Source organism: Dryobates pubescens, chromosome 2 (assembly GCF_014839835.1).
Source record: "Dryobates pubescens isolate bDryPub1 chromosome 2, bDryPub1.pri, whole genome shotgun sequence".
Lineage (NCBI taxonomy): Eukaryota > Metazoa > Chordata > Aves > Piciformes > Picidae > Dryobates > Dryobates pubescens.
Window position 1 is genome coordinate 57994861 of NC_071613.1, and position 72089 is coordinate 58066949.

Consider the following 72089-nt stretch of genomic DNA (forward strand, 5'->3'; position numbering starts at 1 on the left):
CTCCAGGTGGGGTCTCAGCAGAGCTGAGCAGAGGGGGAGAATCACCTCCCTTGCCCTGCTGGCCACACTTCTCTTGCTGCAGCCCAGGATCTGGTTGGCTTTCCGGGCTGCAAGTGCACACTGAGAGCTCCTGCTGAGCTTCTCCTCCCCCAGCACCCCCAAGTCTCTCTCCTCAGGGCTGCTTTCCAGCCAGTCACTGCCCAGCCTGGATTTGTGCCTGGGATTGCCTTGACCCAGATGCAGGACCCTGCACAAAAAAAGCCTTGTTTTCCCTACTAGCACTAATCTACCACTGCCTTACCCAAGGCAAGCAGACCTCTTCTCCAGCCCAGCCCACAGAAGCAATCTTGTACAAGCTCCTCCCTTCCAGAGTCTCAAGAAACGAATCTTTCCCACCTCAGTTTATGCCTTCTATTTATTGATTAAAAAGAAAGTCAGACTTAGGAATAACAGTTCTAGGACAGCATCTTCTAGGAAGCTTTGGAAGCCTCAGAAGTTACATTTTCTGTCTTTCTAGGTGAGCTCAAAGAAACTGAAGAGCAACAAGGCTGCACACTACTGTGCATGTCTGCTGTGTCCCTTTTGTGTTCCCTTTGTCCATCTTCCCCACAGGCCCCTGCACATAAACAGGACTCTGGTTGGACTGTTCCTCGGACTCTTGCCATCTCCAGGCAATTAGGTCCCAGGAACACTTATTCCTGGACTTCTGGTTTTGAGCCACAAAGTCCTTCACAAAAAGCTGTCTTAATTTCTTCAGGTTACAATGCTTCTCCCCTTGCCAGCACGCACCTGAAGAGGCGCAGGTCTTGCCCACCCCTCTCCTGGAAGCACAGCATCCTGGACGGCATCCTACCTGCCAACCCCTCTCTCTCTAGCTCACTTCCCTACTCTAAGGCTCATGGGTTTGCATTCCCCTCTCTTCTGTGCTGCTCTGCAGTTTCTGCTGCTGTAGTTTAGCTGTCATGAGTTCCCATGGTGCCCCCACCTCCCTTCAGCTGAGCACAGCAAACCTTGTGAAGAAGGAAAGGCAGACAGGGAGGGTATCAATTAGAACAAACATTCAGAAACCCTCGGTCAGCAAGATGAAGTCAATCCCTTACTTCCTTGGGAACCAAAAGGACTTTAGGCAGTAAATTCAAAACCTTGTCAAAAAAACCCTCTGAGCCACCACATCCTGGTGTGGAGAACAGCCATGGAGAGAGACCACAACCAGCTATGGGCTAGCAGCAGCAAAGCATGATTGCTTTGCAGGGCTCTTAATGGAAGGGCAAAGAAAGAGGGTGAACACACACATGAAAAAGGGGCAACAACCTCCTGTGTTCAAAAGTCAGCAGGGATGGACCTCCCATGCATTTACAGTGCATTTCAGAGAAGAGAAATAACTCCCATTTGTCTGTGACAAGGCTGCTGATAACATATGCCCACATGCCCAGAGTTCCATGTCTGCATAAAACATTGCACCATAATCAAGATAATTGGAAGTATGACGTTCATCAATATTTAATTAGCATTTGGTGCTAACTCATTCTTTTGGTCCAATTAATTTAACATCTTGCTGTATGGGCTGCACAGACTTCCCTCTACAGAGTGGTTTTACTGGTGCATGCATGCACCTACCCTGGGGCTTCTAGAGGACTGCAAAATGTTGAGAACACGAGTGGCACTTCGGCCTGCTGGTGGACACCAACGAACACAGCTGTACCTGACCAATGCGCTGAAGCAGCATCTCCAGAAGGCAGATCCCACCTGCCCCATGCTTGCCTTCTCCTCCCAGACTGCCCTGCCCTATGTACCCAGAGGCACCTCACTAAGTCAAACCAGCAGTGCTTTACATTGGCAAACTGAAACTCTCTGACAACAGCTTTAAGAGGATTCCCCAGAAATGTGGATCCCCTGATCACAGAACATGAGATTCAGAAACTCATGGAATGGATCAGGAGGGACCTTAAAGATCATCCGGCTCCAACCCCCTGCCATGGGCAGGGACACTTCCCACCAGCACAGGTTGCTCAAGGCCTCATCCAGCCTGGCTTTGAACATCTCCAGGGAGGAGGCATCCACAGCCTCCCTGGGCAACCTGTGCCAGTGTCTCACCACCCTCAGTATCAAGAATCTCCTCCTCTTCTCCAGTCTCAGGCTCCACTCTCTCAGCTCAAAGCCACTGGCCCTCATTCCTGTCACTCCCAGCCCTTTCCAAAAGTCCCTCCCCAGCTCTCCTGGAGCCCCTTCAGGTACTGGAAGGCTGCTCTGAGGTCTCCCTGGAGCCTTCTCTTCTCCAGGCTCAACAGCCCCAACTCTCCCAGCCTGTCCCCATAGGGGAGTTTCTCCATCCTCTGATCATCTTCATGGCCTCCTCTGGACCCACACCAGCAGTTCCGTGTCCTTCTTGTGCTGGGGGCACTAGAACTGGATGCCATGCTGCAGGTGAGGGTCTCACAAGGGCCACACTGCTTTTGATGCATGCCAGGATATGGGGAGATGATTTGGATGTGCTTTACAGGAGTAGGCAAGACCAAAAAATGCTTTGCAGTCATTTTGTCCAGCAGTGCAACTTACAAGGTAGAGAGAACTTAGCAGCAGACACAATGCAACTCACTGTTGTCTTTCTGCCCTCAGATCAGTGCTCCCCCGCAGAGGGCACCACACACAGCTGGTAAAAGGGGTTTAGTGCCACAAAGGAAGAGATGCAAGGAGGGAAGTCAGCTCAGTCTCAGCTGGAAGAAGCCAAAAATGCATCCCTGTAGTCCCAGGCATCAAAACAAAGCTCCTGAATAGGTCCCAAGCATGCTGCATGCAGGGGGACAACACAGAGCCCATGCCCAGAACCAGCCAGCAGCCACATGGTGCTTGGTTAACACCTGGGCCAGGGGACTGCAGCTGGCAAAATCTGAGACAGGGCCTTCACAACTGCAGCCACAAAAATCAGAATTGTTATCTACTGAGACCTTGACCAGCCTTAAGCACCTCACGAGCTGGATACATCCCCAAACTTGAGGCTGCTCAAGTGATGGTTTTCCTATAAAGCTTTAATGAGTGTCCCAGAGGATGGACCACCACTGCCAGCTGCTAAGTGATGCCACTGACAGCAGCTTTGAGAGCTGCTTTCCTTCACTTTGCACACACTCACCTTTTGTATTACACAACATCCCTCCCAGCTAACTGACTCTAGTTTTTTCTCACTTGTTCATGTTTTAAGGCAAAGTGGTTTGGTTTTGTTTTGCTTTTTGCAAAGTGACTTTCCAGTGAAGGGAAATTCATAACTTGGCTGCTTTTGAAACACACTAAGACAATAATATTCACATCCAGCAAGTTATGTAGCAACATCCTTCAAGAACAGTAAGCAACTGCTCTTTAACACCAAAAACCATTTCTCAGCCAGCTTGGCAAATCCCATTTTTGACAGGCAGGTTCTTGTCCATGTTGTTGTTTACAGCCCTTTGCCAGGCTCCAGCAGCACACGCATTACATCAGTGAACAGTCCCTGGGCAAGGACCAAAGGAGGCTCTGCTTTCTGAATTCATCCTGCAGACCTCCCTCAGCGCTGTTACGGTAGCTCTGCCACACACCTCCTCAGACACAGGCTACTGACCACAGCACTCCAGGCTGCCAGAATCCATTTCTCAGGGTCAGTCCTCTTCATCTTCTCCCTTAGCAGCTGTTACCCAGGAGAGTGGGAGAGAAAACATAACGGTACAAGCTGAAATGGGGAGAATGACTACTAGAGGTTACCTGGGCAAAGGGAGCCCAGTTTAGAAAAGCCCTCGGGTTTACACCACACAGAGTATCCTCCACAGCTGACTGCTTTATGTACTTTGTAAAAACTCTAACTGGATCTAACATTCCTCCTCTTGAAAGCCAGGACACGCCTGCATTTTCACCTCTACCTGCCCAGAGTGCCACCCTATTGCTCACTGAGTACCTTGGTTGCTCAGCCCCCACCTCAACATTTCTGAGGATCTCACTAAGAGGGCTTTTTTGGCTAGCTCCTCCAGAAAGGCAGTTAATGTTCTGCTGAAGGACTTTAAAGTTTGTACAGGATCTTCACAGAAGTGAGTAACTGGGCCACACTGCCTCGGCAAACACCATGGATTTAACTACAGTGGCAAGGCAACCAGAATGAAGGGTTTGCTTTCTTTGATACAGCATGTCTGAAAAAGGAGCTTTTTGTAGCTGCCTCAAGAGATGCTCATTTCAGATGTGTAACTCTGCAGCTCTTGTAGAGCTTGGGCAGACCATTTCCTAGGCTCATGCCAACTCCTGTGGTCACCTTCATCAGCACCACAAACCCCACCTGTTTAGGAGTCTTGAACCAGTTACAAGAACCCAGCTTAGCACATATACCCCAAACCCTTCACAGGTTCTACCAAACATTAATTATCCCAACCTAAACTTTCTGTCCTCCAGTCTGCAAGCAGGAGAGCCGAGGAGCTGGGGCAGCAGCAGAGCAGATTTCACTTCAGGTTCTGGTAACAGCAGCACCTTTCCTGGGTAGAGCACACTGACAGGTTATACTGAACCATCTCCTGTATTTGGGGATCTCCAGAACTGCAACCAGCACCACACTACCTAAGCCACCTACCCAAGACAGCCAAGGGAGCCCTTTAACTTCTGGTGCTGTCACTTTACAGCTTATGGTTGTTTAAATCCAGTTGCTTCTCCTCAACCCAGTGAAAGAGGACAGACCTTGGGGAGGAGGTGCATCCCCACCTGTACTCCCTCGGTCTGTGTCGCCCGTCATGTTCTCCCAGACACAGCAGAATGTTACACTGCCCCAGACCCAAATGGTAGCTGAGCACAAACAGAAAACATGTCATGATCCTGGGCTGCAGATCAGGCACGCTGCCTCGTTTCAGCAAGCTCCCAGCTTGCAGGTTGTCCAGGACAGCCCCGCGGTATTTTTCTGCATTAGCAGCTTTAAAGCAGCTCCTGTGCACAAAGTCTGTTTCAGCTGATTATCCTGACAAATATTAAGGTCTATTTCTCCAAGTTAAATTTTTATTTCCTGCTAATCTACTATGAAGTTTCATCCTACTACTTTCTTCAATCTTCTGCTGAAAGAATACTTTTGTTTGATCTCAGTTCTTTCCTCTGGATGAGCATTTGTGTCAGAAGAGGCAAGATTAATTAAGCAAAATCCAAAATAGTTTGAGTCTAGGGTTAGACATCTGCAGAGCATCATGGCAGGTTTGGGCTCCTACGCAGACCAAAAACCCCAACCAAGCCAATGGCTTCCCAAACCTCAAGCTACTGATTTTAAACACAAACCTCATACAATATATTTGGGTAAATCCCTCCAATGTCTGCATGTCAGGAGCAGGACAAGATACAGGAGGCACGTAACGACTCAGGAAATTAAGCAGCAAAGCCCAACAACTCTCAAGAGCAGATGCCTGACAGGATTTACTCACTTGTGCCCTGCTGCAGACTCAAGGATGAGTTAAGGCTCCTGACAACAGCTTTCATCCCTTATTTCCCTACCTATCCACAACACATGGCTGTGAAGAAACTGCTTTACAGCAGACCCAAGCGCTGGGTTATGCCCAAATCATTTCTTGTGGAAGCAGTCCATTACATGAGCTAAAAACCTGAGCAACCCCAACACCTGTTACTCCTGTAACAGACAAACCTGGCTCCCCCACTAACAGCTCTACAGGGTCTTTAGAAACACTAGAGCCTGACAATGCAAACTCTAAGAATGTATTAATTACCACCAATCACTCCTTCCACAGACCAGACCTAACTGGAGAAATCATTTCGGAAACTCAAGTACACCACGGGAAGCACCAAGATTCATGCAGTGTCAATTGTCTGGTCTGCCAGCTTGGCAAATCCTGCTCTTCTACCACTACTGATACACCACCTCCTATCTTCCTCATCTTGGACACAACCTAACCCCTCTTCTGAGATGACACACACCTGACAGCAGACCCTGTTTGAGATGGTGTTGGACGATATGTTGGACTCGATGATCTCAAAGGTCTTTTCCAACCTGGTTAATTCTATTCAAATTCAGCTTGGCCAGAAAGGTCAATAAACACTTGACAAGCTCTGGACGCTCCTTGTCCTACTGGTTCCAGCCAAAACCATGCAAACATTGATCAAGTAGCAGCAAGCAGGCAGCTTAGAGCCTTCTTCATACATAGACACAGCTGCTCCAGCAATGTAAATCAACAGCCTTAGCAAATTTCAGCTGCACCTTTGGTGACCAACCAGGCAGAAAGCCTTGGTGAGCACCCTCTGTGCATGCTTCCTCCATGCCAGTCCTTACAGTAGCAGCAGCACAGAGACAGATTTTGTCTCCCTCTCTTTGCTACCTTGGGCTAATCCTCCCTAGGTGAGCTGTACTGGTACATATTCTTTTGCTCCTGTGCAACAGGAACAGTGCTGCTGCAAGGGAGAAAGGAAGCCCTGTGAGAACTCCCTCACACGTTGGAAAGGAAGAGCCCACCTGCAGCATCAGCCAGGGACAGTGATGTCTTCTTGCCCTCATTAACACAGACACTGCAGGCTCTTCACCAGGGGAGGGCCCAGTGACCCCAGCAAGATTTAGTCCTTGCTGACCAGAGCAGGTCAAAGTTTTGGCTGCACACTTCAGCAGCAAGCAGGTGGTTTGGTTTAAAATACCAAGACTTGACAAACTTACACAGATGGGTTAGAAAATTGCATATATACTACATGAAGCTTAAAGTTACCAACTTTAATGTGAAAAAATTGAATAGTTTACCTGGAAATTAAGGATAGAATATGAATTTAGCCTGCAGCCAAAGCTTCAATGCTTGAAGAAGTGACTTTATTAGAATTGTTTTGCACATGCTTCAAAATTTACCTTTATCAACAGAAACAGCTCTGTCAGCTATGCAGTAAGAACTGTGGGAAGTCAGAACCCAAACCTGCTTAAAATGCAGCACAAAGCTGAAACAGTGCAATTTATTTTCTGCATGACTGTCACTGTCAACACATGAAACATGCATAAGTTTGGCAGAGCAGAGCTTTCCACTCATTACCCACCTGCTCTGGATTGAAATACAGCACCTGCACAGATAGTTCTGCCCCACACTCCACTGAGGATGCCAGACAAGCCTTAGCGTCAGGGAATGTTCTCAAAGGAAGCCCAATCTGCTGTCTGCTTCACAGGATGAGCACCACAGACTACTCCTGCAGCTTCAAGCCTTCTTCAAAACACTTTAGCAGAGAACTCACAACGCTCTTGGTAGTTTCTCTGTAAGCCAAGGCCAGCCAAACTCTGCAAAGGTTTTTCCTTCCTGAGCATCAAACCACAAGGTCATTTTTTGTTATTTGTACTTATGAGAAACCCAATTTCAGACTGAAAGCATAGACTTCAGTGTTCAAAATGTAACTTATTTGACAACCACTGGAAGGCCATCTCTGTCACAGCTGAATCTGGGGGAGCTCTGCCTAGATGCAGCACTTGTAGTGGAAAAAGCAAGTCCTTTGCCCCAAACATCTGAAATGCTTCATTCCACTTCTGTGCTTGTATTGCTTCCAGCTTTCTCTGAAAGAGCAAAGACAGACCCTTCAAAGGCAATGACAATAAAAACATGTTCCTCCAGTGGAAAATTACCAAGAAGTTTGCTCAGAACTACCAATTTTCACAATTGCCACCATTTCCTCTCCTGTCACACTATCACAATGCCAAGTGCAAAGTTATGTGTGTAATGGGAGTAATCCGACTATTCATTTAATTAAACTTGTATGGAATGGGGCATACAAACTAATTGTAACGGAAGTCCTATAGAACACAGAAAACCATCCCATTCCATAATGGAACACAGCTAAACTTACTGTTTTTTTCATGAAATAAACAAGCAAGGTGGGCAAGATTCCAGAATGAACCAGAATTTCTCAAGATAAGGTTAAGATGCAAGCTGTCAAGAGCAGCTATGAAGCTGGGAGAAGAGGCACAGAGACACTTCAGTTGGTATTTCTCTCCTGTGACTGCTCAGGCTGCACTCTCAAATACTTCCAGTGGCAGTAACAGGGACTGCTTAAGCTGGCACTACAGGGCAGCTGGCAGGGTTGGCAGCTTTGCACAGCAGAGGATGCTCTGTAGTCCAACAGCAATCTTACCGGTTGAGATTATCTAAGGTTTCCCTTCTAAAGAGACAGAAGGGCATGCACTGGACATCAGATGACAACTCTCAGAAGGCTGCTGATTTGTTACTACTACTATTTTAGTGACATCAGACAGATCAACTAAAAGGAGGAAACCCTTTATGCACTCACTTTCCACACAAAGCACCATCAGAACTCATTGTAGAAGGAAAACCAGTGCTAACTGAATCCATTTTGCTGAATAACAGAGAAAACTTGTATGACACGATAAACATCTCAGGAGAAGAATTACTTCAGAAAGACTAAGGATCAAAACAGAGCCTTCTATATGAAAAAAAGAGACATACTATTTGATTTTCTTTACCTAAAATTGAGGCTCAGCTCAAAAACCTGGACTTGCACAAGGAATTCCAGTGCCCACAGCAGTAAGCAGTGCCTGCTCCCGTGGAGCTGAAGGCATGAGTTATGCTGTCAGCAATGCAATCCCCACCAGGAGCTCGAGGCTGAATCGCTGCAGAGTAACTGAAGTTGTAAGTTGTAAGCAAACATGGAGAATTGTGCAGGCAGCTACACAAACCAGTGAGGAGCTAAGCCCTTTCATGACAGCTCTGTGTGCTGTCCCACATCCTCACCACAGCCTGGCTAGCACAGGACAACCTTGTGTCTGTTCAGATGGCTTGCCAGTGACTTACCTCAGCAGCATCATTCTCTGGAGGCCAGTGTGTCCAAAGTCAGATATCTGGAGCAGCACATCCACAGTCCTGCCTGCCTTTGCACAGTATCCAAGCACACTAACTCCTGAATCACCCACACAGACCATTCCTGATGCCACTTCTCCCTCAGCAGACGTGGTGCTCCTGTTGTGTGTGGTCGTGACAGGCCTGTACCTCTTGGTGGGAAATAAAACAACCAGTTGGTGAGAGCAGGTCTCTTTGAAATCATGGAGCCCATCTTCACTGCCACCAAGTCAACTCTTCTTCCCACTAAGCGTTGGTTCTGACAGAGTCTGTGTAAAGGCAGAGCCATTTCTCAGGGAGGCAAAGTTGTGAGCTGCTCGGAGCTCTCCATTAGTTCAAAGCATCAAAATGGAAGAACAACTGGGAGATGCTCTGGAGCAAGATGGCAACATGACCCTGCCCAAAGAGACTTCCAAGAAGGCAGCCATGTATTTTACACCAGAGTGACTGACAGTGCTGGTAAAATGCTTTTCTGAAGGGAGAGGAGCCAAATGCAGCAATGATGACCACACAGATGGAAAGAACCAGCCCGACCCCAGGGCAAATACAAGGCACAGACAGGTTCCGTTTAAGTAACAACTTTATTGTAGCTTGATGTGCTGAAACGCAAAAATATTTTCAGCAACAAGGTACAAAAAGTATTTCACCATTAACATCAGCTGATAAAAAAGGCTGGATGGTTGGATACAACTGTTTACATATCTCAATTCATCACTTCCACCCCAAAACAGTCTGAGTCATTTCACTGGTTCAAATTCTAAAATAGGACTCACTGATCTGAAGCCTTCAAAAAACAGGTTACAAACATGAAGTTCCTTGCAAAACCCCTTAAGATAGCGAATCCCTTGACAAGCACAGTCCATTTACTGCAGGCAGGAACCAGGTTGTGAGACTAAGTTGGGGTCTTGCTAGCTCAGGAGCTAAGCTCTGCACTAAACATACTAATGCCAGACAAGAGGCAGTTAACCTTCCACTTGTCAGTTAAAAGTTAAGTTAAAAAAATAGTCCATTAAGCTCAGCAATTCTGATCCGCTGCAAGATTCAACAAAACTCAACAGTATTTCAGCTGGCGATGCCTCTACGTTTGCAATCCACTGCCTTATGAAACACAGTTTCCAATACTGCACTCTGGCTTATTCTCCCAAGGGAGAAGCCTTGCCACCAGGATTTCAAAGGAACAATCTCCATGTGGGTCTCCTACTGACCTCCTGTGCAAAAGTGAATTTTATACTGAACACTCAAGAGAAAAGCACTGAACCGGAGCCACTTGTGTCCGTGACCACCACATGCTGAGGTGCCCTCGTCCTCTAACGCCGATATTTCCACACGAGCTGCACCACCGCTCAGCTTCTGGCCTCAACATTCCACTTTGTGTGCAGGTTCTACCTCAGTGAAACCCAGCTTAGGAATCAGCATGCAGAATTGGAATGCTGAACTCTTCAATCTCAAGCGTGTGTCAAGCTACATTCTCCCTCCCGCCTCGAGACCTCGTACGCTGTTGCGTCGCCCCTTCAGCACAACCGCTTCCCGGAAGGCACAATGTGTTGGGATTTCTGCGTGCAGTAAATGGACCACAAAATACAGATCGTTTAGTGAAGCGTCTTCCACCCAAAGCATCTCCTTAGGAGAGGCTCAAATGGAGAAAAAAATATTATATATAATACATAATAGCATTTTAACAGCAAACGGAGTCCTTAATTTTAGAAAGTCATTCCTGACAAAAACACCACACAGTCATACACACGCGCACGCACACGGGACACATGCAGGGCTCTCCCCAGAAAGGTTTGCAAGCAGTGGTTCACATCTGTCTGAGGGAGTAGTGTTGGCAAGCCAAAACATGGCACCTTCATACATTATATTCCTAATCTGGATAGGAGACTAAGAAAATCCTCTAAGATTTCAGCCTGGAACAACTGTCCATTGTATTAGACACGTTTTGTATCTGCTGCACTCTGAACTGACAACTGAGGCTTTGGAGGGCAAGCTCCTGAGATGTGGGGAATAAAGCCCAGCTCCTGCATCCGAAGGAGAAGGTTGTAATTCCCAGCTATCCCATTCTAGTGAGAACACTGCATGTAGTTAATTAAAGAGGTGGGTAATTCGTGCACTCACTTAAGAATACAGCAACTGTTTTACCTTTTTCTTAAGAGCTGACAAAACTTGAAAACACAGATAATAAATAATCCCAGATCTGCACAGAGCGGTTCTCATGGTGGTTTTGTTTTTCCTGTCAATGTGTGGTACACTGCCTGACTGGAGAAGTGGACACTTTAGGATGTAGATAACATTACAGCACAGTGTCTGACAGGTTTTGGTGCAAAATGTGCTATGAAGCTTCTAAAAACCCCAGGTTTTCATAAGGGTCCTTAGGTTTTCATTTGATTCCTGTACATTGTTACTGTAGAAGCAGCTGAACTGGACAATCATTACAGCATGAAACATTCAAGTCACTTCATATGTTAGAGCTGCAAGTTTTCCCAGTGATGGGTAAGACAAGAGATAGTCCTAATGCATTACACAGTGCAGCAAACACACCACTGTTTGGGTGGGAAGCCCTACAGTTTTTTGGGAAGGATGCTTTAGACAAATAGTCAAAAACTGATGAAGGCTCTCTGCAGAGAGACCATTTACTGCCTTAGATACTAGTGAAGATTCTGATTTTACACTTTGCCTGTCATAAAGATTTAGTTGCAAGAGAAGGAGAAAACACATGTTTAGAAGTTATTTTCTTCTTCGGAACTGGACCAGGTGTTTCTCCCAGCTTCCCTTTGCTCATGGTTTCCCAGATGCCAAAGTACAGAACTATACCTTCCTCTAAAAATTTCAGAGTAATCTGGGTGAATCTTATTGGCATTGGGATGAAGAGAGATTTTCAGGTTGTAAATCATCTGAAATTTTTCCTCTCTCCTCCCTGCATGACTTGTTTTTAATGGACAAACTAAAACCCCTCTGCAAGTGTGTTTATAAATTAGGTGAGATCTTCTCCCGCTCCCCAAGACACAACTATAGCATATCGTCACTGTCACAGTAAACTCAATGCAGGAAACATTTAGAGTGTGCACTACTGCAGACTTGCCCTCCCAACTGTAAACAAAGCTATCAAACACTGAGGATGTTGATATTAAAGCTAAGGTTCATACAATAAAGAACTGGCCCATGACAAGCAGTTTACAAAGGTTTCATCCTGTTCACATTATGCAGAATTTCTACACCATCCTATGTCAGCACAAGGGCTGCAACACAAGGCTGAGCCTGCAAACACCACCTGAAGATTCCTCCAAGATGCACAGGTAACCCCCTCGGGTGCTAATGGAAGCTGTGCACAGACGTCAAGATGGGAAGAATCCCTTCACACTATCACCATGCCCGTGCCTTTGTCAAACAAGCCAAAACCTTCTGTCACTGGAATAGGGAAGCTTGCAATAGGCACCTTGGATTGAGCCTTTGCTAGCAAAACTAAATCCCATGTGGCTGAAGGTATTTAATAACATATCTAAAAAGTTAAGCCACAATTACCTGTACCTCGTTAATTCATCAAAAGCAAAATAGATCTGTACCACACCTCATACAAAAGCTACACGTTGAAAGTGCATACTCGGAATCCATTGGGCCCGTTTCTTCAATTTACATTTGGTCATTCTCCGCATCCTCTGCTTCTCTAGGCAGCCACACCCGGGGGACAGCTCCGTTTCCACATGGAATACTGTTCTGTGTTCACATTGAACTCCTCACCTCCTTCAGTTCTGCATTAAATGTAAACTAAGGATGGACCGTCAAGAAACACAAGCACGAGGTTTATTCCGTGTTTCGCTTCACCATCTGGACAGCTTGGACACACACACAATAAGCATTACAAACTGTAATGAAAATACATTTTTGGGCCAAACCATTGCATATTTGCCCCACAATGAAAAATAAATTATGTTCAAAGCAGTATATTGCCATAAATAGCCTGTAGGCACTCACTGGAGGTAAACAGGCTCTCGCTGTATTTAGCGCTTGTCTGGGCTATGTGACGTGCCCCTGGTTCAAGCGCTTCTGACGAGAGGCTAGCTAGAACCTTCCAGTTACCACAGGACCAAACTACACTCTTTTTTTCCTTTTTCTTCTGAAAATAATGGAAGATCCCTTTCAAAAATTAAATCTTCAGTTATCAACTTTACTGCATTATGGAGCTAGTGCAATCCTGCAGAGCCCAGTCAAAAAGACAAGGCACATAAAAAATAATAATAAAAAAATCAAGATACATTAGACTATATGGACTAGAGAGTCATTGGAGATAATTTAAGGCCTTTCAGTGAATTAGAGTAATCAGTCTAATTTAAAGCTGAGGATTAAACCATAAACTATCCATCTGAAAAGCAAACAATAGGCTTTTTCAGCTTCTGTTCTGTGGAGAAGGATAACAAAAACTCTTGTTTCGGTTTGTGAGAACACCTCTGGCCACGGAGCAGCAGAGTCAGTTCAGTCTCTCTACAGTTCGTGGAAGCTTTCAGGACTGTTTTAGCCGTTTGCGTGGAATGCCAAACTGTGGACACTGCGCAGACGCGAGCGCGCGAAAGGCCTCTGCTACTAAGTGAGGGTGGGAGTGGATCATGGACTTCCAGCCCGCTGTCTCCATTATGTCTGTGGCTTGGCTGAAAACAGAAGCATTGAGAACAGTCACACAGTTTCGCGGGACAAAGGCAGCGATGCGCAGCGGGGAGCGGCGAGGCAGGCGGAGGGCTGCAGAGCAGCAGTGAGCGCTAGGAGACAGCAGCCTGCCTGAGTGCCAGCAAGGCTGCTGCTGCAAAGAGCTAACAGACTGCAGCTGGGGTGTGAGAGTGTCACCACACCCAGGACACAGGGCACCTCCTCTGCTCTACTCAGTACCAGCAAGACCTCAGCTAGCAAACTGTCCAACAGTGGGCACCGTGTTAAGACAGCCCCCATGAAATTGCTCAGGAGAAGCAATAAAAATACAAGGAAAACTAGAAGCAAATGAGGTCTGGTGCAGAGACAAAGAGCAAGCAAGGCCATGACAACCACATTACATAGAAGGGCATGCTCAGGTTGGGGAGAGAGAAGGATGGTAAGATGAACCACCTAAAACTTCAGCAAAAATGATGTGGTTCCTACACTGGAGAAAGCCATGAAGGCAGACAGCTGGCTGAGCTCTTCACTGGGAGCTTGCCGCTTCTCAGGCATGCTCCACTGGTACTGAAACTTTGGCTTTCTTCATCACGAGGTCACTCACAATGGCTTTCAGTGGCCGCCTCATTTTTAACTAGCAGAGAAGCAGCACTGGACTTCAGCACTATCACACTGACATCCCGGAGATTCAGAGCCTATGTCTTTACTCAATGTATATATTTACTTTCTTTTTCCTCTGAAATAACAGAGAACCAAAGCCTAAAATTCCCTCTGCACATGAAGGTTACCCTGGCTGTGGTGCATGCCACGCTGACGCTGATTTGTAACTTGGAACCAAGCAGCTTATGCAGCAAATCCAGGTTTCCACTGCTCTGCATTCTCAAAAACCTTTCATGAGCACCCTCGCACTGCTGCAGGAACACCATTAGGCAGAAAAGGTAGCAGCTGACCTCTACTCTGCACAAGCTCTGAATAACCTTCTGCAGACCAATGCAAGCCTTTAATCTTCTGCTGCCAGTCAGTAAAGTGACTCAAGAAACAGCAGCAAAGTTCAGACTCCTTGGTGCCCAGTAAAGGAAGCCAGGCCCTCTCACATTATTTCCCTGACTTCCTGTAGGTGCTACAGCTGAAGCAGGGATGACCAGCACCCTCACACCCAAGAGAGAAGTCAGCTCAGTCAGAGCCTGAACACATCAACTACTTTACAGTTATGTATTCTGACTTGTTTTCTACCAGGATTTTACTACTTACCTTCTATCATCCCCTTCATTTTCCAAAGCATGCTCAATCATTAGGCCTGTGAAGACTGGCTTGGTTTTTTTCTTTTATTAAACAAAAACATTCTAACTTTAAAGCAAATGGTACAATTTTAAATTCCCTGAGGACTCTGACAGTAAATGCTCTGTTGTCCCCTTACTGATACAGGCCACCACTGGCTGCTATTCCATGGTTCACTTGAGCTGTTCTAATTATACACTGTACTCAGTCCTACAGCTCAAGCCACATTCTCTCAGCCTATTTCCAGTGCAGGCAAAAGCAACCAGGTCAGAGGAACCTGCCTGACTAGTTGTGTGGCCTCTGCAGTACTAGTGCTGGCATGTGGGAAGGTGCACAAACATGTTGCCAAAGGCAAAAAGAGCAACTGCTCTCCCTTCTTTGGAGATACTGCAGGCTCAGACTGACCTAAACAAGTCTTGTCACTCCTCCAGGCACAAACCTGACTACCCAAGAGAGTGGTTTCCTTTCCGTAGGCTGCTGCCACCATCTCACAGCACTGCACACCTCTAGGACAGCAGCAAAACCCAGCTATTGTCACCATCCCACAACTATCATTTAAGGGGTAAGTGACTATCATTAACTGGGGTAACATCTTGCTGAATCCCACTTTACTCACAGTCAGTGTGGAAATGAAGCAAGAGTTGTTAAGATCTGCAGGCTACTTAGTGTTTGCACAGAACATGGCGAGGCAGGGGAACTTACTTGCTGTTCCAGTTTTTCCCATCTTTACACCCAAGTTGTCTAAGAACACTGCACCTGTAAGAGAGAGCTGTGCTAATATTGAAAAGGTACACAGAGCACGAACGCTGATACATTTAGAGTCTCATAAACAGTACTTGCCTGTTAATAAAGTCTATTGCTTGTGCTTTGAGCTGCTCAGCGCTGTGCAAATCTGCGAGGATAAGAATGTCAGCAACATTTTCTACCGACAGGTTACTACAGAGTGCTTCCTCACACATCACCTTCAGCCGTTCCAGTGCATACTGATGAGAGAAAAAACTCCACTAATCATTCTTCAAACTCATTCCTTCCACCCTTAGTCTCCACAGTTCCTAAGACAGTTCCAGTCATGACAATGCTTGGTGCCTCCCTAGCTTAACATCAAGCTACGTCCAAACAGGTCATTCAAAATTTGATGTGCTGCAATGGCAAGCCTTGCCTTAGGTCTGACAGAAACTGATTAAATGCTTTACTGGGAGAACTTATTAAAAACAACAACCCAGTCAGAAGTTCTCACTTTCCTTCTGTTTGGTAATGGAGGAAAAGCAAAGAACAGATGTTACCAAAATCATCATGAAACAGGTTTACATCTCAAAGGCAGGGGCAAAATATTTCACAGTTGAAAGTTTCATGACACTGTTCAAGGGAAAATATATTAGCTTGATCCAGATTCAGCCCTACCCCATCTCAGAATTTCATCTTTTCTTCTCTATCTTTGATACAGTCTACCAGAAAAGTGATGGCAAATAATTGCACTGCCATGTTATAATCTGCATTAATAAACTGCTTCTTTTGAAGCATGCCACAATCCAAAGAGCTTTCATTCAGCTCTATTCATTTCTGCTGAGATCTTGCCCATCCCACTTAGTCTTCATTTCTGAAAAGAACTGCAGTTACAGAAGTGGCATACGTCACAGAATGGTCTGGGTTGGAAGGGACCTCCAAAGGCCATCTAGTCCACCATGCCACTCATACACTTGTGTCAGCAACTGTTCTACTCGGAGAAATACACTTAAGAAAAGTGAAGTTACTGGGCTAACATCTATGTTTCTAGAGTTGTTTTTACTTTCATTGTCTTACTACAGTACTCTGCTCAGAGTACTTAAAAATCCATTGCAAACAAATCTGTACCTACCAGGTCATCCAGCAGTGCAATGCCTTTGGGTAATATGCAGAGCACTCATTCTTAGATTATTTCACAGTCAGAGGGAATAGCAGAAAGTTTCTAGCAGCTCTCAACTGTCACAAAAAGCTACAGGGACCTCCTTCTTCATAGAACTGTACATTATAATACTCTTCACACATATCAGCTATGCCCTGTACAAAGGCCAGCATTCACTGAATGCTGCTTTGGCTGTACTCAAACTTGACAAAACAATCAGTTTTGGAAGATGAGATGCTGGCAATGAGAGCTAAAAAGAATGGTAAGTCACAAAAGCCAGGGCAGAGAGATTGAGAAAAAAACAAGCAAACAAAAAAGAACACTTGAAGTTGCTTTAAAAAACCCAAACATCCATAACCATTTCTTGCAGCTACCTACTGGGATGGCTTATGCCAGGACTGACTGTGAGAAGAGGCAGTGTTCACTCTTCATGTTTCACTACCAACTCTGAAACAGCAAAGTCAGGGTAAGACAATGCCAGATTACACACACTGAAGTATTTCCCAGACTCTAAACTGCTTATGCCTCCTCAAGGAGAAACAAGGGTAAGTGCAGAGTCCTGCATCTGGGAAGCAAGAATAAACTGCAGCAGTACAGGGTGGGAGGTGACCTGCTGGAGAGCAGTCGCCAAGAAGAAGGACCTGGGAGTGCTGGTGGACAAGTTCTGCATAGGACAGCAATGTGCCCTGGTGGCCAAGGCAGCCATTTGAGTGATAGGGTGCAGCAAGAAGAGTGTGGCCAACAGGGCTAGGGGGGTTCTCCTCCCACTCCACTCTGCCCTGGTGAGGCCCCACCTGGAATATTTCATCCAGTTCTGGGCTCCCCAGTTCAAGAGGGACAGGGATCTGATGGAGAGAGTCCAAGGGAGGGCTACAAGGATGCTGAAGGGACTGCAGCACTGCCTGGTGAGGAGAGGCTGAGAGCCCTGGGGTTAGTCTAGACAAGACTGAGAGGGGATTTAATAAATGTCTATAAATAATACCTGAGGGCTGGGGGTCAGGAGGGAGGGGACAGGCTCTGCTCAGTTGCACCCTGGGACAGGACAAGGGGCAATGGATGGAAACCAGTTCTGGGCCCCTCAGTTTAGGAAGGAGGTTGACTTGCTGGAACATGTCCAGAGAAGGGCAACAAAGTTGATGAGGGGTTTGGAACACAAGCCCTACGAGGAGAGGCTGAGGGAGCTGGGGTTGCTTAGCCTGGAGAAGAGGAGACTCAGGGGTGACCTTCTTGCTCTCTACAACTGCCTGAAGGGAGGTTGCAGACAGGTGGGGGTTGGTCTCTTCTCCCAGGCAACCAGCACCAGAACAAGAGGACACAGTCTCAAGCAGCACCAGGGGAGGTTTAGGCTGGAGGTTAGAAGGAAGTTCTACACAGAGAGAGTGATTGCCCATTGGAATGGGCTGCCTGGGGAAGTGGTGGAGTCACCATCACTGGAGGTGTTCAGGAGACTTGATAGGGTGCTTGGTGCCATGGTTTAGTTGATTAGGTGGTGTTGGATGATAGGTTGGACGCGATGATCTTGAAGGTCTCTTCCAACCTGGTCTATTCTATTCTATTCTAAGAAGTAGGAGGTTCTACCTACTTCTCAGCTTTTCAATTCCCAAAATACTTTTTTTATTAAACTGCAGCATAGGAAGTTCCTCCAAAACATGAAGAACTTCTTTACTGTTAAGGGTCACAGAGCCCTGGAGCAGGCTGCCCAGAAAGGTTGTGGAGTCTCCTCCTCTGGAGACTTTCCAGCCCTGTCTGGATGTGTTCCTGTGTGACCTGTGCTGGATTCTATGGTGCTGCTTTGGCAGGGGGGTTGGACTCAAGGATCTCCAGAGGTCCGTTCCAAGCCCTAACATCCTGTGAACTGTGTGTTCTCTGAGGATTGCCAACTGAAATTTCAACTCAAGCTGTAAAGCAGTGAAGGAAAAGCAAGGTATTGGATCAAGATTTTAAAGAGTTCAAAACCTGTAAACTTTGATATGAAAGGGAACAATCTCACCTTAACTGTTGTGCTGTTTCAAGTCCCCTCATCTCATTTCAGAGAGTGGCAATCAAGATCCCAGTACAGAAGAGATGAAAGACTAGAACTAGGAGGTATACAGGGCAGAGAAAACGATGGAAGCTCTGCAGTAGCAGCACTCCAGGGAGCAGAGTTAGCCCCAACACTTGCATACACCCTCTTCAAGAGCACGAGGCTAGGATGCACTTTATTCAAGACCCATTTACTGTACTGATGGTCCCCAATTTCTAAGAAGAATTTGGATAGTAAATGTAGTATCAGCAACACTTCTGGTGCAGGAAGATTTATCATCCTTCCACTGCTAGGCTGAAGTCTATTCTTTCCCATCTCTGTTTCTGATGGGATTCTCATATTAAGAACAATAAAAATATTCAAACTATAAACCAAGGTTTTTTTAGAATATTCCACATCAAGTTTGAGAACCCAGGAGTCAGTTACTTACTTTGTCTGCAGCTGCCAACAAATTGTCAGCCATGCTTTCAAGGTTTGGTGCTTTTCCTGTGTAAATGAATCTCATCATTTCTTTAAAAACTTCAGGGTCTACATCATTAATTTCTACACGATTCTGGTGAAAGAAGAAGAATCAATAAAAGCCTCTGGAATTTAGCCAGACCTCTGTAGTGAACAGATCAAATATCATCTGCATGCATGCTACAAGCTTTCAGTTGCCATCTGTCACACAAAATCCTCACAAATTTAAGTCAACATTCCTTTAATTAATAAAAGTCAGTAGTTCTTACAGCCAGGTAGAAATTAGTCAGGAAAATTTTGGCAGGAAAAAGTAATTGCAACTTCTTTCCAGAAATGTTAAACTCTGGACTTTACTGTACAGGCTGCACATAAAAAACAAGGCACAGTTTCAGGAACGTTTCCAAGGGCTGCAGTTCCAACCCAAAGCTGATGTGCTTGCAACATCAGAAGTCAGAGAAGACTGGAGAACCAAGTGAGTTACTTTGGGCTCAACTTAAATTGAGTCAACACAACTTTCCTTTTGTTCCCAGAATCCAAAGAGCAAACAAATAGCACATCTAACTGACATCATACAGCTGAAGGCAGTCCCAACAAAAGAGGTATTGCTTGCTTGAACCCATCCACTAACAGCATTCCCTATACACAATCAGTGAGGGAAGAAACAATGTCCAAGATGTCAGAGCAAGCACCAGACTTCTGAGTACAAAAAGAAAACCCACCACTGGCTGTCAGCACATGATGTGCAACTACCTGCTCTGCTTTCCTACCCACTGACCCACACACAGCATGAGACACAAACTCCTCGCTGCAGGAGATACCAAGTGCATGAAAGCAGCCGCAGCTCTCTGTGTCGATGAAGTAACCATGCATCCAAAACACTTACACAGGTCAAGTGCCTACAGAAACTCTGAAAGAAAAGAAGGACTTCACTGCCTCTGGCATTTGAGTCATTATTCACCTGTTGTTTGTGTCCTAGCTACTGTAAAAAGCGTTTTCATACACTATAGCAAAACCTCAGAGAAGTCAGTCAGCTTCTCTGAAGGTATCAACTATAGCAAAAAGGAGCAGTAAGAGTACCAGGTCAGTTACAGCAGTCTGAAAACCAAACTGGATCTAGGGCAGATGCCTGAAAGAACAAATCCTCCAGAACCTCTCCAGTCAGTCCTGTCTGCTCTTTCAATGCCGAGAAACTCCAGCAGAATTAACCAGGGTGGCATGCAGAAGTAGCTCCTCCACTCACACCTTACCCTCAGGACTTCCTGCCCTCAGCTTGCAATACTTCAAGTTTCCAGCAGCTTTTCCCTTTTTCACAAGATGTGAAGCTTTCCCCATGGCTTACCTTTTTGCTTTCTTCCATTTCATGTTCAAACATTGCATTAAAAACTGGAGACCGTGCTGTAGCAAGAGAAGGAAATGTTTAATATAATAAAACATTAAACTTTTAGCAATGTTAATTACAAAATAATAGCAATACAAAAGTAGAAAGTACCTGCAAGGACAGATTTATGAGCTTTGAATTCTTGTCCTCCTACATAAAAACTGCAATCTGTAAATCTTGTTGTTTCCCAGAGATTCCCTAAATCTTCTGCTAGTCGACATTCAGGTACCTTCAAAGTGTTTGTATTAGACTGTCCTGATATATTTACTGAGTCTTGGACCACGCTTACCTAACAGAAAATCACAGCAAGACAACTCCTTCATATCTGAATGCCAATAATCATCAAATTACAGCACCTATTGCTACAAGTTCAGCAATTGCAAAGTAAAAACAGTGATGTTCCCAGCATTAGGCCAGAAGCATAAACTAATGCTTTACAGTTTACTTTTAAGTAACATAAACCAAACAGAACTTTACTCAGAGACTCTAACATTGCGCACTCATCCAAGCAAAACAAGACAAGAGCAGCACAGCAGCACACACCACCTTACAGAAACACCAAAGCAAGAGCCTCAGATACGGTTCTTGGAATACCAGTGGGATCAAAAAGTAGAAGTTAGCACCGTTGCAGATATTCTAACAGTTCAGTCTTTATGCTTTTAAGTAAAATATACACAACATCAAATGCTAGACACTTCAGCAGCATGACAAGGTCTCAGAAGGGTTTCATAAGAATAATCCATGGAAATGTTGAATGGTGTGGCAGTCCTAATTTTAATTACAGCACGTTCATATTTAACCTGAACTAAGTGCAAGCAACAGGTCTCCTTCGTCATTTCATTTCACTGTGTGCAGCTGAAGCAGGAGTCAGGAATGACTGTGTTCCCAACAAGACCAAAAGCCATTACTTTAGATGCACAAGTCAATGAAGAGAAGATGCAGCAGGTAAATAACTTCAGTGACACGATGCACTGGTTAAGAACGCTGTGAAATATGGGCATCATTTCCCACCTTGAAGTCTTTCACATCAGTCGTAAAGAGGACAGCAGCACTCTCACTTGCCTTTTTTTTTTTGCCTATCTGTACATACTAAATCCTTTAAATCAGTATTTTTGCAAAACAGAAGGGCTCAGCAGGTTTTACTTCTGTTGTCTGTGAGCACACAGTTGAGAATAAACCATACCGTAAGATCTTGATCACTGCACCTCCCAAACAGAGAAAATTAGGATTTCATAGCAAGAGAAAATGCTGATACTGTAGAGATCAGTGTTTCGTTTGATTTCCAGAGGCACAGCATCTGGAATAAATCTGGCATAAAGCAAAAATAGCACAGCTAAGCTCTGCAAAAAGTCAGAGCACTGCAAACCAAACTCCAGATCAGAAGAGGAGGATGATCCAATTACAACAGCAGCTTGAGGATTTGAATCATTGCCTAATTCCCTGTTTCATCCCATACCCCCTTGTGATTATAAGGAATTCTTCCACCTTTCAAAGGAGAGAAAAAACCATAAAATCCCACAAAGCCCTGCTAAGTTCACTTTCACAGTAAACCCATATATTTACAACACTAAACAAATCCACAGAGCTCTGGTATACCCTACTACAGTTTTCCCTCACAGCCTGATTTCAGCAGACACAAACACATGGAGTTTTAGCTGAACAAAGCCAGCCTTCTGCTGCCAAAGGAGACTTCTGCTTCTCCAGAGCTTTGACTCAAAGGTCACAGTCTGAGCTGACCACATGGCTATAGACAGTGCCCAGGAAGGCAATCTAGATGTTATTTGTGTACTTAAAACTGATCTCCAATGTTCCAGACTTCTATTTTAGAACAGTTTCCAAGATATGTTGATAGTTGTGCAACACAAAAAAGATGGCTCCTAGCAAACTGTTAGAACAGAACTCAAGCAAAGTTTTAATTCGAGTCTCCCGAGTGGCTTGGCAGGAATGGTCTGCAGATGGCAACAACTTCTTAAGATTCTATGAATAAGCACTTACAGGAACCTGAGATTTCATGTCTGACTTGTCCAGGTAGCATGCTCGCAATCCAGGCCATTCTCTTAGTTTGTTTACATGGAGCAGCAATCCAACCAAGTTATTCCCACGTAACTACTGAAAATTCATCTTGGGCCAAAACTGCTTTAGGATTGTTTCAGCACCTGACACAAATCATTAGTTAGTTCAGGACCCTTAGGAAAACCCCTTGCAAGACTGAAGGTGTTTCTTCACTGAAAGGTGCTAGAACTACTGTCTGAGCAGTCAGGATTTCCAGGTACTGAAGTTCTGATTTACTTCTTTGGGAGGTAGCCAGCAAATAGCTATGCAGCTTTTGAACAGCATGCATACTTTCAGTGCAGAGATGCTGTTTGGATTGCATACCCTCATGTCTAAGGGCATATAAAAGTGTGTAACCTAGGACTGAACTATGATCAGTGTGCGATGACAATTAACATGGATAATCTGCATTGTTTTCTTGGTTCCCAGCCTGCAGAGTTCTAACAGAAAAGATGTGATATTGCAGGCTGTTCACAACCTATGCCAGGTAGGCTGGGTGGCCAGCACCAGAGGACACAGTCTCAAGCTGCGCCAGGGGAGGTTTTGGCTGGATGTTAGGAAAAAGTCCTTCATGAAAGAGAGATTGGCCATTGGAATGGGCTGTCCAGGGAGGTGGTGGAGTCACCATCACTGGAGGTGTTCAGGAAGAGACTGGATGGGGGGCTTGGTGCCATGGGTTAGTTGATTAGATGGTGTTGGGTGATAGGTCAGACTCGATGATCTCAAAGGTCTCTTCCAAGCTGGTTAACTCTATTCTATTCTAAACCCATGAAGCACTCCCTAGCAGATAGTCTGCCATTTCCTCAGCAAATGAAAGTATCTGAAGGCCTCAGTAGTTTCAGATTATATGGAAAGTGAGAACTGAGCAAGAGAGATCAGTTTGCTTAAAAGAACACAATTATGAAGCTGTGTTTTATCAACAGGTCACTTGTCAGTGGCAGCACTCAACTTTGTCAAGTACCTAACTTAACAGCCCTGCAGTTTCCAATCCAAGGACGTATCTATCTGATCTTAGGAAGATCCAGCAACACAGAATGCCTTTGCTGCCAAGGAAGACCAAATAATCCTTCAGCAACGTAACAGGGAGAAACGAAGAGCCAACGAGCAGAGTGGGGACTCGGCGACCTTTACCAAGTAAGTGCTGTACCTGCTCCATTTTATCAAGCCAAGTGCAACCCGGTTTGGAGGAGCAGCAAGTCAGGCTTCCAGCCAGGTCACAGGCAGGAAGGCAAACAGAAATAACAGCTTACAGCTAAGTTTTAAAAGGATACAAACTTCAGGCTTCTCTATAGAACCAGGTCCTTCAAACAACACCTGCTATCTCTAATGACAGCTGAAGAGCTGGAAGAATCCATCAGAATAAACAAGCTTTACAACTATTTGTATTTTCAGTCTTCTCCCTTTAGCCTGACACAAGCCAGAGTTTCAGAGGCTCAGAGTGCACAACTAGGTGCTGCACTTCCTGCACCATTAACAAGCAGGATAGCTCCAACACTTCACAAAGGTCACTCACACTACAACACTGAGAAGACTTGTCAGGAAAGACAGCTGCATTTCAAGATTAGCATTACATTTTCAATGATATTTCTCTCTGGAAAATTCAGTATTTGTTCAGTTCATTTTTCAAAAACAAACTTTATCTCTAAAATTAGCTAATGACCTATTTCCAAAACCAAACACTATTTTCCAGGGCTGTTCGTTTACATCAAAGCATTCATTATGAGGAAAACTTAAAGTAAGAAAATACTCAAAAGCATCTTTAGAGAACCATAAAAGCACTTGTTACATCTGCTTTTATCACCCAAATAATTGCATTCATAACAAATTTATCACACAGCTAATTGAACTTGTCTAAGGGAAAATAAGATGCACTATATTTGCAATACCCAGTCTCAGGGGCCGCATTTCAATTATTCTTCATAGGGAGCATAATGACATAATTAAATTGCAGTCTTGCCAAGACAATTTTACACATTTCCTGTAAATACACAGATCAAAGCAAACTTATTAGCAGTTAGAGAATCTACCATCCTCCTAAGTCACTAATCACTTTATGGCAGCAAGGATACCCAGCCAATGTATATTTAAAACACACCGCACTGACACTGCAGCTTCCTCTGGGGTCCCTTTTTAACACCCAGTAAGAGTTTCTCTGAACCTTGATGACGATTTAGCTTACCGACATCACTGATCTCGTAACACAGCAAAGTCAAAGGTACACCACAGCTCCCAGTACCAGTTCCCAGCATTAAGCAGCCTTAGGAGATGCCTCCATTTGTTCAGAAAAAAAAAGTGACAACTGCAACAAAAATGAAATGTTCCCTTCGCTGTGAAGAGCTGCTCCTTGGTTAAAGCCATCGAGTTTATTACAGGAATATCGATTCTGACAGTTGGGGTTTTATGACACAAACCAGCAGGTAGGCATTTCCTTTTGCTCAGCCAGTGAAAAACAGTCCTCTCAATTCTAGATACGACGTCTTTAAGTGACCTGGTCACAGCCATCAGCCACCTGAACAGACAGCAGATATCGGCCACCTTTTGCATAAATAACTCTGCAGGTGATTCTAAAGTACCCCCGGCAGATTCATGGAGAAGCCCAACAGTTTACAACCCAGGCAGTCTACACTTCAGTATACACATACCAAAAGAGAACAGAATGCAATGCAGACACAGCAAGTAATGTGCATCAGATCATATTTATAGTTGACAAGAGACAAATTTTATAGCATACTACTGTTCAAAATCAATATAAACCTCTACTTATTAGAGCAGAAAGCATTTTATTGAAGAGTTTACCAGTTAAAAACCTATACTCACCTCACAAAATAATGTAAGCTTGTCATCTGGGAGAAGACCATTAGCTTCATCCAGCAAAAAATCTCTGCGGATGAACTTCTTGAAGCCCCAGTCCTTGCCTTGCACGAACCGATACGCTCTCTGGCTCTCTGGGGGAACAGCCACGCACAAGCGGAGCAAGGTCAGTGAACAAGCAGCAACCAACACCACCCACGCTCCACAGGAAGGCCGGGCCCTAGCACACAAAGGGACCCAGCGAACACCTCGGATGGCGACGCGAAACAACTGGCAGAAGAGCAAAATCTGCAATTCAGCCCATCCTTAGGTGGCATGGCAGGCACCCTCCAGCAAGAGCAGGGGGTTAAGAGTGCCAGCATGTCGGAACAGAAACCGCTCGGCACAGGACCATCACAACGCGTTTGTCATCACACGTGCGGCCTGACACCACCCGTGCAGCAGCCATCTGTTTTGGCTTCCCCCTGCAAGGGGAAACCTCGCGTCAGGGGTTGGAATTTTGAAACACAGCAAAAACTTTAACACAGCGAAGGAGACAACGGCTTCAACTAAAGCTATTTTTTGGGTCATAATAAGCAATTGCTTCATTTCCTTTTTGGGCATAGTGATGAGAACGTTTCTGTAATCCATCAGTTTTGCTGTGACCACACAACCCCTTTTTTCCCACTTCCAATGTTCAAAGTCTGGCAAAGGGTTCCCAGGGCACGCTGCGTGCGAGCACAGCGTAATTCAGTGAGATAGCTTCTTTAACCTAAGTTCACTGCGAGGCAGGCACTTGTTCCACAAACCGAACCTCAGGAAACAGCACCATTCACTTGTATGTGGAACTAAAACACAGCATAAGGGGGTTTGGGGGAGCGGTTTTGAGGCTGTGTGTAGAATAAACCGTATTCTGAACTACATTTAGAAAGCCCATTCCAAAATCCAGGCAGCAAGAACGCTGCAGACACAACAGCAGGTTTCTTTAAGACAGAATTTTCTTTTCGTACCAAAAAAGCTGAGCAAGAAGCACATCACCATTTCATCTGCTGTATGGATAGAGACTTCAGCGTTCTGCAGAGCAGTTTAGAAGTTTAAGGAACAAGGTTTTTACAAAAGTGCTTCTCAGGACACCATCATTCCTTCTACAACATCCAAAATAAAGATATCAGGGAGTCAGCCTTCTCTGCACGAGGTGACTTGGTAGCACCACTAAACAGACTTGCCCAGCTAGCACACCACACAGTTCTAACACACTGTCCCCACTGCCAACCGCTGGAAACGATTCACAGCAGCTTTTCACTAGAGTTAGTTCAAGCAAAGGATGCTGTGCAGCTTTTGCTTATTTTAACACAATGATAAACAACCCAGGAACTGAGGAAGCAAGAGGTGTCCCTATCCCTGTCACCTGATCACATTCACATCTTCACACACACACAAACCCCTTATCCACGCAGATCACAGCACAGAGGAAGATGCACTTCAGTGCAGTGTGGGCTTTGAGGGTGACAAATACAGGATACTACCCACGATGTTAAACCTGTGTGCCAAGGAAGAAACCCAGCCATTTTAGACAGTATTGTTTAGGTTTTCTAGCATCTGCTTTAGTGTTTTCACATTTTTACCAATTTGTCAAAAACTCACAATGAGCCTCATGAAATGGAATGAAAAAACAAAATCATACTTAAAAGAAATGTTCAAAAATTTATCATCTACATTGGGCCCAATTCTTTATTCTGTGGACTTAGGTTTTACTCTTACCAGCAAGAACCAGTGTTAAAAATCTGAAATTAGTGCTCAGAGGAAATTTAAGTATATAAAACCAGAAAAATAAAGCAGCATGGAAGTGCAAATTGTATTTTTTTCCTCCTTTCTAATAAAGTTCAAATGTTAGTTCATTGCCTATGCTGTACACAGCTTCAGCACTTGAAGCAGCAGCCTGTGCATGAATTATCCATTTACAAAGTACATGTGAAGTCAGGCATCATTATGCTGTATAAATAAAAACACAGCCTCTCCAAAAGCAGATGGTAAATGGCTGGAAAGTCCAAGAAATATGATTTCTGTTGGTAATTTCCCAAAATGAAAATATGTTCAGAATTCCTGCAGTGCCAAATGCAGGGCAGCTGCTCTGCAGAAACTGAAAACACATCTACTTGTAGGACACTGGGGCTTTAGCACCATGTGATTGTTAGCCTTTCAAGCAGTCCTTGGCAAATAATCTTCAGATGCTCAAAATCCCTCCATCCTACATTGCACATCCCTCCTAGGACAGCACTACAAACAAATCTCTCCTGCCTTTCCTGGGCCATCAGCACAACTGAGTGCCCCCTAGAGTGCCCATAAACTCCTGCACACAGCACAGCAAAGAAATAGGAGGAATTAGAAGTCCAGGTGCTGCTGCAGGGCTATGGTTCTCCTTGGCCTCACAGAGACATGGCAGGGCAACTCCTGTGATATGGTGCTGCAGAGGACAGGTATGAGATCTTTAGGGAGGCCATGCCAGGCAGGTGAGGGCAAGGGAGCTGACATTTATGTGAGAACTACTGGAATTTAGCAGCTGAGGGAACTGGGATGTTTTAGTTTGGAAAGTAGGGGGTGAGGGGAGTCCTCCTCACTCTATAACTACCTGAAATGAGGTTGTAGTGAGGGTGTAATGAGGTGTAGCAATGAGTGATAGGATGAGTGGAAATGGCCTCAAGTTGCACCAGGGGAGGTTTGGATACAACATTAGCAGAAACTTCTTGACTGAAAGGGTTCTCAAACACTGGAACCAGCTCCCCAGGGACATGGTTGAATTCTGGCTTCAAAGAGGCAGAGATATGGTGCCAAGGCACATGGTTTAGCTCCAGACTCGGTAGAGCTAGAGAAAGGTTGGACTTGATCTTAGGGGTCTTTTCCAACCTGTAATGGTTTGATCCACATCATCTATATCCCTACCCTGTCCTTACAGTGCTGGCTGAGATCTGTAACACTGGGGAGATGCTGGTGCAGCAAGAGGGTGAGGGCTGAGCTCCTGCTCTCTCTGGTCTCTCTGGACACAACCAAAACCGTTCTGCTGTCCTGTGCACATGTGAAGCTCTGCCCTGGGAAGGGCAGTGAGCCAGCTGACACTGTGAGCTAGGACCACAACAATGTTGTGCTCAGGGTGCTCCAGCTCTACTGAGCAGGAGGAAATAGGTGACTGGAGTCCTGGTGGACAACAAATTCACAAAAGCCAGCAGTGAACCCTTAAGGCAAAAAAGAGCCAGCAGCACCTAGTTTGACAGTAGAACAGGTTGCTCAGACAAGTTGTGCAGTCTCCATCCTTGGAGACGTTCAAAGCATGACATGTCCAAGGCAAAGCACTCTAGCTGACCCTGCTTGGAGGGTTTGGACTAGACAGATTCCAGAGGGCCCTTGCAACCTCAACCCTTCTGTGATCCCATGCTAATTTCAAAACACTTTTGATGCACATACTGCAGTTTCACTTAATCACCTGTGCCAATCCACTACTCTCAACCTATCAAATGTATGAGAGGGTAGCTTTGCTCATACAGGCTCCAGAGCCAGGAGGCTTGCAGGGACTGAAGCAACCAGCTCTTGTCAGTGGAAGAGAAGAGAGTGAAACACACACATTGACTTTCCTCCCACAAAGTCCAGGCACTAATTTTTAGATTCCAAGGCAGTTTTGTGAATGGACTTCAAAGATTACAGGTCAGGCTAGTTGTGTATGGAGAGAGCAGCCTGAGCTTTGGGTATGACTGCTGGAGAACTGTGCTGGTCACCAAGAAATTCACAACTTGCAGCACAACAGACCCTGCAAGATTTCCTAAGTCCTGGAAAAGGATAGGGAAGAAAAGCATACAAAGGACTAACACCATGAATGCAGTGCAGAGCAGTGCTGAATGACAAACTTCCATCAGAACTGCAGCTTTCTTAAGAAGTGTTTCCAAAGAAGGCTGTGCTTGTAAGTTTGAAACTAGAGCCACACATTCTCCATATCCAGAAGGCAATTAAATCACCAATTATTTCAGTCTTCTCATTACTTGGGTACATGTTTTTGAATTGATTAGAGCAAAAATCAGGAGAAGTAGACCAAAACATTGTAAAGGAGGGTCTAAAAAAACAAGCATGTAAGCTTAACCTAATTAATTATGGAAGTTAAACACCCCCCTCCACACTAGCTAGAAACAAGCAAATGCACCACTAATAAAACCAAAATAGTGAGCTACCAAAAGCAAGTGCCAAGACTCTGGAGTGACAGTAGTTAGCAGTGAACTGTAATTTACACTGCTCAGGAGAGAATTAACATGGCTCAGTGATCAGAAATGTGCACAACAGGAACAAGATTTTTAACTAAGTTTCCAAAAGGGTATTAAAAAAAGCATTATTTTATAGTTTACCTGAACAGCAAATTCTGTTCTGCACTGGAAAAAGATTCCAGTGCTGATTTTCTTTGGGGTGTTTTTACAAATCCACACACAATACATTAAGATGCCCTTACCCATTGCTTTTGTTTCTTCTCTTTTAGCATTCAGCAGGGAAAATTTGAATTTTGCTCTCACTTCACTTTTTGGACAACTAACTAAAAGCAAATATAATGACAGGTAGTCTTTGCTTTCATCATCTAATCCCTTTGGGTTCACTCTCAGGCACCTGAAAGAAACGCAGAAATTGCACATTTTTAAATCATATCCAGAATAAATTCAGCACTCTTTTTTTTAAGATACAACAATGGATGGTACTGAAACAAATGTTTCCTTTATGGCTGTTGAAGCTTTGAAATGAGAACCAATCCACACTTGCAGTAAAACTTTGAACTCGCCACACAGCTTTGCAACCTCTGCGACTGGAAAAGCCAAACACCACTGCCACAACCAACCAGCCAAATCAAACCCACACCCAAACAAAAGCCCCCAGCAGCTGCTAGAATAAAGACCTTACCATTTCATTTTGTCATTTGGCCCTGATGAGAAGGTAGAACTCTTTAAAACTTCACCCATTTCTTCTCGGCAAAAACTGAAGTTACTAATGGTCCACATATAGGAAAACTTTACCACTTTAACCTGAATAAAAGATGTAGAAAATGTCAGTAGCATTTAAACTTGCACATAAAGCAGTACCTATGAGAACTACTTAGACTGTCAGCACAGCTCAACAATTTTAGGTATTTTTCTTAAAAATACAATTGTGACTAGCAAACAAAGCCATTGGAATTTAGGTTGTTACCTGTGTGTAACACCAGCTTTCAGCCACAGGTCCACTGGACATCTCCCCAGGAGGAGGTGGGGTGGGAACCCTTGACATTGCCACTTATTGCAGGTTTATAGTATCAAGATAGAAATCCAAACTTCAGTAATTCTCCTAGAAAAAGTAATTCACATATTTTGTTCACCCTTTATAAGTGTGTGGGGAAAAAAAACAACCAAAACAAACTACTGAATTTTGCTCTCCATATTCCTGTTTACTGACCAAGGCCTCTGCAATATGAGGGCTTTGCTCTGCAGCCCAGCTGTCACACATTAACAGCCACTTGCATCCAAACCTGCAGCAACCCTCCCGCGGCACTTCACAAGAGCAAGTGCCTGCACATCACACAGCGTCATTCCAACAAATTACCACCCTGCCGAGTCGCTTTCTTCAGGATCTTTTCCTTTGGTCTGGAAGGTACCCAGGGCCTTGTGAGCAATCGGTTATTGGTACCTACACACTGACTGTCCACGCAGGCATAAGCTTCCTGGGAGTAGAATAGATTCCAACAACCCCAGGATTTCTCAAGGGAGCATAGAAATTAAAGCTGCATTTAAAGTAGTATTTGCTTCACGTATCTTTCACGGTTGCCTTGTACCTTTGATACCAACAGATTCCACTGTAATTGCCTATCAAAGCACAAAGCTGAAAGCCAGTTTAAACCAACTCACCAACAGCAAATGAAGCAGTTTTGTTACAGATCATAACCTAACAGAGCTCTGCAGTTTCTCACCTCGGTAAGAAATCAAGTCCTATTTGTGAATTCCTCACCCCCAGCTACCAAGAGGTAACTGCTCAGCCTCCTTGCACTAGCCTTTGTGCACAGCTAAGAGAAGCAGATAGGCCTGCAGAGGGTCACTCTGGGTTACTGGGCTGACTCTCCTTTAGGTAGGGTTTGCTGTCATCTTTAGACAGGGTCCTGCCAGAAGCACAGCTTTTCACTCAGGCTACTCCATTAAGTTGCTAAAAAGAAGTGAAATGAACCCTGATCAAACCTGATGAAAGTCACACCACACATTTTCTTCGTAGAGAAAGTTTCTTTAAAGGCATCCTGCTATCACTAAAGCAAGGTCAGAGGACTGCAATCTTTCTGCATCATCTGAACACTTCACCACATCTTTCACTTGTGACAGAATAGCTTTAACTGCCCTGCTCAAGAGATGTGAGTGGACATCAATAATCGGGCTGGAACTCTTCCTTCAGGACTAGGCAACACTTAGAAACAAGGTTTTATGCAAACACTGGTAAGAGGACACTGCAAGACCACATGCAGTTAAGTCATGAAGTGAAGAATCTCTGTGAATCACTAGGAACCTCCAGGGATGCTTTCCCTCCTGCCTTTCTGCTACCCTTTCTCACTCACAAAACCAATCTATGCTGAAGCCTGATGACATGGGAACTGCTCTGAATCAATACATAAAACCTTGAAAGCAACACTCTTTATCATTTCCTAGCTGAAGAAGCAGCAGATACTATATAATCAGACCCCTCAATGGAGCTCTAAGAGATCTACTATGACAAGAAGGGAAAAAAAAGAAATAATTGAATAGATCTCCTGCAATATATGGATTGAGACATTCCAGGGTATCACAGTATCACAGTATCACAGTATAACCAAGGCTGGAAGAGACCCCAAGGATCATCAAGTCCAACCTGTTCCAACAGACCTCACAACTAGACCATGGCACCAAGTGCCACGTCCAATCTCCCCTTGAACACCTCCAGGGACGGCGACTCCAAAGTAGTCACAAAGACAACTCAGCTGCCTCTTATAAGTGACTTTTCTTTCCAAATAAAACTTCTTTATGACAATGTTCACTTTCCATAAATGAAAATGAGTAACAACAGCCACCTTAAGATACTGGAACTTGTTGGCCTCTCCTCTTCTGAAGCAGGAACTGCATGCCACAGAAGCAGTGTTTGCACACGCTGTTACAGGTTTACAGTTTGGCTTCATTCCCTGGACAGAACTACCCAGAGCAGAAGACCTGGGAAGGATAAATGTGAGCATTCTTCTTTCAAAAAGCAAGCATTAGCACTTATATTACCATTATTTCTGGAAGCATAACCTAGTCAAAGGCAAAGCTGTTACCCAAATACACAATGGATTTAATACAGAACTGCATCCTGAAAGTGTTAGAACAGCTTACCTCAGCCCCACCGAACCTGTTCACTATTCTCAGTTCTCCCAAGACTGAAAACAAGAAGGAATGCAGCCCCCTCCCTACTCTGTCATTTGCATGAGAGTCACAGGACTGTCTCAGCTCTAATCTGTTCCTCAACACTTTCAGTCCATTAGACCAGTCAGCTCCTAGTAACTGTGAAGGAACAGCAGATCTGAGCCAAGTTTACTCTGAAGGGGCCTCTAAATTGAAGAGGGTAGAAAATAACTGTGGTACAGTACCCTCCTCAAAGTGTCAAGTGACCTTATGCCAGTTACCAGCAGCTATCTGCCCCCTCCTGTCTGCCAGCTAACCCAGCTTGATTCACTGAGCCTTTAAACTCCAAGCAAAGGTGGTTATTTTCCATTATTTTCAGGTCTGTCTGCTGCCTTGTCTCTGTACCCAGGGCATTTGTACTTCAGAGGCTGTGTGGCTTCTATTATTTATTTCAGGTTCTGACAGAAGCCATGATTTTACATAAAGACACTTTTCAGATGCTTATGAATAGCTTCAGCTTTTTGTAAAGGCTCCCATCAGAGCATTAGGATCAGACAACTGATTTTCATGACCTCCTGATACAAATCCATTCCTCAGATATAGCTCACTTTTATTTTTGGCATGGATTTACTAAGGCCAAATTTTTAGACTGAGCAAACTGGGAGAAAGCATCAACTTTGCACAGTTTGAAGTCACACTGGGAGCCTGCAGTGAGGAGCAGTCTCTTCTGGTTTTCAATATGCCTGGATGCAAAGGTTTTTTTAAAAGAAACAAACAAGCCAACATCAAACTGAACAGTGGAGAGTGCCTGCAAAGAGTGCCAGACAACAGCAGGGAAACAGTGTGGCAGCACTGCTGAACTGCCCCCCACTTTGCTGAATCTATTAACCAGGACTTGGGCGGGGATGTGAGGACATTACCAAACTCCAAGGCAAAAGAGCACAAGCTTTAAAGAGGTTATCATGGAGCATGCAGATGTTTGGGTAAGGAAGGATTTCTTCAGTCCCCATGCTGACACCCAGACCGAGTGGGCCACCACGTGCCTTACTGCTTGGGGCTACCAGGGCAAAGTGGACCTTGCCTGTGCAAAGTGAAGGTGAGAAGCAAGATGCACCTACATGCTCACCATTTCTTCCACGTACCCTACTTTGCTGGAGAAGCCTAAACGCCACTTTGAAGAAAATGTTTCTGAGTCAGTGATTAGCCGCTGTCATCAGCTCTTGACAAAAAGGTTTTCAAGTACCAAACCCTCATCACAGCCAATTAGCTCAAATGATCGGCAACAGATGGAGCTGCAGCCTGAGAACGACTTGGGCGGAATTAAATCAATGAAGTGCAGGTCTCTCATCTACAGGACACAACAACTGAGAGGGACAATTCTCCTGCTAGAAACCGCACTTACTCCTCTGTAAGCTACCTTGGACAAAGCACCAGAGGTGAGGGAACATTACCAGGTGATACCTCCCAGAGCTCACAGACAATGCCGTGCCTGTCTGGAGGCAGCGGAACAAACCGCTCAGCGCGGCCATTCTGCCACGCACCAGTCTCTGACCACCAGAGGAGCGGCACTGGGAATAGGAAAACAGGTTTTAGTGGGAGAGTGCCAAAGAAGTTTCTGGCTTTCAAAAGGGAAAAGAGGTGTCAGGTATCTTGGGTTTTCTAATGAGGTGATACAGTGAATGTGGTGCAGCAGCCAGGGAGGATTTCACTCTCAAAATTTGCTTCATTGTCTAAACTCAACAGACAAGAAAAGCTCAAAGGCATTGTATTTAACCTGTATTCCCAGACGCCAAACAGCACGGGCTTACCACTGCTTCTACTGGGCTGCTTAGGAAAGTGTTGGTTTAACTTGCTAATCACCCTGTTAACGAAGGCCGGCAATGAGCTGAGCCTCACTAACCGAGCAGCAGTGGCCAAGCCTGCAGAGCTAACACGGGGAAAAAGGATTTCTGAAGCACATCTGATTTGGGAGTCGACTGAGGCGCTCTTTGTCAAACAAATACTTATGTTAAACATCGAGACAACTGATGTTGATTATTGCTAGTTAATTACCTACAGAATGTAGCATGGACTACCTTCCATAAACCATCAAGAACTATCAGCTCTCCATTTTCTAAACTTTTAATACAAGATCTGAAGATTCAAACCATTTCATATATCAGTCTGACGTGAATTTCAAACGTCTTGTCTTGTGCTCCTTCCCCAAAATGGACTATTTGTCAACACTATCCTAAAGTCACTTTCCAAACTTTAGAGCTGAACAAGAACACATTCCGAGCCTCCCAACACCTTGTGTTGGAATCATCTCAACTTCTCTGAAAAAGCCCAGCCAGCTCATTCAGCAATACACGATGTAAACATCCAGAGAGGAATTTTCTACACCCGAAGAAAAGACACACAAAACACTTCACAGCTTTTGTAACGATTGCCCTAAACATTAGCATAATCTTTTGTCTCAAGGTGGAAGCTCAGTGTAATGACTACAGCCTAGAAGTCCTCTGGGAGCAGGAACAGTTTAACAGGTGTGCAGGTCAGCCAGGGACTGCTGCACTGCTTCACCTCTGATGTCAGTAAGCTGTTAGTCGCCCAAGGCCTGGCAGGACTGGCCAGATAACTGCCTTCTGCAGGGTAACCAAAACACCCTGCAGCCTTCCAGAACCTGACCCCACGGATCAGTTCACCAAGCAGATCTTGCTGACCCTCTCATCTCTGCTACTGCTTCTTCCCAGAATCCCTTCTTTCCCTCTCTCCAGAACCCAGCTGTTTCCCTCCTGTCTGTATTTTGGCACACAACAGGACTTCCAGCATCTCCTCATCTTGGGTCTTGCTGAGAAGCTGAGGAACAAAGCAGTACTTCACAGTGATGGAAAGGTGCTCTTCCAGTCCACCACTGCAGTCTCCACGGGGCCACAGAAAGGCCACGGAGCCTGTCCTGCATAGACAAGCGTCTCTCCCCTACAAGCTACTTCAAGTACTTAACAGCTAACGTAACAGAGCAGCTCACTGTTCAAGAATGCCCAATTTTAATACCATTTAGCAGACTTTAGGAATGCCTAATAAATGACCACGCCAACGAACCCACATGTACTGCGTACTCCATGGGAATGGTGACAACCTCTTCCTGAACAGCGATGAACAGTTCTGAATTAGCTTTTTCTTACCTTTGGAAATGCTGCTATTTCATCACTGGCTGAAAGAAAAGATGGCCTTCTGATGGTTAATAGGAAAAGAACACTCTGTTTCTCCAACCTTTTTATTCCTAGTAAATACATAATTCAGAAACCAAGCATAGCTTTGTCTAATTGCCCAGCCAAAGCTCTGGGGGTTCAAAACATTTGAAGTGAATATGCTTGTCACTCACAAATGGCATCCAAAAACCCCTTCCAAGCAAACATGCTCCAGCCACACGTACTGGTTTCACTGCTTCTCACTAATGATCACGTATTACTTGGATATTGAGTGATATTATAAGCAATGTATGCTCTCTATCAGTACTTTTTTATTCAAGAAATCAAATTTGGCTTTTTAATTATTGAGGAGTCAAAGATATTGAATTGCTTTAGGGTTCACCTGAAGTGAAAGACATTTTAAAGCTCGAGACTAAGTTACTTCAGCACACCTCCACATGAAGCAATGCCCCAGTTGTGCTGTTTCAGGTAGATTCGACTTAGGAAGGCCAAGTGGCAGGACCCCAGAATGCCTCTTTCTCCTTGGTCAACAGAAGGATTTGTGCAACAGCCACTCATCACCTGGGTCAGGCTTGTCCTGCTACTATGGCCTGCTCAAACTGGCCTGAGCGCTGCTCAGATCCGCACAAGAGACAGAGACTTAATCCAGCTGAAGACCAAAATTTACCATTTTGTTCTGGTTTAGAGCTTGCCTTAAAGCTGATTATGCTTACAAAACTCTGTAAGACTTTACTAGTAGAAAAACAAATACTCTGAGCTCTGTAAAAGATAGAATAATTTCTTCATTAGCAGCATTTGCATCTCTTCACAATCCATCTTCCTGAAGCAACTGTTGCCCATTTCCTATAGAACTACCCATTAAGTGACAGTTTCTGCTGCATGATACACAACAAAACAACAGGCACTTGAAAGGGCTATTAAGCTCAGGCAGTTCCCCAATTTGTTCAGTATCATTATTTGCTTCTCTGAAGGCAGACTAGAGAAATGCCCAGGTAATGTAAATAATGTGTGTGGTATTTATTGAAGGTAATCTTTGCCACTGAACATTGTCAGTAAGTGCAGTCACTAAGGCAGAACTGCAAGCTGAGGGCACACATTTTACACCCTTTGTAGTACTTCTAACATCCAGGACGTTTCCTTTTCGGGGCAAGCAGAAGGGAACACCAGCTTGGCTGTGTACAGGAAAGCCATGTGACACTGAAGTGAGGCTTGGGATAGCTACAAGGAAGGGGCTTTGGGGGATTTCTGGAACATAACATTAAAAAATGTTTATTTAAGTATATGTTTGCTTTGGAAGCACACGACAGCAACCAAGTTTACACAAACCCAAGCCATCTTTGGGACTTAAATCGTAAGCTCCACAGGCTTCAAGCTTAACATCTTACCCTTGCCATCCACCAGCTCTGCTGGAAGCTACAACCCAGCCAGAAGGAACACATGCTTCAGCACCCACACCACAAATCAATCCACAACCCTCCTAACAGTTCTCCAAGAAGCACAAAACACTACCCTGGATTGGCCTGTGACAGCTGACAACCTAGTTGTGCATCCCCCGTTACCCCTGCTCCAGGGACAGCAAAATTCCAGCAGACAGGGCAGGCAGGGTCACAGACATCTTAAAATAGCTGCAACTAAGCTACTGTGGATGTAGTCTGCCTGGACCTCAGCAAGGCCTTTGACACCGTGCCCCACAGCAAACTCCTGGCCAAGCTGTCAGCCCCTGGCTTGGACAGCAGCTCTCTGAGCTGGGTTAGGAACTGGCTGGAGGCTGAGCCCAGAGAATGGTGGTGAATGGTGCCACAGCCAGCTGGCAGCCAGTCACCAGTGGTGTGCCCCAGGGATCAGTGCTGGGCCCCATCCTGTTCAGTATCTTTATTGATGATCTGGATGAGGGCATTGAGTCCATCATCAGTAAATTTGCAGACGACACCAAGCTGGGGGCAGGAGTTGATCTGTTAGAGGGTAGGAGAGCTCTGCAGAGGGACCTGGACAGGCTGGACAGATGGGCAGAGTCCAAGGGCAGGAGATTGAACACATCCAAGTGCCAGGTTCTGCACATTGGCCACAGCAACCCCATGCAGAGCTACAGGCTGGGATCAGAGTGGCTGAGAGCAGCCAGGCAGAGAGGGACCTGGGGGTAGTGGTTGATAGTAGGCTGAACATGAGCCTGTAGTGTGCCCAGGTTGCCAAGAAGGCCAATGGCATCCTGGCCTGCATCAGGAACAGTGTGGCCAGCAGGAGCAGGGAGGTCATTGTGCCCCTGTGCTCAGCACTGGTTAGGCCACACCTTGAGTACTGTGTCCAGTTCTGGGCCCCTCAATTCAAGAAAGATGTTGAGATGCTGGAAGGTGTCCAGAGAAGGGCAACAAAGCTGGGGAGGGGTCTGGAGCACAGCCCTGTGAGGAGAGGCTGAGGGAGCTAGGGTTGCTTAGCCTGTCTACAACTACCTGAAGGGAGGCTGCAGACAGGTGGGGGTTGGTCTCTTCTCCCAGGCACCCAGCACCAGAACAAGAGGACACAGTCACAAGCTGTGCCAGGGGAGGCTCAGAATGGATGTTAGGAAGAAATTCTTCCCAGCAAGAGAGATTGGCCATTGGAATGTGCTGCTCAGGGAGATGGTGGAGTCACCATTTCTAGAGGTGTTTAGGAAGAGACTGGATGGGGTGCTTGGTGCCGTGGTTTAGTTGATTAGATGGTGTTGGGTGATAGGTTGATGATCTCAAAGGTCATTTCCAACCTGGTTAATTCTATTCTATTCTATTCTAAGACTCCAGAATTTAAAAATACATCCTTGAGGTGGTTCCAGCAGAAGAGGCCAAGCAAGGCAAAACCAAGCACATGTGAAATGCCCAACTGTTCAGAAAGATGGTGGTGTAGCTCTAACTGGTAACATTACACCACTAGTTGTAAAAAACACACAACATAAGGCTGAGTACATGCACTTTTCAGGCTTTCTTTCCTACCTTAAGCCTTTAAAACCAAAGCTGAATTTCACCTCAGCTGAGAGAAAACCTAGTGCCCAGCAGAGCTTGAAGTGTAACAGTCTAGTTTACATCAGACAAGTTTGTTAATAAAAAGTGCCCCAGCTTTAGCCTTGCATTATTGTTCTGCCCTCCAGGAACCATGACCTTTCCCTCCAGGAGTCAGCTATGTCTTTCCCTACAAAAGAAAGGCAGGATTATTTTTTATAGCATATCTCAATTTTGCTGCCCAGCCTAGTTTTATGGCCCCCAGAAGATGGGTATTGCCACCAGGATTCCTCTCCAGGCATTATTCCATTCCAGTAGCCTATTGCTGTTGGGTTTTCTCCCTAGTATTCAGCCTGTGTGATTTTCCCCCTTAGTTTCATTCCATTACACTCACTCAGATAAATCACTGGCATGAGAAAGTGTAACAAATGAAGGTATTTTTCCTTAAATACTTCAGTTACAAACAAAAAATTCACCAAATTGAAAATGCTGATCTTTTTTTTTGCAGGTGAAACAGAACTATCCACACTAGCCAACTGAATGCTGACCTCACCTGTAATCAGAGAAAGTAATCTTTCTCCAGCAGATCCACAGTTAGCCCTGGGGTATTTCATTTTGATTCTCTGTAACCTCTCCAGGCTTGGGGAGAGCACTGGACTATCCTCTCTGGAGAAAAGTGCTTTCATTTGTGCAGAGCAGCTCTTCAGAGCAACAACCGCACAACGCTCTTCTCATTAACCTCTGCTGACAGCTATCACCTGGGAAAGTCACACTGCAGTGGCACCACTGCTTTCAGCAGCCAAAAGCTCCTACTCACAGATGCTATCAGGAGGGGGGCTGATCATTCATTTGGTGCCTTGCTACGTATGGTGGCAAGCAGCAGGCATTTGTGCGCACAGCTGCACCTTCATGGAAACTGAGAGGTGCAGCTGACCTCAGGCCTGTTCTATGCCTCAGACCACAGCAGCCACAGAGAACGTTGCACTGTGTTCAAACAACTGATATGTACAAGTCAAGAAAGTAAGGAAAGATGCTGTGTGTCACTTCCAAACGCCAAAACTCAGTTCCACCACAGGACCAAACTGCATTTGATGCTAGTTCACCCAAACAGCCTTGAAACTGAGCTCATTTCAATTGACCAGGAATTAAATTTCATCCACAGCAGCTAGACAGCATCCTAAGAAAGGCAGGTAGGTCAGGAGACAGAGCTACACTCACTTGCTTTGGAGGAGCGCTGAGGAGGACTCTGAAAGCATAGCCATGTGGAGATGAAAGATGTCAAGGCAGGCAAGACTTGACATCTGTTTTGGACTGCAGATGAACAGGTTCTCACCCACAGAGGTAAAACAGCAGATGTTGAAAGTTCACAGAATACCTCCAGTCAGAAGAGACCCATAAGCATCATCAAGTCCAGCTCTCAAACTCAGTCTGAGACTGACTGGTTTCTGAAGTTCAAGGGTAAGTACACCTTATCTCCTCTTCCAGTGTTTCAAAACCACCCAGATACTAGCTGATTTGCTTACACATTAAGAACAATTCCACCATAATCTGCTTAAGATCCATTTTCCATGATCTTTTCAGTTCCCTGTGACTTTTCCCCACTTACAGCACACGCTGACTTGCTCAAGAGAACAGATGCTTTGAAAATTTTCTATCTCTAGACAGAAAAGCTGAGCAAACTTGGCAGCCACAGTAAGTCCCGAGATCAGAGGGGGAATTCACATTATTTCCTCACAAAGGTTATTTCTTTGAAATTAGTTTGATCATCAGAAGATTTCTACAGCTTTCGACTGATGCCTCACAAGAAAAGACTATTCAGCAATAACCACTTCTTGCTCTGCAACACCAAGCCCCTCTGCTTGCTCAGCAGCAGTTGAGACTGCAGAACTCATTGCTTGCTTTGCAACCTCAATCTGCAAACTGTGAGAGGGAAAGGCAACAGGGGATGATGCAGCTTGCTCCACATCAGGCTCCCCTCCTTCAGGTCTTTCTCCAAAAGGCTAACATGTCATCTGCTCACTTGACAAAACCTGTGCAAACTCTTGAAGAGTTAAACTGAAGCCCAAGACTACATTCAAACATATGGGAAAACACCGTCTTGCTAAAAGCCTGTTACCAAGGTGTGTGTAAACTCTTACTCACACCTTGTCAAACAGGATGTTTGCTCACCTTTTCCCCCTGCTTCAGCACAGCCTCCCTGAAGCCATCAGTTTGTTTCTCCACAGGTAGATCATTTTACTGAAGTTTAAAAACACCAGCGAGGCAAGCACAACACTAACGGGCTGATGCAGGACTGTCAGGGTGGTCTGGCTAATGCAGGCATGGTTAACCAGATCTGTCTGACAAGAGCAATGGGGCTGATAAAAGGCAGAAAGTTCTATCACACCAAACTCTCCTTTCATAAGCTACTTCAGCTGCCTTCAAGAGACTCTTGCTGGCAATACGCTCCACAAACCACCACGCCGTGCACGCCTGCTGCAAGCAGCTGTGCCACTGCAAGCGGCTGTGCCACTGCCAGTCAGCAGCCTCCAGAAAGGGAGAGCACAGGCTGCAGAGTGCCCGGGCAGCAGCTCAGCAGCTACACTTGAGCAAGGCAAGCCTCCCTCCTTGCTTTCCTTGATTTTTGAGGGGCTTGCAAAGGCCTCCCCGGCCAGTAAATAGACCTGGTTTTGTCTTTGTTGCTGTCAAATAAGGCAGACCAAGTGTGGATACAAGCCTGCTGCTCTTCGCCTCTGTACACGCTGGACAGAAGGCTGCTGTGAAGCATCCTGGTGAGGCCACCCTGTCAGACCAGCGCAGTGCAGCGCCTCTCATGAAGCCACAAGAAGGAAACCCCAAACAGAAGGAAAACCTGCAATTTAGTAAGAGCAAATCAAGCAGGCAGTGAACAAGTGATAAGCCCCTCTCCCTCTCAAAGACTTCCAAAACCCCTGCCAAGGTTTTAGACTATAATTAATTGGTTACCCAAACTGACATTTCATGATGCTGCTGTCATATATTTTTCCTCTCGCCACTCAGGGAGCAGAGTCTCACCATCATTGGAAGGGATGGCACATTTCCAAACACAACTGCTGTTAAATTATTAAAAATTATTCCTAGCCTATAAAAACCACTGACTAAAGGTTGCTTTCACTTGATAATCTTACTGTAACTGATTGCAGCAACTAACCCCAGACACAAAGTTTACCACATAAAATTTTGAGCAGGCATGTTTCACCATAAGCAAGACAGGGTCTCCCCTAATCAGAAACCTCTCATGGGATTTAACAGTATTCATTCAAGTCTTCCAGATGGATTTACGTCAGGCACCCAGCTCAGCGTATTTGACAACATTTGCAGGAATATGTTTATGCAAACTTCAATGTAAGAAGTTTCAGTTTCATGTAAATGGTACCACTCACTGCAACAGAAAAAAATGGCAGCAGAGTATTTTAGAAGTTTGTTTGCAAGCAATGGGCAAAATCTACTTGGGCATTCTGCAGGGAGATCAAAAAAGCATCAAAGCTGGATTTCATACCTTTTATTCCTCTGAAACCAGCATGTGCCAAATGCAGCACCAGATCTAAGAGTAAGACCACATCAGCTCCAGCCAGTGCAGCCATTGATTGTATTAACCTGCAATTACCCACAGAAGCTGGAGATTTCAGACAATCTGCACTGGTACTAGAAACCAAAACTGAAGTGGTACCACCCAAGCCTTTTAAGAAGTTCGTATGAACTGTAGGTAGAGCTTCCAAAGCGCATGCAAAGGCGCCTGCAAATCGGTACCAGCCCAGATGTACGCAATAACGGCTGCAACGAACTTCACTTACACCACAAACATGCTAGGTGCATGACTTCATTTTGTCCTGTTACAAGAACATTTGATATGCTAATATCAGTGTGGCCACTGCTACCTCTGATGCTCATAAAAAGGACTTAATTTCCAATATATATTGCTCCATCTCAGAAGCTGAAGTGTATTAAGCAAGTTATCTAAAGTAATTCCAAAACAGTTCTGATTTTATTGTCAAGAGTTCCAGCTACAAACAAGTGACTCTGACATTGAACTCGGTTAACAAAGAATCCATCTGCTTTAAAACCTGAGAAAAATTTCCACCAAAGAGCGCTGGCTTGTTGCTGAGCTAATGTCTAGAGACTAAGTAATTCAGAGCCCTGTTGTGTTAAATACTGCAGACAAACAAATGCCACCTCTGAAGAACTTTAAAACATTATTAGCTAACTGATCTGAATAATCAGATTAACACATTAAAGTGCCTGAAGCAACAAATGACCTCTATTCAGATTTTATTCCAGCTTTAAGTAAAAAATCCCTGGGTTAACTGTCCCTCAGAAGCTACAGGCCGTGCTGATGGAGAAAACAGATCCACTGCTTTGAAACCAACGATGAGCAAAGCTGGGAAAACGAAAACTTTTCCCAAAAGTCATTTTCCAAAGCAAAAGTCAGCGTGGAACAGAAAACTAGAAAGTATGACACAGAGGAGAAAGTTATACCAGCTACTCTCAGGCCAGAATGAGTCCTGCACCTACACATAATTTCAGTTGTTCAGGAACCAACAGATGATGAAACTAACCACAAACCATTTTAAAGACATCCAGGTCTACTTTTCCACACACTTTATACACAAGCAAACAAGCCATTTAAATGACATCAACTACAAGCCATTGCTCCCCCCATGCCTTTCATCGTCATTTGTACTCCCACTTGTCAACTGATCTTGCAAGTGACTTAACTGACTAAGTGAGCTCTTGGGAGGGGATAAGCGTTAAAAGAACAAGCAGGAAGGAGGCCAAGAGGAAGCCTGGACTCCAAGTCTCACCCAGCGATCCTCTCCACTACACAACAGAGGCAGGTACAACAATAAGAGGTTCCCACCCTATGAACTCTGGAAGTTTCCCAACTGCTGGAGACGTTTACTGCCCCAGCCTAGCGCTGCCTACGCCAAGAGTTACTCTGTTGCATCCTCCCTGGCATACAATTGTTTTTCCTTTCTACAAAGCAGCCAGTTAAATTACACATCGAATGGTAATTCGCCTTTGAACTACTTAAGAATTCAAGCCACAATATAGTGCAAAGAGCAAATGTCACACGAGCAAAGGTCGATGGTGCTGGCACAGACTGTTCCCTACTCAGTTGATTAAGTACCACTAATTAAAGGCTAAGCAGCTGTCAGTTCTGAAACAATACTACAGCAAGAAGACAATCAAACTAGAGCTTCCAATAATGCTTGTCAGCTAAGTGGGCTGAGAGCTGAAGTGTAATTAAAAAAACCCTTCAGACACAGAATTACCATCTTGCAAGCGCTCACAAAACTCATCAGCTCCATTCCCTGTATCTAGGAGTGATATCAAGGGAGAGCACAGGAGACTCCTAATGCTGAAAAAAAAGGCTACAGACAGCAGCCTCTCTTACAGAGAACTCAACACAGGAGTTCTCCTCTCCAGTCTCTAGCATTCAGCTTCACATGAAGTAACTTTGAAAGCACTTAGCCCATCTTTCATCTTTGAAGAAACAGCAAAGAAACTGTCAAACTGGAAATAACACACTACCTTTGTTTTGTGTCACCTAGTTTTGACAATTTCCTCAGAAAGAAAAAGACAAGAAACCACTGGGAAGTGGCAACTGCAGTATTTGCCACCAAAATCAAATACTAAGTGGCTTAGGGAAAATCAAAAGCAGTGTCAAGGGTAAGCAACCTAATTCAGGGGACTGGTACACACCAGCTCCCTGGGTTGTTCCATGCCAACAGGTGTCTGAATCAGCTGAAAGAATATGTCACTTTCCACTATATATCCTGAATGCCACATGCAAACACAGGTCACAACAACATTGACAGATGCATGCCAGCAAAGCCATTTGTTGTAAAGAACATAAAACCCCTTTAGAGCTGACAAAGGATCACTTTAAACCAGGTTACCAAAACCACACTGAAAAGCTATTAAACTTGGGTAAAATGGCATCAAGAGAGCTGTTTTAATCTCACTCCAATACTGAATATACACTCTTACCAAAACTGAGACCCACCACACAAGTTTAATAACTAAAATATTACCAAAGAACCCAAACTTTTATGCAAAACAATCCACGCTCTGTAACACACTACCTGTACTTCTTCAGAAATCCACTCAACTAGGGCAAAGTGATCATCTCTTCTCAGGAACTATTACAACCTCTAAATTGCCATTATGAAAACACCTCCACCCCTCACATTGTTGCAACAATTCTCCCCTAAGCACAGAACACAAAGTGAAGCACAGATTTCCTACTTGGATTTAGAATAGAATAGAATAGAATAGAATAGAATAGAATAGAATAGAACAGAACCGAACCGGACCAGGTTGGAAGAGACCTTCAGGATCATCGAGTCCAACCTATCATCCAACACCACCTAATCAACTAAACCATGCAACCAAGCACCCCATCAAGTCTCCTCCAGTGATGGTGACTCCACCAACTTCCTCCTAACCTTGATAAGGCAGTTCCAATAGGAGTCTTTTGGGTAGGGGTGGGACAAGAAGAAATTGTTAGAAACAAAATGTCGAGGACACAAACAAGGAAGTTTCCTCAAGAAACCAAAGCAAGGAAGAAGTCTTGTGAATATGCAACAGATTTTGCACAGGGAGAAAGGGGAACCAAGAGTTGAGGTATGAAACCCTTTTGGAGAGCACATATTTGATGTGACACAGAAGGCATTCGGCAACCAGAGGCGAAGGACTTCTATTTTGTCCTAAAAACACGGGGTGCAGAACACCGATGGCAAAACTACCCAGCTGCTCTTCCTCCTCAGACTGACGACCCCTGCAGACTCAGGAGAGGGCTGTATGCCCCTCCAGCATCTCTATGCGAGTAGACTTCTGAAACTACCTAATTCATACGAGTTCATGCATCATCAGCACCTTGTTTTGCTGCTGTTACCATCGGCTGTGTGGTGCTTAGCTGATGTGACACTTAAGGAAGCACTAACTGTGACTTTTAAGTCAAAGTGCTTTAATGTAAGTAGTGAGGGAAGATCTAAAACACAAATGGGAAGGGAATGACGCTGACACTTTTCTGCATGCTTTCATCCAGGGCACAGCATTTTGAAGATGGCAGGATTTTATAACCACAAGTATCAGGTTGCTGCCTTTAATAACTGTAGCAATCTCACTTGGATTGCCTTACTCAACCATGTTTTGCTAAATACATAGGAAACAGGGCAGCATGTTGTGACAGTTAAGTGTCCCTCTGGAAAGGGATTTTTATTTCCAGAAACCATAAAATTTTTAGTAAAAAGAGAATAGGGAACCAAACTTTATTTTTTTGAAGCAGTTAAAATGCCTTGGCAGTCACACAAATAGCTCAGCTTCAGCACCACTGTGGTACGAATTCCTCTAAGCATATGGGAAAGCTATCAAAGCAATGCACTCTGCAAACTGATAAGAGCAAGGAATGGCCCGGCCTGACTCTCACAGATTGTTCTTCCTGGCAGCAGGTTACAAACAATCTTTGTCACTCAAATGCTATTTCCATAACTCCTCAAAGCATTTTAGACAGCAAGAACATCTTCACAAAGCCACATCTTTAGATGCAACCGGGATTTTAGGATGTCACACTTGAAAAAACATTGCGAGTTTATCAATCACACTTGTGCTGGTTTTCTCTGTTTGGGAATTTCTTCCATTCTTTAAGCTCCTCGACTACTTCTGCTCTCAAACAGCAATTTTCAGCGGGCTCCAGTGAATTTCAGCAGATGACATCATCAGGTGAAAACCAGTGTTAGTCAACCTCACTTCCTGACGACGTATGAAATGGTGCACGCAGCACAGCTGAATCAGGTGTGAGCTTTTCAACATTACTCATTTGCTGCTACAGCATCTCTGACAGTTTGCCACGGCCCAGAGTAGGGAACCCCTCCCCACCCCCCCCATGTTTTCTCCGCCGGATGAGAACTTCCCAGCGCAAACTGTCGTACGGCGGTTGGGGATCAGCAGCACACAGGCAGCACAACAAACGTTACGGGCCGCCGGCAGCAATGCCTGCCGCAGCCGTGCAGCTGCGAGCGCTCCTGCTAGGGCCTACACGAGCCCATCAGGAAGGGCGTCCTGCCCACGGTATGGGTTACATACGCTGAGCCTCCCGGTGTGCGCGTGCGGGCCGGCCCCGGCTCCCGGGCGAGGAGGCTTCGCAGCGAAAAGGCGGACGCGAGACGCCCTCCCGCTAGCCCCGCCGCCCGCCGGCCGGCCCCCCACCCCGCTCCCGCTGCCGGAGGGAAGAGCCCCGCAGGCCGCTGCCCTGGGCAAGGGGACCCGGTCCCGCCCCAGCGGACGGGCGATGGGCCGGAGAGAGCACAATAAAGGCCTCTTCCCTGCACACATACACCCCGACTGCCGGCGGCACCCCCGCGCCGGCCCGCTCGCTCGCTCGGTACGTACCGGAGCGCAGCGCTGGCCGGGCAGCGCAGCGGGTCTCATACTGCCGGGGCGGGGAAGAAGGTGTGACGGTCACCGGTGCCCGACGGCAGGCGGAAGCTGCGAGGCTGGGCAGTGGCGGAGCCGCATCGCTGCCCGCTCCGAGCCCCCGCTCCTGCTGTTGTTCTGCCGTCGCTCCTCCCCCGCGCTCGGCACCTCGCGGCTCCCGTACGACCCCGCTGCTGCCGCCGCTCCGGTTGCCGCCGCACTTCCGGGCAGGGAGGGGTCACGCCGCCGCGCGCCGCGCCGCTTCCATCCGGGCCCTCGCGCGAAGCCCCGCCCCTCTACCGCCGCGGCCGAGGCGGGGCGCGAGGGCGTGCGGCCGCTGGGCGGGGCGCGAGGCCGGGGCGGGCCCGCGCGGCGGGTCGCGTGAGGCCGCGCCGGGAGCCGTGGGGTGCCGGCGTGTCCCCACAGCGGCTGTCGGGATGCGGACGGGCGCATTATGTCCGGAGCAGGCGGTGGGGCCCCTCTGCGGACGCTTCGGATTCTCGAGGAAGGGGCCAGGCAGCGGCGGAGCGGAGAAGGGCGGGAGTTGGCCGTGGGAGCTATCGCGGAGGTCGGCAGTACTCCCCTGAAGCAAGTGTCCAGTCGTCACCCCTCTTCCTGACTGGTTCACGCTGTGGGGCAGACTGCGGCCTCTGAGGACTCGTGTTTCAATTAGTTACTTCAGCTGAATTTGACCTAGACACGACGCTTGTGAGCTCTATATACTAGCAGGTGTTGGGGCCTGACAAGAACCAGCCCCCGGGTAATGCCGGGTTTGTTTTGTTTTCCTGAGGGCCAGGGCTGTAAAGAAAAGAGACTCTAAGGAGACAGTTAAGACTTGGTGACACCTTCACTGTTGCTCTTGAGAGGGAACGCTAAGAATCCCTGTGCGCGGGGTGGTGCTGAGCGAGGACACCCAAGCCAGCAGGGTCTCCACACGTCTGCGTTAGTGAGTAAGGCCCTGAGGGTCCTGCAGAGGGCTCTGCCCTGGCACGCCGTGCTGCTCTTGGTATTGCTGGGTCACTCAGAGCTGTCTCGGGAACCTGTCCAACACTCCACTGTATTTTCAGGTGGCTCAGCGGTTCTGTTTATTTGGAGTCTTCTTCATACCAGTCCTTGTAGGAAATAGCTTTACAGCCACAACCAGGACTTCATTTAGCTGGACTGGACGCTTGGAGGAGATCCAGGCTGTTGCCCTTTTTGTGGACCATTACTTGGAAGAAAATACATTCAACCTTTGTTGGTTGTGTGAAGCACAAGTAGAACACAAACTACCAGCATTCCTGGATCTGTGAGCAGAATAGCTCTATGCCTGGAGACACTGTAACAAATGGGAAGTAAACAATGTCCCGTTTCAGACAGCAGAATTCAGGCTCTTCTACTGGAAGTAAGAAGCGCATTCCTAGTTTTAACTGAAGAGTCTGTAATGGGAATATTGCATTTTAATGCAAAGCAGGGAGCCAAGTGACTCTTCATCTATAGTAACTAATTCTCGAGCTAGAGAAGGTCTGCGAGGAAGGATCGATAACAGAGCCTGTGAAGAATGCATGTACACTTGTCAGCAGACAAAGGTGAGATTATAGCTCATGAATACCTTGGGCTGAGAAGTTCTTTTGCTAGCCTCAGATCCGTTGTGTTCTTGTGTCTTGTATTTCTTCTGGAGAGGATTTATTCTCCATTATTGACCAGATTTCTTCACCTTTGTTTTGTGGAGTGAGATGAACTCCCTGAATTCAGCTGCTGCAGGTGATGATGTTATCTCTCAGCATGTAAAACAGATTTATTTCAGCATTAGGTGGATGAGCAGTCCACAGATTTAAGAGAAGTAGTTGCATATGTAAATACATTATTTACGAGGTGAAGTTACCAGTGGAAATCATTCTCTGCCCAAGCAGTAACGACAGTTCAATGGTGAAACAATAGGGCCTCATTATAGATTCAGTGTAGACTCTTTGAGATCCTACTGGCGAAGGGGAGCATTAAACACGTACCCTCATGTGTAAGCACCTTGCTGCAATGTTTTCAAGATGCACAACAGGATGGTGTGACTAAAATAAGCTTTTTGAAATAAATTCAAGACAAGAATATTAACTTCATATTTTTAATGAAGTTAATTATTTGCATTAATTTATGCTCAGAAAATCAATGACTGACAACCCAAGACAGTGCTAGTGTCACATACTTTCTGATTTCTTTTGCTGTCTGTTGTCCAAATGAGAGTGTTTTCTGCAGGAATCATGCTAAATCCATAATGTCTTCTTTCAGTCTACCCTATTTCCTTTCACGAGAGAAAGCAGGCAACATCACAGATGTGCTGCCAGGATGTATGAGGGATTTTGCATTCAGTAAGTGCAGAGCCTGATCTAGCTGATAAGAGTCACCATTTTATGGGCACTTTTAAAAGTGTATAAAAATTCAGCTGGGAAGTTTTCAGTCTTCATAAAATACAGTGGCTTCAGAATTTGAATTGCTTTGTGAATTTGAAATTGCAGGGTATTAAGGCACTATCCAATTTAGATTGACTTTTCCACCTTAACTTCTTGTTGTATTTTCCCCTATAGCTTTTGGTCCTGAAAAGGAAAATAATAAAACCTGATAAGCTGCAACAGACAACTCATTTCTTACAGCTTAATGATACAGCTTTAGAGTATTCACTGAAGTTTCAGCAGAATGGGTCTTCACCTGAAAAGGTTAATGTTTTGAAACCAGCATTCTTCCCTGTAACACACAGGCTGGTTTTGGCAGGTCTTTAGCAAAGAGGCAATTTCTGCTGAGAGAGGAGGAAAAGACTGTACGGATAAAGTGTTCAGTGGCTGTAGCGAAGAGCCTAGGGGTGCTGAGAGAGTCAGATCTGAGTGCCCATTTTTTCTGATTCAGGGAGAATGTTGAGATCCTGTCTTGCACATCACAGATGCAACGTGAACCACCAAACTACTAGCTGGTATGTGGTTAGAGTCTTCCCTGTTCTTCCCTGTTTATGCTTTGTACAAACAAACATTAACTTTAGCTGAGACTTGAACACGGGGCTTCCAGTCTTTGCCTGAGTTCAGCAACTGTTGTGCGTGAGCCTCCCTTCCTTCTTTTATTCAAAACAAATAAATAAACACTTAACAGGTTTTCATGCTAACTGTGAAAACATTTGGGTTTTCCAGCTGTCACGAGACAGGCAAATGTTTCCCTCACAGCTTTAGTCAGCTTTTCAACAGAATAGAATAGAATAGAATTAACCAGGTTGGAAGAGACCTTTGAGATCATCAAGTCCAACCTATACATTTCAGTTCAAGCGCAGCTTATATGCTAAAAAAGAGTTACTCAACAGTTTGCTTTGTATACCCATGTTTCTGTCCCTCCATTTCTGTTTCTTCATTCACTTATGCTTACATCTTAAAATAGATAGCAAGAACTTCAAAGCAGGTATCATACCTTCCTGTGGATATTTCTTTAATGCATAATGGCAGAAAACTCGCTGGAGCCTGGTTCAATACTACATGGCATTACTTTTTCTGCAGATTGGTGAGCTACAAATTGCTGACCATCTTTGGTTTGTTCTGCCCAGCATTCTCTAGCAGGTTGTCATGAGATTCTTCTAAAAAAAAATCCCAGATTCCTTTCATCCACTCCTACAAATGTTCCACTTTTTCCCTTAGTTTTCCTTCATGTGCACATAAGTTGTTGGATTCATTCACATTTGCTAGAACTCCACAACCATGATTGTACAGCTGTGTGCTCTGTCTCAGGTTCTTTCTGCTTTGCTCTCGTCGTTGTCATTCCAGTGCCACTGAGGCTCACAAGTAAGATGGCAAACCAGTGGTATGATTTGATCTGCAGATACTTGACAGCTACTACTGCTTCCAAGTTGGTGTTCCCGGCTGCAACCGTGACATGTTCACAGGTCTTTCAAGTATACACATGTGTACAGTGAGCTGTCACAATGAGAAGGGTAGGCAATCTAAACAGAGGAATCAGTACTGCTGGCTGAGTATGCAATTGAAAACAAGGACTACAACAGCCATTAAAAAATGTAGTTTCCCAGGTTGCAACCTGGAAACTAAATACACTCCAGGATGTGGTAACATTTTATAATCATCTCTAGTGGGAAAGATGATTTTTTTTATGGTTAATAGAATAGATGATTTTCAGGTCTTGCTAAAGCAAAGAAAGCCAATCTTTAAAGCTCTTTGGAAATCAGCATTCCTCTCCTTTCCCAATGAAAAGTAAAACCAAACTCTGTGTTTTTAAATCCCAACCTTTTCACCTCTGCTCCCTTCTGCTCTCCAGAAAAAAAATGAAACAGAAAGGAGAGTACCTTTTAAAGCTTTTTTTGTTTCAGGGAGTGTGGAAACTTTTAATACCAGATAGCAACAATAGAGAGCAAATTTGTGGCTTATATTCATAAACTTGATAACGAAGCCAAGTGTGTCTTTTCCTTGTTTCAATGCCAAGTAGCTTTTACAATGCCTTTAAAGTCAGTTTCATAGAGGGAAGAACAAGCATGGAGTTCTGAGTTTTACATGGGCACCAAATATGTATAAATATGTATAAATGGCCTTCTGCTTTCTAGCCGACAAATTCCTTAATAACATTACTCACAAACGCACTTCGCAACATCAATATTCTCCACAGCATCCGTGGCGACAAATTGCCGTTGGGAGGGCTGGGTTCAGTGTTGGGTTTGTTTCTTTTACTTGGTGTTACTATTTTCATTAAAGTTGCTTTAGTTTCTTCCCCAGTCCATAAGCCGCTCTCCCTTATTCCCTTCCCCCCCCCACTTTGGGAAGGTTAATAGAGAGCATCTGTCGCTTGTTTAGTGCTCAACTCTAACCCTTGTTTACCAGAAAAAAAGAAAAACTTCAAACACCTTTCAGGATTATTGGGAGGATACCAATACCAAGCTGAGAACACAGAACAGCCTCAGGATGATTTCTAATAGAGTTATGCTTGATAGGTGGAATTCCAACACAGCCAGCTTTTTCATTTTGAGCATATAGGGGGTTCTTACCTGTTTTTATTTATTTTGGCATCTATTTAAATCTAACAGCTTTTTCTTCTAGCCCATTTCTTCTTGCTGGCAAGGATTTTGTTTCTCAAGATGTATTATGAATCATAAACTGAAGGGGTTTTGCTCTGGGGTTGAGAGACAAGCATGGAAGGGTCCTACTCCTAAAGTGAAAACTCAGATAATGTAGTACAACCAGAGAGTGCCACTCAGTGATGGAGATCATCTGAATAGATAGCTTAAAGCTATGGTCAGAAAAAGGTAGATGAAGACAGATACCGGTCTTCTGAGTCAGATTATCTCTGGCATGTGACATACATAGTGACAAAACTGTGTTTGAATCCATTTGCAGTACTGCAATTGAATGCCAACCTCATCTGAGATTTTAGCTTTCAACTGCTTTACCAGATTTACACAGCACCAATGCTCAGTGGTGAAGAGAAGCGTACAGGAAACCCCCTGCACATTTGCTCAGATAAGGGTAAAATCCCACTTCTAGTGCACAGTGAAAGAAGCTGCTTCTTTTAAGAGCAGTGGGTTGACACTATTGATTTGGAAAGCTGTGAGATTTCCAGTGGTTGTACACCATGATGCAGCACATCTGCATGCAGCTTTGATTTAATATCCATTAAAAAAGAATTTTCTGTAGTTTTCCTACACATACACCAAAAGCTCATTTCTTGACTTGCTTCATTTCTTTTCACTCTTACTTATTCTGTACTTTGACTACTTTGTACTGTCTATGTTTAGCCTGCATCTGGGCTGCATCCTATCATCAGTGTGGCTTCTCTGAAACTGCTTTTGAGCACCTGTATGCAGGTGGTTATTTTGCATGTAAGAAGGGAAAAAGCAAATCAAAAAGCTCAGAGCACACTGGAGGAAAAACTCACATCTGCAATTTAAAAGATAATGTGTCTGTCTCTGGCTGAGAACAGTTTATGGTGGCAAGTTATGATTAACAAACAAACTTAAGAAAGGAAATGCTTTCCAAAGTGTTGTTTCTGGTCCATGAGAAAACAGCTTGCCTAGCTGAGTTAAGAAAAGAAGAAAAATAGGATTAACCTGCAGAGTGCAAGCTAAGAATTTAATTAGGTAATTCTCATGGCAAAGCCTGCTAACACTTCACCAAAAGCATATATTGGGAATGAATACATCAGGTTTTATCTCAAAGATTTTATATAAGGAAAAGGACTTTCCTGTCTGTTAATACTGTGGACGTGCAGACTAACTCAAAGCCTGGACCAGGGAGGGCAATGTTGCACTGGTACAATAGTTTGGTCAGAGCAGCAGTATAGAATGCAAGGGAAAATAGGTCTTTGTCTATAGAAGTAATTCCCACAGCTGTGTCTGAGAAAGCAGAAAGCCTAAAGAAGTCCTAAAGCTAGGGACAAGACCTCACCAGGTGTGCTATGCATGCATGTACAGTAGAAGAAGTCCATTACTGGGACAGATTGAGCTGGTGCCAAAATGATTACAGTGGTGCTTTCTAATGGCTTGATGGGGTGCTTGGTACCATGGGTTAGTTGTTTAGGTGAGTTGGATTGGTTGATGGGTTGGACACGATGATCTTGAAGGTCTCTTCCAACCTGGTCTATTCTATTCTATTCTATTCTAAATAAAGCTTTACCCACACCATGTGTCCACCTGCAAAGAGCCATCTAGGAAGCAAAATCTCCTGCCTTTAATGGAAATACGTACCTTCTTTCTTCTGATGATGTGTATCAGAAGGATCCACACCCTCTGAATTCTTCCAAGTACTGGTTTTCTTGTCATGTAGTCCTATCTAAACTCACTGTATGGCATCCCTAGCTTCTACCCTTGTTTGCTTGGAACTTCCTTCTTCAGTCCAAGGAAGGAGAATTAGCACTGACCCTTGCTTTTAACATCAGTACTATCTGCTTCAGATAAACTGACTTCCATATGTCCGACATGAAATCTCATTCTAGGCACACTTTAACAGCATGATCTCTTCTGGAGAAGGGAAAGAATTCCCTTGTACTGGCCAATTGTTTATCTCAGGTAATACTATCTTTCTCTGGCTTCTAGTTCCTGGATTGCTCATGTGCCCAGAAGTGGTTAGGTCTTATCTCATGGGTGTGTGTGCCTTGTACCAAATATTTTCACCTGAGCGTGGGACTTTGCCTCTTTTCTACCCAAAATGAACTTAAAAAAGAAACTAGTGCATGAGAGTTCCTTATCAGTGGCAAATATATTTACTTCTGAAAGATGTGGATGGTGACATTGTGTTTGTATTGGCTTCTTTACAAAGATAAGCCTGTCAATAGTTTGCTTTGAAATCCATAGAAAACACTGGATTTAGGTTCAGTTAGCCTCTTGTATCCGAGTAGTCCAGCTATCGAATGGTCAATATTCTCCTCTCTGTGCACTAATAACAGAGCACAGCTTTGCACAGGACTTTCAGAAAAGTCATACATGAAGAGTGGAGCTTTGAACAAACACATTTGTACAGACCAGGGATGCCTCTGAGCACCTGAGAAAAAAACGTGCTCCTGGTAGTACAACATTTAGTTCCTAACAAAGCTGCAGTTACTTAGTATGGCATCTGGTTAGTAAAGCCTTAGTTAGCTCTTTGTAGGCCCAGGCAGCCTCAGGAGTGTAAGGGCCTGTTCGTATGCTCTTGCAGGCTGCTGTGTCTTACCTGGAAGCAAGCACGTTAGGAACAGAGTTAGTGGCAGCCATGTAGGAAATGCTTCTGCTAGACAGAGAGTGGCTGAAACTCTGCAGCATTTGAGGCTTTTCCAATTCATACATTATGAGCCTTTTGTGCAAGCAATAAATTGGGTAGCACTTAGGTGAGAAGCACAAGCTGCAAGAGAGGAGTGTAGATGAGACAGCAGGAATCTCTATGTATGTGACACAGTTCTAGGATTTCTTCAAGTAGCAGGTGAAGAAAGAAAAATGATTGTAAAGCTTGAGCTGGTACTGTTCAGCACTCCCTAGATGAAATTTTATGTCACTGAGCAGATTCATGACACCCACAACATGGAATGAAATGTAGTTAACAAGGCAATGTTGAAGAAATTAGGATAAAGCTGTGTTTGTCTCCTTTTTTTCTCTTTTAAAATGCTGTTCTATTGGGAAGCAAGAACATAAAATGATTGACAGTCTTACTAGGAATAACTCTCAAAATACTGGAATGAGTAATAAGTGTCTGATGAGAACTACGATCTGAGGCAGAATGAGGTCATAGAGTGGAAAGGATCAAAACACTAAAAGCCATTAGAGCAGAACAAATACAGAAATTCAAGGTAAAGGCACACTGAGAGGCAGAACAGGCAGGCACTGTCTGTGAAAGCAGACTCACTGTAGAGAAAATAGGCAAAAGGCAGGAAGTGAAATGATTGGCCTAAAATATTACTGAGTGTTCTAGGTGAGAAGAAAGTATCCCAGTGTTTGCTCCCTGGGGGAAGTGAAATATGAAGCACATGTGAGCACATGTAGGGGCTACCAAAAGAGAACAAAGGTTGTGTGACAGGAGTGTGTCCAAGGCTCTCCACATACACACTTCTCATCCAGAAAAATCTGATTGCTGTTTTTTCCTTTGCTCTAAGACCAGTAACAGTGTGGGTTCTGGCTGACTGACAGCTGCAATCTTATTCCAGCACCATTGATAAGCAACTGATAAGTGACCATGGGAAAAGAACTTCAGCACTGTGAGACCAGTGGCCTTGTTCTCAAAAATATTCCTCACAAGATAATATATTGTCAGCTGGGTTTTGTACCAGGTGGCACAGAAATGCCCTACATCCCAAGAAAAGTGTATCTCCAAACAGCTGAGTAAATAGATGGGTCATCAGCTTGCCCCATCACAGACATAGTTCACTTTTTTCTAAAATCAAGTTGTAGGATTTAATTTTTTTTCCTATTTTTTTATTCCATTTTAAAGTGACTTCTAAAATGTTTCCTAATGAAAAGCTCAAACTAGACAACTGTGTAACACAGACTCCTATTCCAAAATGTGTTGACTTCTCTCATTACCTGCTATTCTTTTAGACACACCTAGACTTGAAATCAGGAGTAACTGGTTCTGTTCAGTATTTTGACAAATAAAAATAGTTGTCTGAAGGAACTGAGGAACATGTGCCACAGTGATAAAAACTGTGCCTTGATAATGAGTGTCAGGTAGAATTCCCTGCTCTGGAATAAGGAACTGATTCCACTTTCCACGTGTAAGGCGGGAGGAAGCCTGAGTTTACAAAGCTGTGCAGAAGGAGTTTGTGAGTCAGCTGTTTTTCAATATTTATGAAAACAAAGCTCTCACACCTCACATTTGGACAAAAGCCAGTCTCTGCTCTAAGAAAATCTCACAGAAGCAGACTAACAATGTTAACACTGACAGGATATGAAATGTTCTCACTTCAGCAGCTTGGATATAAACTAAAAGCTAAGAAGGTGGCACGTGTTTCTGTACTCGAAAAGCTTCCTCCAGAATATTCTTTCAGGGACATTTTGAAAAGACAAATTGAACTGAAGTTCTTCATTCTGTCAGAGTAGAGGACAGCTGAGCTGTGGAGAGATGCTTTCAAATGAATCATAGATCATTTTATCTGAGAACTTATAAACCTTTCTTGTTCAGTTGGTTTTTTTCCTCTCTTCAAATATCTGACATACACCACCCAACTGTAACCCAAGTACATGCTACCAAAATATCTATCTTAATGCAAACCAAGTGTTGGAGAGCCTCATTATTTGAATTGTATGTATTCTTTTTAGACTGGTTCTCTGTTCAAAATTGAAGTGTCAATGTAAAGCTCAGTGAGGAAGCGTCCCTGCTTTAATGGGAGCTCTGGCTGAAAACAAAAGCCCGTATTGTGTGGAGCTGGAAGCCTGCCTTAGTGGATCTCATTAGGAAAAAAAAATGCAGTACAGGTGTCATGAGCAGAGAGAATATGTACAAGAACCTACACAACAGGTTGTTTTAAGGCTAATGAAAAGCTTCCAACCTCTGACTCAAAATACATGGATTTAACCTGGGAGCTTTTCCTGTTTGTGAGCAATCTGCATCAGTACACAAAAGCTGGTGAAATCTCATCCTGCTCTGACAAGGCACATGCAGAATGGAGAAAGAGGGCAGTGTTTTCTGAGCCAGTGGTAGCAGAACTGCCTGGGTGCCTGCCTATGCAGTACTCATTTATGACCTTCTGTGGGGCTGTACTTTCATATGAACTCTGTTCCAGCATGCTGTCATGGGTGATAGCCTTTGCAGTTTGGTACAGTGCTTAAAAATGACCATTATGCAGCTCATTTCCTTCTCCTTGTGGTTCCCTATACTAACTGTAAGTTGTTTTTTTCCCTTAAGGAAGGTTCATTTATATTATTTTTCAGTTTGCATTTTCATTAACTGATTCATCAATAATTTCTGTGAAGTAAGTGGATAACAATATTCATGTTTTGTTAATGGGGAAGCCAACGAATGGAAAAGGAAAGTGACTTTTGGGGGGGCCAGTACTGTCAGTGGCAAGGCTGGGAACAAAAACCAGAGCCCTTTACTGCCTGTTTCGCTGTAATTGTTGGTGACCACTGTTCCCCTGGTGTCATCCACACACAGAACTATGTAGAACAACACCATCAGAGCAAAGTCAAGAGTTCACACGATAAGAAATGACCAACCAAGGATGCTGATGTAACTTTCAGCCTGTAGATGCCTGCTCTACCCTCCATCTTTCCTACCACCTTATTTTCACCTTACTCCAGTCAATGTTGACCATCATCTTTTTGCATAGATCCTGACTGCTGCATCATTGCCTGGTTGCAGTTCAGCTGCATGAGCCTATTCTGTCGCAGAGTGGTACAGCCCATTCAGACTCGCTGTTATAAGAATGCCTAAATATATTTGCTTAAAAGCACTGGTGGATGCAGGGTCCCATCATAACCCTTCCCTACTGTTCCTGATTTTTCAATAACTTTTATTTTTAAAGCCACTGTCCTTGTGACTGGCACAAATAGTAGGATAAGTGATGCATTGAGTCACCTGTAGCAGGTTCATGCAACTTTATTGCAAAATAGTAGGTGATAATTTGTCAGTGTTTTGGAGGAGAAAAAAAGCAGATCTTTGTTCTGGTTATTTTGAAATTTCAAACCTTAGAAGAGAGTTCAGCAAATGGAGACACAAAATTCAGCAAATTATAAACAATATTCAAAGAAATTGTTATGAAAGTGAGAAGGTAGAAAGCCTGTAATGTCTTCAGGGAAAGGAAACATGCAGTGGAGTTGTGGTGGTATGTAACACACCACCATTCCTTTGGGATGGTGATGTGCAATAAATTAGGATGTTGAACTCCTAATGCCCCATCAGAAAAAAAGTACAGTTCCAGCTTCAAACCATCTTGCATAAGCTTCAGTTGCTACTTAAGGTGATTTCTGTCTTCACATCATAGCAGAAAACCATCACAAACTTTATAACTGGTTCAGAAAACTCAACAGCGTTGCAGTTTGCATCCATAGGTGACATGGACCAGCTTTATATGGCAGTGATTTGATACTGTGCAGATACGGTCTTAGTATTTGTGGAGTCACTGCCTGAGTCAGAACAAACTGGAAAGGGACCTACTGTCATCACTCCTTGTACTACAGTAACAGTCTCATCCAGACATGGTTCTGCTTCCATTCCCTTTCTGGCTTATTTCTTTGACCTGTCCATGAGCAATTTTTTGGTTACAGCCCTTGGTACGTCTTAGTCTGTCTAGGTGGCTGGCTGTTCCCAGTTGTTGGTGTGGTTTTTCTTCTCTGTTCTGCCTCATTCTCAATGGACATACTAGTCTTGTTCATTCCACCAGTATAAGACCATTCCCTCTCAAAAACCTGTATGCCGATGGAATCCTTATTCTAGGTGACAGGAACATTCAAATTCATTGTATTGGTGATAGGCAGATAAAAACTCAGTAGATTGCTAGGGACATTCTCTGATTGCATTTAAAGCTCTAGTCAGAAGAGCTACTTGCTGAGCTCTTACCCCATCAGCTCTTGGACAGATCTAGGTGTTTCTTTTAAAAATACACCCTTGAAACTTTACAGCAGATGGCAAGCTGAGCTTACTGACCCCTTACCAGCGTGTTCCAGTGGTTAAGAACACCACACAGCAGCTTCTGTTATTGTTTGGGGGGTGGGAGGTGAGCTGGGTTGTTCAGAAAAGCTGCATGAAATGAGCTACAACATTAAATAACAAATTTCAGCCCAGAGTAAGATTTTTATGCCTGAATGATAAAATTCCTGTAATAGAAACTGTAGCAGTGCCAATATATTAAGATGAGTAAGATTTTCTAAGAGTGTATACCGAGCAATTTCTGTTCCTTTTACTTGCTTCATTAGAACTGAATTCTTGGGACTGTGCTGATTTAAGAGCTCCTGTATCGGAGCCTCTGCCAAGCCTTGCAAAGCACTGCGCTCCTAATGCCACCGGGGTTGTGCTGCTGTTACATGCCTTTGGCTTTCTGTAGTCTCCATCTGACCTGTGCTAAATCCATGCTGACTATTCTCACCCTCAAGGAAATGAGGTGAGATTAATGCTTCTGAGGGTGTAAAGTTTTGAAAATGGATCTCATAGTCCTGATGCCTCTTGGCTGTTTAAGGAAATGATACAAGTCCGCTGGTACAGTTAACAAAACTGTTTGAGGAAATACTAACATTTCTCCTTGGAGAAGGGCAGTTTCAGTTGTGCTTGGCCCATGAAGGTCTCCCCGAAATCCTGCTTGAAACTTCAAGGACATTGACAGGGAATCAGACCAGTATGTTCCATGCCATGATGGCTCTGTCACACAGCAAGAAAAGAAGGCTGGCTTAAGTCCTTTCTCTGCCTGGTTCAGATCGAGTATTTGAGTCTCCGTCGAGTCTTTTGTCTCAGCAAACACTTCATCTGGTCCAGGCTGTTTGGGGTCTTTGGCTTGTTTGTTTTTTAATGCTTATGGACTAGAATAGTTCTTTGGAAAGACATTGAAAATGGGAAATGATGACTGGATTTTAATTGTGAAATATTCTTTGAGTAGGAGCTCTTTTGCTCAGATCTCATTCTTCAGGAGCAGACTGAGTGCAGTGCACACAAAAATACGTTAACCAGAAATTGAGGCAAAAATCAGAGAAGGCTTTAGGTGAAGGGATAGTCCTAGACACATCTGAATAGACACACAGGGCAGAATTCCAGCCCCAATTAGGAGCTGTGCCTGAGAAAACCATTTTTCTTTCCTTGAAGAATCATCTGCATTGGGTTCTTTCTAGTTGTGCATGAAGTAATAAGGTTATTTTATTGTGTTAGTTGTTCTCCTGTGTTCATACTATGCAAACGTCTGCGTAGGCTACCTCAAACAGAATCCTTGTTACAGCACTGTGGCAGTGCTTGTCTCGTGTGTCTGGCTACTTAGTATATGTGGGGAGCAGAAACAACCAGTAAAACAATACATATCAGCAGAAATTGTTCCTTGTTTTTCCTGAATGTTCATATTCTCATGGGAAGTATTTCCACAGGCTTCCTTTAAAGGAGTGAAGCACTTGGAAAGCCTAGAGGGGCAAAAAAAATGTTTCCTCTGACTGAGCATCTCTAAGTCGTTACACGTCATTTTCAGAACACACACGAGTATCAGCTTCTTCCTTTGACTTGCTCCATAAAGCACTGTTTTTCTGACAGCCTGTTCTTTACTTAGCTTCTCTGAAAAAAGATAGTTGCATTCTGAGGTGAGGTGCAGAAAAATTAAGGAATCCCATCAAGGAATTACATATCACTGTTATAAGAGATGAGATTAGACTATCACAAAAGAAAGAAAAACATTTCTCTTTGCTGTTACTCACTTTCATTGTGTATTATTAAGGTGAATCCAGAACAGTTCTTATTCCTGTCTGTCCAGGAGCATGTGCATCTTCTTCTCATCTTTTCCAAATGCCAGGTACCTACCACACAACATTTAGTACTTTGAGTTCCAGGTTGTTCTTCTCAAGAGATCCAAAGACCTAAAATAAACCCTGTGCTTTGTATCTACCGGGCTACCAGAATCAGCAGAGCTGTTCCGATAGATGTAAGCTGTGAGGGGCAGCAGCTTCCAGCAGCACCACAACACTGTCAGAGGGCATTTCTGCTGGCACCAGCTATGCTCAGTCTGCTTTGTTTCTTGCTCATTTTCCCTGCACTGAAATTGTGCAGCTTTTTTCTTAACTGCTATTCATTAGTTCTCTCCTGGAAAAATACCAGTAATTTAAAGGGTAATAGAATGCTGATGTCACTGTAATTAGGCAGAGGAAAAACATTTCTGTAATTACTGTTAAAGCTTTCTTGCTGTTCAAGCAATAAGACATGGCCCCTGGTCTGAGCTGGAAGGTAGGTGTAGAGATCTGTGTGAGTGAGAGCTTGCAACAGGGTGATCAGGCTAGTGCAGAAATGATGCCTGAGTCACTTCCAAGTGTGTTGGAAACTGCTCTTTAAGCAACCCGCTTGGGATAAACAGAAGCCAAAATGTCAGGGATGAGCATGTCACAAAGGTGTAGTTTGTGGAACTGGCTAGCCTGAAAAATGTCATTGCACTGCATTACAGAGAGACTCATTACATTAGGAGGTTCACATTTCCAAACCCAGGTGGTGATACTGCAGAGCTGTCCACATGAAGGATCCTGTGATAGTGACTCCCAGGACAGGGCTGGAAGTGGTTGCACCCAGATCATTATTCCTAGAGTAGTTCCTAGGAATAATTCCTATTCCTGCACCTGGTCACATGCACAGTCAGTGCCTTGAAGTGCCTCATTAGGAGGGAATTGGAATTTCAGGCCTCAGTGGATGAGCTGTAAGCAAACGCAGTAACTAGGCTGGGCAGGTTATCTGTTCTGCCAGTGGGAGACCTCTGCCTGAATGGCTGGAAAAGACCCTCCAGCTGCACTATACCGGGGTACCCCAGGGTGGAAATAGAAATCTGTCCCACTGATGGTAGTTACATCCAGATGATGGGTGCATCTACCTTTCTGCAACCTGGCCAACAGCAGTTTATCACCAGAAACAATCCTTACTACCTAGCAGGCTGATCTGATTGAATGAATGGACGTAAGCCATATCCTGGCTGCCTTGTGCTCTGCAGGTTGTTGGTCTCCCAGGCAGTGCTGAGGAGCACAGGCTATGTCAGACCAGTCCCCATTGCCTTGCTATCAGTGCCTACATTCACTCGTGGTTTAAACTGCAATATCAGGCTGTGTGGATGTCAGAGGTTTTGCTATGAGAGTGCAGATGTGTGATAAAACATCCCAACAACAACTGCATTTAGAATAGAATAGAATAGAATTAACCAGGTTGGAAGAGACCTTCGAGATCATCATGTCCAACCTATCATCCAACACCACCCAATCAACTAAACCATACAACCAAGCATCCTGTCAAGCCTCGCCCTGAACACCCAGCGACGGCAACCCCACCACCTCCTCAGGCAGCCCATTCCAGTGGGCAATCACTCTCTCTGTGTAAAACTTCCTCCTAACCTCCAGCCTAAACCTCCCCTGACGCAGCCTGAGACTGTGTCCTCTTGTTCTGGTACTGGTTGCCTGGGAGAAGAGACCAACCTCCGCCTCACTACAACCCCCCTTCAGGTAGTTGTAGAGAGCAATAAGGTCACCCCTGAGTCTCCTCCTCTCCAGACTAAGCAACCCCAGCTCCCGCAGTCTCTCCTCACAGGGCTGTGTTCCAAACCCCTCACCAACTTTGTTGCCCTTTTCTGGACACGCTCCAGCAAGTCAACCTCCTTCCTAAACTGAGGGGCCCAGAACTGGACACAGGACTCGAGGTGCGGCCTAACCAGTGCAGTGTACAGGGGCAGAATGACCTCCCTGCTCCTGCTGGCCACACTGTTCCTGATGCAGGCCAGGATGCCATTGGCCCTCCTGGCTGCCTGGGCACACTGCAGGCTCATGTTCGGTCTACCGTCAACCAGCACCCCCAGGTCCCTCTCAGCCTGACTGCTCTCAGCCACTCTGACCCCAGCCTGTAGCTCTGCATGGGGTTGTTGTGGCCAATGTGCAGAACCCGGCACTTGGATGTGTTCAGTCTCCTGCCCTTGGACTCTGCCCATCTGTCCAGCCTGTCGAGGTCCCTCTGCAGAGCCTCTCTACCCTCCAGCAGATCAACTCCTGCCCCCAGCTTGGTGTCATCAGCAAATTTACTGATGATGGACTCAATGCCCTCATCCAGATCATCAATAAAGATGTTAAAGAGCATGGGGCCCAGCACTGATCCCTGGGGCACACCACTGGTGCCTGGCTGCCAGCCGGATGTGGCACCATTCACCACCACTCTCTGGGCTCAGCCTCCAGCCAGTTCCTAACCCATCGCAGTGTGCTCCCATCCAAGCCAGGGGCTGACAGCTTGGCCAGGAGTTTGCTGTGGGGGACGGTGTCAAAGGCCTTGCTGAGGTCCAGGCAGACTACATCCACAGCCTGCCCACATCCACCAGGCAGTCACCTGGGCATAGAAGGAGATCAGGTTGGTCAGGCAGGACCTGCCCTTCCTAAACCCATGCTGGCTGGGCCTGATTTGATACATTATTACCCATAATGACTGCATCTGTCTCCGCTGTGCTGTTGATTCAGCATGGTTTTTTTTCTTTCTTTCTTTCAAAGGAGAGATTTACTTTCAGAATCTGTGTGGTAGGTTGAGAGAGGGCTTAGCTCTCCCTCCTCCACAGAGTAAGAAACCACAGCTAACTCAGTCGAAGAGCAAAAGCTATATATTTACAAGCATATATGGAAAGCAGGTTATATATATAACACAATATATACAGGTATTTACAATATATACACAGAAATACACAGCAAAGACAAATAACACAACAAAAATCCCTCCCTCAGGGAGGGATCCCCTCTTTGGAACCCCCTCTCTCCCCCCCTTACCTCCCTTTTTTCCCCAAAAAGGGGTTAGAGAGAGAGAAAGGCAAGTTACTAAGGAAAAGAGTTGTTAGCAAGCTTCAAAAGCCCATGCAGGATTAGTGTTTGCTTATCTGAAGGCCAAGTCCAGCAGTTCGCAGAAGAAGCAGGCAGGGAGAACAGGCTGAAACACCAAACTCCCCCAACTCCCAAACCGAACTGAACTGGGAAAAAAAAAAAATTTTCCAACCGCTTCACAATCTAAAGCTGAATTTTTGTTTATCAACCAATGAAATTCGTTTAGAATATCAGAATGTTTTGGTTCTAGTACCAAAAACATTAGCCAGTGTGTTCCAGCAGTGTTTGTTCTTAAAGGCACAGCCTCAAACGACCACAGTCCACCCCTTTCTAAACAATTTCATTGGCTGTTCGTACTGTCCATCCAATCCAGAACAATATTTACAGTTCGTAAGTTAAGTTCATCGTCCATTCCGGCTATACTCAGATGTAGATGATTCAGAAGTCCAAGAAAATCCAAAATCAAGAAAATGGAAAACAGTTTGTCTCTCCGCAGACGAAGCGAAGAAAAAGGGAAACAGGGACTCAGGGACTCTCAGTTGACTCAGGGCTCTCAGGGTTCTCAGGGTTCGGTCACCGTAGATTCCTCAGGGACTCTTTCCTTTGGACGTGCTGTAGCTGTACAACATTCTGAAATTAAACTCTCTCAGCTAAAGTTAAATCTCTTTGTGGAATACACTGAATTTCACCATTCTCTTGCATTACCCAATAAGTGTGACCCGGACCTTCTGCTGAAACCACCCCTCGGACAGGTTTAGCCTCTCCTGAGGGCGAAAATACCCAAACAGTTTTACCTAACAGATTCTTTTCCCTAACAACAGGAACTCTATCACCTTCTACTTTCTGTAGCAGATCAGAATGTGCAGGTCCAGCTCGGTTCACTGAACCTCTACTGTTCACCAGCCAGGTTGCTTGTGCTAAATGTTTCTCCCAGTTTTTCAAAGATCCACCTCCCATGGCTTTGAGAGTGGTCTTCAACAAACCGTTGTAGCGTTCAATCTTCCCTGCAGCTGGTGCATAGTAAGGAATATGGAAAATCCACTCAATGCCGTGCTCTTTTGCCCAGCTCTTTACAAGGTTGTTCTTGAAGTGAGTTCCGTTGTCTGACTCAATCCTCTCTGGAGTTCCGTGTCTCCACAGGATCTGTCTCTCCAGACCGAGAATGGTGTTGCGTGCAGTTGCATGTGGGACTGCGTAAGTTTCCAGCCATCCAGTGTTTGCCTCTACCATAGTAAGCACGTACTGCTTACCAGAACGAGAACGTGGTAGAGTGATGTAGTCAATCTGCCAAGCTTCACCATACCTGTATTTGGACCATCTGTCACCATACCACAAGGGCTTAATTCTCTTTGCCTGCTTAATAGCAGCACAAATGTCACAGTCATGGATGACTTGTGTGATGGCATCCATGGAAATGTCTATGGATCTGTCACGAGCCCATTGGTATGTTGCATCTCTGCCTTGATGTCCTGACGAATCGTGAGCCCACCGAGCTAAGAATATCTCACCTCGGTGTTTCCAGTCGAGATCAAGTTCAGAGTCCTTGTCTACTTGAGAAACTCTTGCAGCTAGATCTGCCTGATGGTTGTGCTGCTGTTCCTCAGTAGCTTTGCTCTTGGGAATGTGAGCATCAATGTGTCTCACTTTCACTGGAATTCTCTCAATTCGATCAGCAATGTCTTGCCACAGTTCAGCTGCCCAGATGGGTTTTCCTTTCCTCTGCCAGCCATTCTTTTTCCAGTTCTTTAGCCAACCCCATAGAGCCAGTGTTTGTTCTTAAAGGCACAGCCTCAAACGACCACAATCTGTTAAGTTATAAATCTTGCCATTTTAACTTCAGATTCTTAGAGTTCTGAGCTTTTGCTTTACACCTCACTGTCTGTGGTTTGTGCCCTAAGTCTGACTTCATCATGATGGAGATTTCTCTGTGTTGAAGAACTTTTATTTTGGGATGGCTCTTCATGCAGATCTTACTGGTCAGTCACACTGGTTTAGGCTAGTCCACCTGGTTCCTTTCTGGATGACAGGTGATTCTCATTAGTCAGAGTATGCTTAGGCAGTCTCTAAGCTGGGCCTAAACTAATTCATGTGCTTTTGCCTTCTGGAGGTTTTTTATGACTGTCTTCCTCTTCTAAGTTTATTTCTTCTGACAGTTTTTAATGTGACTTTTTCAAACATCATCATATTACATATAGATTGTAGTCAGCAACACTTAGTGGCTGAGACCTGTGCTCCTTCAACAGCTTCCTTGGTTTGTCTATTGTATTTGTACAAAGCTGTAATGTGAGCTTCCATATCAGTGCATAGCAACACCTGCACAGGGCAGTATGACCTTGAAATGTCTAGAAATACTTTTTTACCATTTAAAAATATATATGGAAATTATAGTTACTCAAATGTTTGTAATGTTGAAAGAGCATAAAATACAATAATTTCTGCATTGAGGAGATGTCTTCAAGAAATGTCAAGAAATTTCTTTACAGGATCACACAGTTCACAGGATGTTAGGGGTTGGAAGGGGCCCCTGGAGTGTCCAACCCCCCTGCCAGAGCAGGACCAGAGAATCCAGCACAGGTCACACAGGAACACATCCAGATGGGTCTGGAAAGTCTCCAGAGAAGGAGACTCCACAACCTCTCTGGGCAGCCTGCTCCAGGGCTCTGTGACCCTCACAGTGAAGAAGTTCCTCCTCATGTTGAGGTGGAACCTCCTGTGCTGGAGTTTATATCCATTGCCTCTTGTCCCCTTACAGAGTGCAACTGAACAGAGCCTGTCCCCTCCTTCCTGACCCCCAGCCCTCAGATATTATTTATAGACAAATCCCTTCTCAGTCTTCTCCAGACTAACCATCCTCAGGGCTCTCAGCCTCTCCTCACCAGGCAGTGCTCCAGTCCCTTCAGCATCCTTGTAGCCCTCCCTTGGACTCCCATGTATCAGGAACAGTGTGGCCAGCAGGAGCAGGGAGGTCATTCTGCCCCTGTACACTGCACTGGTTAGGCCGCACCTCGAGTCCTGTGTCCAGTTCTGGGCCCCTCAGTTTAGGAAGGATGTTGACTTGCTGGAACGAGTCCAGAGAAGGGCAATGATGTTGGTGAGGGGTTTGGAGCACAGCCCTGTGAGGAGAGACTGAGGGAGCTGGGGTTGGTTAGCCTGGAGAGGAGGAGACTCAGGGGTGACCTTATTGCTCTCTACAACTACCTGAAGGGAGTTTGTAGACAGGAGGAAGTTGGTCTCTTCTCCCAGGCAGCCATGATAGGTTGGACGCGATGATCTTGAAGTTCTCTTCCAACCTGGTTTATTCTATTCTATTCTATTCTATTCTATTCTATTCTATTCTATTCTATTCTATTCTATTCTATTCTATTCTATTCTATTCTATTCTATTCTATTCTATTCTATCCTGTCCTAGTCCATTCCATTCCATTCCATTCCATTCCATTCCATTCCATTCCATTCCATTCCATTCCATTCCATTCCATTCCATTCCATTCCATTCCATTCCATTCCATCCCTGTCCCTCTTGAACTGGGGAGCCAGAACTGGATGCAGTATTCCAGGTCTTCCTGTATCATGTGCACATACCTGAAGTCGCCCGCTTCTGGGTGACCAGTCCCCTTGATTTCCATCAGCTCTGAATGTATTTCTTCTTCACACACAAACAAATGACTTGCTTTTTATCCAAGTATGTGTGTCTGTATTCAGCGGGCAGCAGTTCAAAACAGAGGGCTTTTGACTAGAAAAAGGGCTTATTCACACACACAAAACCTTAAGAAAAAAACTGTCTACAAATAAGTCATCATAGGAGTTTTGCTAGCTGTAGTGGAGTTGCCTTTGCACAATTACAAAGAAAATTGGGCAATGATGGATCCAGAAAACCGGAGGCTGCCACTGAGCCACAGGAGCAGTGATAGGACAGAGCACAGTGTTGTTACAGTAGTAACGTTACAATAGCAGCTTCCTTCTTTAAAGCCCTGGAAGGTGGCCAGCCTGGCACTGTGCTTAGGCTAATGAGCTCTGTCCTGCAGATCTGGCTCATTCAGCAGTAGCTCAGGTATCTTGGTGTCCTGTAGTGTTGTACAGTGCAGCCCTGGCCTGAGAAACTAACCAATGAAGAGCAGAAAAGAATAAGTTCTCTTATTGCTATTTTTGCTATCAAATATATCCCAGAATCCCTTTTGTAGATCCGTTGTCAGCCACCTCATAGCCTGCACCTGTCACACTAGGAGTGGGGTTTCAAAAAAGAGTTTGCAAGAAGGCTGGTGATGTGTTTCAGTTCAACACTGGCATCCCCTGGCGGAGCTTGGAATGAGAGAAGCAGCAAGTGCAGGTGAAGGTCAGAGATGCTGAAGAGAAGCTGGATGATGTGATAATAGATAGGAGCAGCTAGTAAAAGGAACAAGCATGCTAGATTAGGAGGAAGATAAATAGGCCTTTGACACTTCAGATCTTCTCCTTTCCAATTTAACATATGAAAGTGAATTATGTCTGAATGCTTATGGGGATCTAAAATTGAAAAATAGCCAAGCTTCTTTTCTGACTTATTTTAGTGCTCCACTAGCTCAGTTTTCACTTTGAAACATGAGTGGCAAGCAAAATTCCCATAATGGGGTGTGTAGATTTTAGAAAGGCATGTCCTCCAGAGATGATTATTACAACAGCAAAAATGTCTTCTTTTGTGTCATCTCTGCAGTGATCAGGACTCCTGTATGGACTCAGAATGTTGTACCAAACTGCTCCTGAGTGATTTTAATGATTTGGAATTGCAAATAAGTTATGCTTTAGCTGTACTAAGAGAAATGTAGTACTGAGATGGTGTCCTTGAGCATGTGTTTCTGTACTACTTTTAAACAGACTACACTATTTTATTTTTCCATGTGGTGTGTCTGTAGTCTGCATTAAATTGGGCTCATGGCTAAAGACACCTGCGGTCTGCATGGTCTCAGATTTAGGGCAGGCTCTTTTGCACGCAGGCCAAGACTTAATGCTAAGTTTATTGTTTCTAATCCTTTTAATCTGTTCTGACTGACTGTGACATGGAGTATGGACCAAATAGGTTAGACATTCCATACACAACCAGAAATTGGAGGTGGTGTACATCTTTTGTAGATCCAAGAGTCATTGACCATTTGGGTTATAAATGCGTGGGAGAATGAAGGACATCCATTCAATCTGAACAAAACTTCTGTCTTCAGAAACCAGGAGCCCTGCCCTTCAGTTAGCTGTAACTGCTATAATTCAAGGCAAACACTAAATGTGTCACTTCAGGACAGTGGGAAGATCATTGTTCAAGGTGTGGTTCATCCCCTTGCTCTCAGGTTCAGTTTCCAGCACCAGCTTTGCAAATGTCACTTCTCTTTAGACTACATCAGGCTAAATTGAAAGCAGTTGAAGATGTGCAGTGTAGTAAATCTGCTTGACCAAAACTTAACCTTCACTCCCTCTTCTCATAGGACTATGTCCTAACACTGTGCTCATTCAGCCAGCCTTTTCCCTCTGGCCATAAGGGTGACTAATGGCCCTGACCTTAGCATTTCTTTCTGTCTCAAAGGCGAAGCATAACATGGCAGCCAGGTTAGCCAAGTGTGGCCATACCAGAGAGTGGACCATCATGTTACTCAGCAGTGCTTGCATTGCTGGAAAATGGAGAGAAGCTGTGGCTTTCTCCAGGAGCTCCCATTTCTAAGGGATGATTTACCAGGGAGTTGGAAGTTATGGTATTGGTGTCTGTGAGCTCTTATGCCTTGTTGAATCTTTCTATAATATTAATTTCTTCTCCTCTTGTGGTTGTTGTTGTGCGATGTTCCTTGTTGCCCTTGCTCCCTTAACCTCAGATTCCTGAAGGCCTAGTGACAATATGCAGTTCTGTGTCAAGTCCTTGAATACAATGTGTCTTGTTCTGTTTCATGTTAATTTGGTACAGTATGGAAAACAGTGGGTGCTATAAAGTATCCATACTGGCTGATGAGAACTTCTGCAAAGAAATATCAGATATAATGCATGTATTGATGGAAAACAACATTTTGTGCTCCCAGATTCACACCCAATGGCATGGAACTCTCAAGGACATGTAAAACAATGAGATAGTTTTGTAAAAGAAGTTGCATGACTTAAATAAGCAAACACCTTTAAAACCAGTAAGTGCTCATTATTGCTCCTCCTCTGAACCTGTGAATTACATCTTTACTTCATTTTCAAATGCCCATACTGCAAGATGATTTCAGCAGCTTCATATTCAGCTTTTTATCTGGCAAGATAATTGGCCCACACAAGCTCTGCAGTTTTATGGTGAATAAGAATAGAGCAAGATAATAGTTTTACTACTGCAATTAAAGGTGAAAATGATTTCTTTTAAACTGGCAAATATTTTAATAGATACCAGGCATAAGGTTACAGACAGCTTTATAATCACATCAGGATTCTACACTGATTTCCAAAGGGCAAAGTATTAGAGTACAGAAGGAAAGGGAGACGGGATAGACTTGGGTTCTGTAATACCTGCCTTCATAAAGCTGCCATCAACAACTCTGGTACCATACTGAGGAGAATAGAATACATAGAATAGAATAGAATACATAGAATAAACCAGGTTGGAAGAGACCTTCAAGATCATCACGTCCAACCCATCACCAATCCAACACCGCCCAAGCAACTAACCCACAGCACCAAGCACCCTGTCAAGTCTTCTCCTAAAAACCTCCAGTGATGGCGACTCCACCACCTCCCCAGGCAGCCCATTCCAATGTGCAATCACTCTTTCTGTATAGAACTTTTTTCTAACATCCAGCCTGAACCTCCCCTGGTGCAGCCTGAGACTGTGTCCTCTTGTTCTGGTACTGCTTGCCTGGGAGAATGGCCAGAATAGCCAAAAAGATTCTGTACCTTTTCTGGTAATCTGAAATTTATCTTCAGGAATGTTTGCACATTTTTTAAATGCAATAGTCACTGCAGCTGAAACTATTTTCTCCTTTAGCTTTTCTTGCACCTCTAAGCACTCAAGGACAAATCTGGTTTTATTTGCTCCTGTCCGAGCACAATAGCTACACAACATTAGTCATGGTAGGAACTCACAAAGCTCTTAATAAAAACAAAACAAAACAAACATGAACACAGGAGAAAGGGGAGGGAAATTCTGCAAAAAATGTGGGATAAAAATCTGTGTCTAAAGTTTCTGCTGTGAAGCGATGCCGTCTGTGCCCTTTGGCTCACACTGTTTCCCTTGCCCAACGACTGCTCTGTTTGCATGTCCTGGCTTTTGCCTCCTTAGCTAGAAAAGACCATTGTGGTAGCATTAATAGTGCAGCCAAATGGTTTAATCACGGGAAGGGACAAGAAGTGTTCGTGTAGTTAAGTAAGAGCGTCTTCCCCTAACTGAAAGTTTAGCTCGTGCCCATTCATAACCTTTCAATTTTCAGCTGAAACCCAAATCCACATTCGTTGCGTGGGGAATGCTGCTTTCTGTCAATCTTTGCCCACAACAGAGTGGAGGGCTTGACTGGCAAGTGTGTAGTTATGAATCAGCATTAGGTCTCTAAATTACTCAGGGGTACATTCACTGCTTATCACATTCTTTCCTGAAAGTGCCAGCTGTGTTCCATAGCTCTGTAGATCCCCTGACGTGACTTAGCTGGCAGTGAGCCGCAGGGCACACTTTGTGACCCTCTACTCAAAACCATAAAGCTGTATGAAATGCAAAGGTTAGGAGGAGTTCCTGCTACAGCTGCATGCTGTTGTTCAGTGCTGGAGTATCCTGCTGTTTCCCCATCCCATTTTAAGAGACATTTCTTACCTGTAAAACAGTAGTAGAAATGCTAAGTACAACCAGTGTACTTGGGTAAGTGTTTTATTCCACAGCATGGCTGTTACAGTGAGAAAAAAGAAGAAAAGAG

At 44.7% G+C, this 72089-nt stretch overlaps 1 protein-coding gene across 3 annotated transcripts; it reads right to left on the reverse strand.

The window, feature by feature from the left end:
• Positions 1 to 9378: 9378 nt before the first annotated feature.
• On the reverse strand, positions 9379 to 47505 carry SPOPL (speckle type BTB/POZ protein like). 3 transcript variants are annotated; one of them, XM_054177845.1, is made up of 12 exons: positions 47268 to 47505; positions 32392 to 32527; positions 30519 to 30653; positions 30234 to 30355; positions 29794 to 29945; positions 25335 to 25462; positions 20577 to 20754; positions 20427 to 20482; positions 19059 to 19181; positions 15564 to 15706; positions 15426 to 15479; positions 9379 to 13450 (listed from the first exon to the last, which is right to left on the reverse strand). In XM_054177845.1, exons 3-12 carry the CDS (start codon positions 30594 to 30596, stop codon positions 13306 to 13308), a joined length of 1179 nt encoding a protein of 392 aa, XP_054033820.1. In that variant the 5' UTR covers positions 30597 to 30653; positions 32392 to 32527; positions 47268 to 47505; the 3' UTR covers positions 9379 to 13305. The 3 variants fall into 3 exon arrangements, with proteins under 3 accessions (XP_054033820.1, XP_054033814.1, XP_054033827.1); XM_054177839.1 differs by lacking the exon at positions 32392 to 32527; XM_054177852.1 differs by lacking the exons at positions 30519 to 30653; positions 32392 to 32527.
• Between the last annotated feature and the right edge of the window lie 24584 nt (positions 47506 to 72089).

What these genes read in the sequence shown, in the direction of transcription:
- SPOPL (XM_054177839.1), bottom strand. Translation starts at nt 30,596, where the DNA reads ATGTCAAGGGTTCCCACCCCACCTCCTCCTGGGGAGATGTCCAGTGGA. An exon ending in TGTTGGCAGCTGCAGACAAA is followed by an intron (nt 15,707 to 19,058) that starts GTAAGTAACTGA and finishes TTCTCTCATCAG; the next exon opens with TATGCACTGGAACGGCTGAA. An exon ending in GCAATAGACTTTATTAACAG is followed by an intron (nt 15,480 to 15,563) that starts GCAAGTACTGTT and finishes TCTCTCTTACAG; the next exon opens with GTGCAGTGTTCTTAGACAAC.